The 71,280-nt window shown below is 45.7% G+C and overlaps 1 protein-coding gene across 1 annotated transcript; it reads left to right on the top strand.

The window, feature by feature from the left end:
• The first annotated feature begins 15,255 nt into the window (after nt 1-15,255).
• DUSP10 (dual specificity phosphatase 10) lies at nt 15,256-40,720 on the top strand. Its single transcript, XM_080616290.1, has 5 exons — nt 15,256-15,352; nt 16,702-17,541; nt 35,739-36,116; nt 39,221-39,556; nt 39,637-40,720. The coding sequence occupies exons 2-4, from the start codon at nt 16,746-16,748 to the stop codon at nt 39,484-39,486; spliced, it is 1,440 nt and encodes a 479-aa protein (XP_080472416.1). The 5' UTR covers nt 15,256-15,352; nt 16,702-16,745; the 3' UTR covers nt 39,487-39,556; nt 39,637-40,720.
• The last annotated feature ends 30,560 nt before the right edge of the window (nt 40,721-71,280 follow it).

Genomic DNA, 71,280 nt, shown 5'->3' on the forward strand with positions numbered 1-71,280 from the left:
TTTAGCTCCTGATGTCGGTGTAGAAAGGAGCAGTCTGAGACATTTGGCAGCGCTCACAGTCCCAAGAAATACCGTCCCTGGTCTCCCTGCTGTCGGAACGTGTGCAGCACTGCGTTACTTACTGATGGGTTATCATGCTCCTCTGACAGTCCATCAGCATAGAAGCGTATGAATCCTTTATTTTTTTCTGCCAACAAAGAGGTATCACCTTTGAAGGAAAACAGGACTAAACTGGCTGATTTGGGCAAGTAGGTCTGAGCTGAAGAGTTGAGAGACCTCTATCCTGCCTATGCACTTATAGTTACCCATAGCCCACGCTCAGATCCTTTCTCTAAGCAGCAGGCTGAAGGGGTGATGGAGCTGTGGTACTGCACCACCAAGAAGGTGTTTTACAGCAGAAGGAGTGTTCTTGAAATCTCTCAAGACCCAGGGGATACTGCAGTGTCCATAGGGCATCACCATATTTTATAGCATATTCACCCAACTGCTGTTAAACTGTGGCACTGTGAAGCCCTTAGGTACATGTTATACCCTCTATTGGTGGTGGCACTTCATCAAAACCTCTCTTCCACTGCCCCTCAAGGGTTAGGTATAGTCCTATATTATTTATCTATATCTATAGGTATATATCTATTATTATTATCTTTTATCTATAGTATTTTCTATATTATATGTAGAAAATCCTCTGTCTGGGAGCTGGCAGGATGTGAGCTGCATGTGGGTTGGAGGGGAGTGCTGAAAGTATTCACTTCTTATATGCTGCACCACTTTTCCAGTGAGGCGTCCCTGCCCATAGGTTGGAACTGGATGACCTTAAGGTCCCTTCCAACCCAAACCATTCTGTGATTCTGTTAAGTTACTACCTCACTGTCAGTTTTAATTTATAAATGGTTAAAGCACATGAATCACCTTTTGTTTCCCTTTTCCATAGCATGGTAGTGAATGTTTTTCCTTTCGTGTTTCCTGTGCTGCAAAGGTCTGACCATGAGTGATCGGCTCCAGTCAGTACCATCCTGAATGACTGCAAATTGTGCAACATTGTCCCTTGGTGGAGACGAGTGAGCTCATTTTGGGTTCAGAAAGTGACTCTTCTCGGAGGCATTTTTTGTCATTAGCACGAGAATAAAGTCACAGAGGAGCAGGAAGGATCCTGTAATGGGAAAGATCAAACCAGAAGATTAGGAAATGGCTCACTGAAACCCGCCTGAGATTATCACAGGCCTTTTCACTTGGCTAACAGGCACGTGAAGTTAGGTCACCAGATTTTTACAGTGCTTCGCAGTGTGGGAGCATCCCAGAGAAATCAGGAGGCACCGATGTGTGAAGAGTAATAACATTGTTTTACACTGGGCATCATTAACACGTGGAAGTTCCTTTCAGAGAGGTCAGGAGGCAAGCAGGACCAAGAGAGTGAATGAAACACTTAAAGGGCTAATGAGACTGCTGCTAACAACTCTGTTAGAAGGAATCACAAGCACTAATGAGTCGCCTTCAGGATCGGTTGCCAAGGCTCGGATAGCGTAGCTGTACCTTGGCTGTCCACTAAGGGGTTCATTCAACCTTCCGCTGAATCTGTTTGCTGTCAGAGGCTCAGTATCAGTATCAGAGGGTCACTGGGGTTGCCTGCAACACCAACTTGTTTGTATAGCGTGGAGGGGATCACCAAAATCAGTGTGTGTGTTGGTTGTTTACACGCATACACGCAGTATGTAAATTGAAACTATTTAAAATGCATCGTTGTTCAGACCTCACTGAGTTTTATGGCTGAGAAGTCTGAAGGCATGACATTGTCAAGGAGAAAAGTTGCGTTTATCACCTTTTTGCTTGCAGGCTTCATTTTATATACTGACCTCAGCAAATACAGCAAAGAAGACAGCAGTATCAAGGAAAAAACTGAAAACAAAGCCTCCCAGCTGCTTACCCATGCATGTTCCCAAATCCTGCGCTGAGCTAGGGTTGAATTTTGCAAGACCTTTTCTTTCTAATAGGCTGAACAAGCATTCAGGTTTAAACCACCTCATTTTCCCTTCCTGCTCTCTGCACTGTGTAAGATACACCAAAATTTGCAGTTGAAACTAAAATCTCTGACCTTTTCCTGATATCCGTGTTTCTTTGGAATACCTTAGTGGAATATGCATGTCCCAGTCCTCTGGGCTAGAGGTTCCTGCTGTTGCCCAGCGGGCCAGGCTGCAGGACGTCGATCCAGCCACGATGACAGCATGTTTGGAAGCTCCTATCACTCTCCTGAGCCCAAGCTGAAGTTTTGTTTACACTAAGTTTGCCAGAATAGCATTAGTCATGAATGAAATATCCATAAGATCACACAACGGCCTTCCTAAGCTTTTATTTAATCTATTTTTAAGGCATGTATAATTTTACACTACAATGCAGTCTTTCAAGAAATGCTGTGGATGACTTATATTTGTAGTGACAAATGGAACAGATGAAGAGACCTGTTGTTTATTGTCTGCCCAGTTTCATACATCCTTCGCCTGATGAAGCAATTCCTTATGTGTGTATTAAGTGCTAATTGTTTGTATTTGCTTTAGGGGGGACATTGCTCACTCCCCTGACATTTACAATTAGTGCTAGTTACAGACAGTGGAGTGAGACTTAGGTGGTATCTAAATCAAAAGCCTAAAGGGGTGCTGATTTTGTTAAAACTATAGGCGGGGACATCACTGTTTCCTTCACCAGGAGCAGAGTTCTCCCTATTACAGGCACCCTGTGCTACCTGACCCCCTCCTGGGAACTAAGGTGTGATTCAATAGGGCACCAGTGGACAGGACAAAAACCCAGGATGCTTGGGAGCTGCAGGACCCCTGTTCTCTTCTGGGCTTGACACCCTGATGACAGAGCAGCAGGAAGATGAGGGCAGAGGAGAAGCACTGCTCAGGCAGTGTCTGGGATTAGAAATGCGTTCCCTGGCAGGGAAAGCTTTGGTGATTCATTATCAGAGCCTCCATGGGGTTGAAACAATTTTGCTGCACATTTCTCAGTCCCTGTTCTGCTCGTCCTGCAGATAACTAGGCGACAGGCAAAGACGCTGGAGAAAAAATAATGTTAGAAGCGAGGTAGAGCATCACAGCAGCAGCTGGCAGAGCTGCTGAGATAAAGGCTTGTGACGATTCCCATTACCCTGTTGTTCGAGTGCTTACAGTTCACCCATTAAAATTAGTTTGGAGCTAAAAACTGACATTGAGTTGCTCGTCTCCAGCACTGGACGCACACAAGGTAAGGTTTTTAGAGTGTAAGTTCCCCGTTCTTGGCAAAATTTACAGTAAATAGATTTACCCCCATCTGTTAGCTCTGCACAGACTTACGCATGCAGCTTGCAGATAGCCAGCATAGAGCTACAAGGGAAATTATGCAGGTGTGGCCCCAGAGCTTGTTCTCTGCTCTCAGAATGGGCAGGCTGAGTGCATAACACATCCCAGAGCTTCTCCATGTGTGCCAGAGGGAGCAGCACACAAACACACTGGTGTGCTCAGCTGCGCCTAATGGGACACGCAGCCAGGCTGAGCTGTGACATTTGCTGGTCCCTGTTTGGCCTTGATGCCAAAAAGAATTTATTAAATTTTATTTTTTTACCATAAGTTTCAATCCTTTACATTTTTATTTTTAGAACCTGTTTAGTCAATGATCTGTGCCCTTAAAAGGGTAACAAAACTCCAGTTCCCCAGTTCTCATCCTTTTCTGCCCTCCAACAGCCCCTGGGCAGTGCCGCTACTGCAAATAGAGGCAGAATCATGATGTAAGGCCGCCCATGTGGGCAGAGAAGTACATCTTCAGTAATACATCAGGAAAAAGTCCCTTTGGAGTGCTTATTTCTGAAGAGGTCATTCTGCACTGTGGGAAGTAAAGAAATAGAGAAGATAAATCTTCCTGAACATGCGTTGTGCCTGTACAGACACGCAGGGATGTGGTAGCCACTGTTGTCGGTGCATATGTTTACTGCAATGCCTCTGGAAATACCTCTTGGAAGAGCTGTTCTTCCTTAGTGGATTTCTGTGGTGTTTCTGAAGCACCGTTTTTGCCTGATCACTGCTTATTGGGTAGATAGGCTGGGGCCAGGATGTGAAGGGGAACTGGGATATCTTACCCCAGGTGAAGGAATCCTCTCTTTGGGATGGGGAAGAACCAAAAGGGATCAGGGAGATGGTGAGAGAGTTTTCTGAAAGGGATTGTAACTGCCTCTTGCTGAACATGAATTCCACAATGGTGTAGGCTCAGCACACCCATATCTGTTGCCCCACCTGAAGACTGTGATCTATCTACTCCGGGCTGCGTGACCATGACTTATTTAACACTCACCAAGAAAGAATCTTACACTTCATTAAATCATCACTTTTTATTTTTACACTCCTTTGATTAACGTAATGAGTAATTACTCACTGTGTTGACTCTGCATCTCCTTGTAGATGCAGATAAGCAGTGGACAGGGGGTTGACTCAGAGCACGGGAGTGATCCGGGGGCAGTGTCTAATTTAGGCAGCAACAGTTGGGTGCCTCATCCGGGTGGTTTGGGTGCCTCAGCCACGCGGTATTGCTGCCTAGAAAGGAAGAGAACTAAAATCCTCAATGAAAGCCCCTTGGTAGGATTCAGAGCAGCCCCAGTGATACCTGGAGCGATGGTGTTTGCATCTGGCAGGGGGGGTGAAAAAAAGCTGTTACTTACTTTCTTGCTGGCCAGATGGGCTTAGTCATAGGTGAAAACTACTTTAATCAGACTAACAGTAAATGTACTTGCTCAGCCAGGAAAAACCCTTCTCCTCTTTGAGGAAATCTGCTTGACTTGTCTGATGCAGCACAAATGATGGGCATGGCTTAGAAATATTTGCACAGTGCTCTGTCATGGTGTACAGGTGAATGTTTTACTTGCCTTTGCTATCAAACCTTTCTCTTCTGCTAGGTTACAGCCACTTACACTGGCTTCCAGGGTGCTTCAAGGCTGAGTCACCACCTCGTAAATAACATACAAAGCCCTGCAAGTTTACTGTATCTTTATTATTAGATCTGTGTAATTAGTGGCCTTATTTTGGAGAAGAAGGAGGGGAAGCAGTGTTCTTTAAGCATGTTTATAAAAGCAAAACTCAGCGGGGCTTTAGGAAGAAGAGCAGAATATGGAAACACTGGTAAAAAACACCCAGGCATTGTTTATGCCGTCAGCCATTCCTAGTATGTTGCTGCTGATGCAGGATTCACAAAGAACTGAAATTCAAATGCCTTGGCACATTCCTACTGGTTTGATCTGGGGGATGAGAGACATCTGCCCTGGATTTTTTCTTCTAGGTCTGCTCTTCACCCTTTTATGTCCTAAACAGTCTGGTTTTAAGACACCTGGGATCTCTGTACCAGCAGTGACCCCCCTTAGGAAGGGGTCTTGTCTCTCAGATGGTTGCTCTGGAGCCCATAGAGCCAATTCTGAAGTATGGCACCATCTGACTGGCTTGCAGAGTGCTGGGTCCTATTTTCCTCACCTTATGCACTGGTCAGTGTGCTGCTAATGCTGTGAGGACATACAAGGTCCATTGCTATGAGCTCACTCTAAACTGTTCTTCAGTGGTGAGGAAAGAGGCCAGCCTAGGGGTTGGTGGGGTTGTTGCCGTGTGGGTGCTGTGGGCAATGCTGAATGTGAAGGACTGGCACTACCACTGCTTTCATCTGGAAGGACTCTTTCCAGCCAGAGCTCAAAGGATGACCATGTGTTACAGCAAAAGGCCACCATGGTGAAGTGATGGAGCAATATGGTTTTGTGTGCTAAAGATCCTTATAGTAGTGAGCCTGTCCCACACCTCTCTGAATACCACAAGTTCAGATGCTGCTTTGAGAATGCAGAGGGGGCTGTGATTAAAGCTTGCCCATCCAGTTCCTAATATCTGCATTTTGTTGCTGTGAAGAGGAACAAGGGCTGAGCTGATCAAAGCCACCAGCAGACACAAGTGAAGCTATGGTGATGCTCTTTGAGAGAATTCCTCAGCAGAGCCACATAACTGTGGCATGAATGTCTCACTGAGAGATGTTGTCCCAGTACATTGTGCCTGCTGCAGGGTGAAGTGCTTCTAGAATCTGGAGCCAGGGCCACTGCTTGCTGGAAGGGATTTGATAGCCATGTGGCTTCCTAGTGAGAATGGGATACGTATAAAGGCTCAAGGAGCTCATTAGAGGTGAAGAGAACTGCAGGAATTGGACTGAAATAAAAAAGAGACTGGTCAGCTGTTAGCTGAATGCCAGATTGCTTTCAGCAGGTAGCAGTGAGGAAAATGATTATTGGTCCAGCCAACAAATGAATCTCTCAAGGAGGTATGTAAGTAGATGGTAGGTGTGGTGATAATCCTCAGTGGGCTGAGGAAGCAAGCCCACAGTGTGCAATCTCCGCTGCTGACATCTCTTGTGTGAGTCCCTGCACTGTGGTTTCACAATCCATCTGTTGCAGGATCATCAGCATGGGAAAACTGAAGTTGTAAGTAATGCCTGGGACATTAATATTAACCCTAAACAAACGGGGTTTCATTTTTAGTGCCTTGCCATGTAAGAGAAGGGCACTGCTATTTCCTATTAGGAGCAGCCAGCTTAACCCCAGCATGGCTAATCTACCTCCTAAGCAAATATAAGCATTTTGCACAAGGTCTGTATTTATGGCCAAATACTGCTTGCTGTATTCTCACAAGTGGACACGAGAGAGTCAGCTTCCTCTTCTGTCTTGGTTACATCACATTGTTTTCTTTCTACCAAGAGTGGTGGAAGTCTCTTAGGAAGTCCCTCAATCCCATGAGCCAACTGAGCAGGATTTGCCTTAAAATCTTTATCAATTGCAAGCATCAATTACGCTGATTAGCTGATTATACTGTCTCACTGCTCTGTTACTGATTTGTGTGTTGAGTGTAGTCTGCCTGCTCAGAGTTTGGTCGCAAGCACAAACCACAGAGACAGGCTCACCCAGTAGGAGCCAAACTGATCTGTAGTTTTCTCCTACTGTCTTTAACCCTCAATGTCCTTCCTTCATCTCCCAGTGGTTTTTTCACCTCACAAGGGGGGACAACTGAACCCTGGTGAGAGAATGTGCTGTTGCCCTTGGTACAACAGCTTTTTAGAGGTTCAGCAAGGCCAATGCACGACACTGAAAAGCATTAGTGACCTCCCAGGAAAGAACTTGGCACCATCAACCTGTGAGCTGGTGTCCCACATCACCTCCCCTGCAGGGAGCAGCAGGGGTTTGGCCTCCTGCACCCACTATGGGAAGTCCCATCACCCACTGTGGTCAGCGGGATGAAATTAAGGGGGATCCCAGGCGTGTTGTGGGATCAAACCAGGGCTGTGAGAGCAGAAGGAAGCCAGGAGTGGTTTTCCAATGGGAGGGAGGCTCTGTAGAGCCAGGAGATGCTTTTATTAAACTGTCATCCCTTTCAAGGGGAAAAATCTCTGCAGTGAAAGCTGCATAAACCCGTGTGGGGCTCACTTTGGTATAATAGAGTGGCAAGGGGAGCACCCTCTGTAGTTAAACTGGTTTGTTTTATCAGCCTAAGGGAGATGGTGAGTGCAATTACTGCTCACTGCCCCAGGGAAGCAGAGGAGGGAGACAAGCTTGTCCTGTGACAAAGAGCACTTTGGGATGAAAGTTTGGAGACCATTAATATGAATACCACTTTCCCTGTTGCCTGGCTTTGGCTGCACAGGAGTGACTGACCATGGTGGGAAGCACAGGATGTGTGAAACAGCCAGAGGGTGCTGAGGAGCCTCTGCTGTACCTGGGTTGCCCTGTGCTGGTGATAAAACAAGCTGTGGCTTGTGCTGTGGTAGTCATAACTAGAACAAGGTCAACTGCCTATTTCAGTCAACGTGACAGAAATAGAGTTGATCTCAATAAGATCCCAGCTCTTTCTTCCCTCTAAGTTCCAGTTTCAGGATTTCTGTTACCAAGGTGAGGATGAGGCCATTTATCCCATGGAGGGCAAGTTGCTTGAAGCCCAGGCATGAAGACAAGAGTTGCTTGAAGATATACTTTGAGAAATGAGTCTCTAGCCCGTGGAGACAACCTATGTGGTTCATGAGTTATTCCCATCTAGTCATAGGTGTGGCTATGCAGAAGCAGCAAGGGTCATACCAGGGCCTGTTCTTCCCTTCTGTTGGTGGCCGCACCAAAGGAGGGAGGTGGCTGGGCTGAACCATCGAGTCTGGCTGAGCAACAGTTTCCAGGTTCATGAGTCTGCACATCCTCTGAACTGCAAAAACTGTGGCCTTGTGCAGAGCCTCCCTGCCTGCTGCCAAGGAATATTGATGCTCTTTTTGTTGGAGGCAAGATGCTGACAGCTCCATCGAATACAGACGGAAATAGGGTGGAGTGGAAGCTGGCAGTGAATACTAATCTAAATGAGCAGCAACCTCCAATACAAAGCCTCTGCTGTAAATGGATTAGTTAGGATGTTCTCTTAGGACAAACATTTGGAGTGGTTTTATGATCATTTAATTAGTTTCCTCCGAAACACTTATGAGTGCCAAAGCGCAGCGCTGCTGACTGATGTGCTTTACCTGCATGTGTGTGTCCTCCAGCCCCTGGGCTGGAAGGAGAGATGGGACCCCAGGTTAAACTGACAAGTGTGCCATGTTGTTCATGCCCCTGAGAAAGGCTGGTGCAGGCTCAGGTGGTGTTTGAGCAAAGGAATGAAGCTGATGGTTTCCCTGGGCTGGTGAAGCTCTTCTGCTCACTGCTGCCCCTCTGCTCTTTTGGCACAAGTGCAAAGGCAAGAACTGACCTGGTGTGAGGATAGGAAGAGGAAGAAGGATTCATACCTCTTCTACTGGTTCTTGTCTTGGTGAGATGAGCTCCCCATGTCTGGCACACAGCTGGAGGTGACTCAGGCACAAAATGATGGGTTGAAAAGTTGCTTGCAAACCTGGACTGCTAGTGCTGGTTATTTAGGCTGTGATTTGACCCCAGTAATCAGGTACTCATGGCAGTGAGTGGGGCTGGTAAGAGCTCAGCTCTCCTGTAGAAGTGTATCTGCTGGTTAGCAGGGCTTCATTGGGCTGTGTAGCATTCAGAGCCCTGACCTACAGAGCCTGACTGGTGGTTGCAGCTGAGCAGGACCAAAACTGAGGTCTGGGTGGAAGGTCTAATGTGAAAGCTTGCTGTGGAAGACAAGAGCCTTCTCATGTAAGACAGGAGCTGCACTTCATGAAGAGGGGCCTTACAGGGACCTGCTGAAGCAGCTACAGTGACAGTTTAAACAAGCATCTCTGAAGATCTGTTCTGGTATGCTCCCAAGTGTGTATAAGCCGTAAAGGTCATATTCCTGTCCTGCTTCCCCTTTGTTCTTGGGTGTGGAGGCAGAAATAAGCAAGACAGTATTCTCACCCCTGTGGGAGAGAGGAGCCGCACTGGCCCATGGAAGATGGACGGAGAGCACGCAAAAGGCAAGAGCTGTCATTTCTGGCAGGCCCACAGCTGTCTTCCCTGGCACAGGAGGCTTTGCAGGGCTCAGGTTTGCCCAGAAGCCCACCTACAGCACCTCTCACCAGAGGCCTGGAAGGACCACCAGAAGCCTCCTGTCCCACAATCTGAGCTGCAGCATGCCCTCACCTACCCTGTGCATGTCCATCTGCAGTTCCCAGCCTGCCAGGACAGGACAATCAGATATTCGCCCCTGGGAAGGAGACCTTGTACCAGTGTGCTCTCAATGTGTCGATAGGGCAGTTTGGGTGCAATGAGAGCAGTGTTTGGCCCAGCTGGCTGTCAACAGCACTACTGCTTTCTCAGCTCACAGTTATTGTCAGGGCAGCAATTATTCATGTGCTTATTTTCCAATAGAGCTGATGTGAGTAATTCACCTTCCCTGATCAATTTGTGAAGCCAGGAGGGACTAGGCTTTATGACCCCAAACTGCTGAACAGAGCTGTAGGAGTGACTCCAGCTGGACTTCTCGCTCTGCTCCCCATCACTGGTGTCTTCCCCTTTGACTCTCCTAAGGAGAGACAGGGTGAGGGATCTCACCAGTCTCTAAGAAAAGGAAGTTAGACCATGTCTGGCCTGAACACAGTTTATGAATAAAGACCTTCAGTAAGGAGGTTCTTTTTTCTTTTCACTCTCTCTTACTCCCCCCCCGGCCCTCATGTCCCCTCCTGTGTGACACATGTGTGCTGCTTGACCCTTCTTTTTAACATAGAATCATAGAATGGTTTGGGTTGGAAAGGACCTTAAGATCATCCAGTTCCAACCCCCTGCCATGAGCAGGGATACCTCACACTAGACCATGTTGCCCAAGGCCGTGCCCAACCTGGCCTTGAACACTGCCAGGGATGGGGCAGCCACAGATACTCTGGGCAACCTGTGCCAGCGCCTCAGCACCCTCACAGTAAAGAACTTCTTCCTTATATCTAACCTCAGCTTCCCCTGTGTAAGTTTAAATCCATCACCCCTTGTCCTATCACTACATACTCCTGGTGTTGCTGTGTGCTGGTGGTATGGGAGCTCCAGGAGCACACCTGAGGACTTCTTGTTAGTGGAGTCTGTTCTGCTCCCTATGGTGCATGAACCCTAAAGAGTTTGGTAACTGTGCTCACCCAACAGGGAAATCATAAGGATGAAAGGACTGTAAAACAAACGGTCTATGTGTGTTCCTGGCCAGGCTGCAGCCAAGGATGGCTTGAAGCTTAAATACAAATGAGCAAGTTGGACCCAGGCAGGTTTGAAAAGCTAGCCAACTTTACAGAAGCAACCTCTTATTTAACCATTCCCTTGTTGCTTTCAAGGTGGCATATACTGCCAGGTAAGTGGAAGTATGTTTGTTTTGGAGCCCTGGGTAAATGTCATGTAGAGGAATTAAAATGTCAATCTGTAGCTGCATTTGTTTAATGGAATTGTATAAACAAGGCTGTGAGCACAGATCATCTTCTCACTTGAGCACCACGTCCTGAAGGTGTTGAACCACTTCCCATTCCTCCCAGCACGCAGCCATCCCCACGCTGTGCTAGCACAAGGGGCACAGAGATGCTCGCAGGGCATTCCCCTGGGTTATCTTGGAGTTACAGTGCCATAGCTGTTGCATTTTAATTTCTCACCTTTTATTTTATAGCAGCTTCTCTGTAGGCACTAAGCCATAAAAAGCAAGCAGGAGTGCAGGGATGCATCTTTATATTTACTACGGCATCTCATTTTCCATATTAACTCATTTTGTGCACAGTTTTAAACCCACCCCCTTCCTTAGAAGATGAACAGTTTGTCTAAAAGGGGCTATGTTTCCTCTTGTACTAGAGGATCAGTTAAGAGGAAAGTTTGTGTTTTGCAGAGGAAGGCATAATGCCCTGCATTAAAAGCTACCGAGAATCAACGAGTGCTAAAACAAAACAATGGGCAAGCTTAAGTAGTTAACAGATAGTTCATTGTGGCCCCAGGGTGATCTGCTTTTAGTCAGTGCGTGTGATACCTGCTGAAGTGCAAGATCCTGGTTTGCAATTTAAGTACCGTGCTGGTTAGCACCTTTGCTTTCCCTAGGTTTCCCAGTTTTCTGTTCCATGGTATAAGCTGTTGTGTAGCTTTGGGCAAGTCGTTCAGCCTCTTGCTTCCCATTTCTGCTGGTAAAAACGGGAACTTTCTTTGCTCTCTTTAAATCCCACTCTCAGGAGGGGCAGGCGACTGTCTTTTATTGTTGTTCCACAGGCTGTTGTGCTCAACACCTACCTTTGGTTGTTACTCTGCTCCTAAAATTGAAGTAATACTACTAATGATAAGGTGGTGCTGACAGCAGGGGTGCCTAGTCCAGAGCACACAACGGTCATGGTGGAGTGATCTCATACATGGGGTCAAATCCTTTCTCCACACATCACTTTGGAGGAGATTTCAATGTTCAGGACAGTAGATTTCCCTCTGTTCAGACACAGGGCGGGTGCTGTACATGGCTGTGTTGGTGAAGGTAATTATATATATATATATATATATCTTTTTGTCATCCTAAACAAGAGAAAAGGTCCCTGATTGTAGAGCAGAAGATAAGAATGGTTGACGTGAAATACATGTTTCAGTAACAAGGGACTCTTTGGTTTGAGAGCACTTAAAGGATGTCTGTGTTACTGGCGAGAATGTTGATGGCTTCTTTTCCACATCTGTTAAATATTCAGCACATGTTTTCAGCAATCTTTACCCTTTCTGCGAGGCTGAACGGGTTTGATTGGATTTCATGCAATTACTATACTGTGAGGATTCGCTTCAATTCGGAGATGATTTCTCTTTGTCTGCTTGTGGTTTTCTGCAAATAACTGAGCAAGTGCACCCTGATGGCAAAAGCATTTGAGGAAAATGGACGTAAAAATCCACTGGGAAATGGGAATTTAACTGAGATCTGTCAGCTTTCATAGTAAGAATTCCTGTATGCTTTTCAGAAAACAGAAGGGGATAGATAAGTCGTGTCTCTTATGGGTGTTAAATCACAGAAAGCAGAAGCATTTAGAAAACTGTTCACTGAATATGCTAAGGGAAAAAAAGTAATCACAGTGAGTTGTGGGTTTTGAGAGCAGGAAAAAGGCCAATCTTATGTCATAGGCTAATAAAATGTATTAAGGATGAAGTCAGTGAAAGTTCTGTAGGAAATCCTCAGAAACTGGGGATGAATAGCATCTTGTCAACATTCTTAGAAAAATAGAAAGTTAAGTCAAATATGAGACAAAAATTACATTTGGCCTCCCTTTGTATTGCAAGAAAACTTGGCAAAGGCCGAATATCCTTCAGAAGGGAGCGCTGCTTGCCTTGAGTAAGCTCTGCACGGCTGTTCTGCGAGGTGAGCCCCTCCATAAACAAGTCACAAACCAGTTCCTCAGCACACTGTTAGTACTGAGAAATCTGGTCAGAAAGCAGAATATGGCTAAGTCAATGATTCCAAGTGTTTTCTAGCACATGTTTGCTTTAGGACACATCTAGCTCTGGGAGGACGCCCAAACACAGAAACATCTTTTCCAGCTCCCCTGATTGGGAGGACCATTTCAGGTGGTGAATTGAACACAAGCCCATGGGGAGCTCCTTCCCCAAGCCCGAGCATGGCTTGAAAGGGCTGTTTTGAGAGAAGCATGAGCTAACCCTTCTCTCTGCAGTGAGCCCAGTGCCAACCTCAGCAATCCATGGACAAAGAGGAATAGAGAGCATGGAAATGTGGCGTCTCATGTTGGCACCTCTAGGGAAATGAACCATGTTTGTGGGGAGAGTCCGACACCAGTGCATTTCTCCATCAGTCTGTTTGCTGTCTCCCTGTTATGTAGCAATTGCACGCTGGCATGAGAAGCCTAATTTGATTTACATTCTATAAGCTTTCAAAAGGCAGTATCTCCAGACTGCGGTCTTTACTGGTGTGAAGATGAAACCACTCCATGACTGATTTGCTCCAAGTCTTTGCCTTCATGTTTGCTCTCAGTGGGAGCAGGAGGTGAAGCTGTTGCATATGAGAGCCTTCCCCTGGCTCCCCTTTCCTCTCCAGCATGCAGGAGAACTGGTGCCCTATTGGGGCATTGCAGCACTGGAAGCCAAAAGCCTCAGTTTGTGCTGGGTGAGCCACTGTCCTGCAAGGAGCATTTAGTTTGAGGGATGGCTGTGAGAAAGACCCAACTTGCCGTTTAATAACATGCTTGTTAGAACTGTTCATCAAAAAATCAAATATTCAGTGCTTCTGAAAACTTGCTATCTGTTTTCATGGGATCTTTTCACTTGGAGTTGCTGAATGCTGATATTACTGCATTCTACACTTTTTTCGTTAAGAGTCCCCATCGGTTTGGTAGACACAGCTTGAAAATCCCACTTGAAAGATGAATTCTCCAGGTATGCCCCAGAACCGAAATGTCTGGAAGCTGATTTAGACTCTGTTATCGTCCTGCCAACATCTTATCTGCTTTTGCTTCACTGTTCCTCTTTTAGCTCAAAGGGTTTGCATTCGCTGTTGTAGGTGAAACTCTCTGGCATTCCCTCCATCAGGCAGGACATGGTGGGACACATCATTCTGGCAATGCCACTTGCCTGTCTCTGACTTGGTGAATTGATATGTGATGGATTGATATATGATGAGATGTGGTAGTTGAACCAGGAAGTGCTCAAATAGATTGCACAATGGAGAAGGAAGAGGTGCAGAAATCTTGTGCTGCTGCTGCCAGGTACCCTCCTAGTGTTTGCTGAGGTAATCCATATGGCTGGAAAATCAATTTTCACCTTTTGCCTTGTAGAGTACCCGTAGCAAAGGTGAGACCTCATTATTATTTCACCCAGGTCAAGGTCTGAGAGAAAAGGATGAAAGGGATTTATACTTGTCCTCGTAACAGGTCCCTAAAATCTTGTCCGCAGGTCTGTGTTGCTTCCCTTTTTACACTGGGAGAGTCCAGTCTAATCTGCTCATGATCTTTGCTGGACAAAGATAGACTGGCATCATGGATTTGATCTGAATTTGTGTAACACGAAGCAACTGCATCCATCTATACGATGGAGAAGTAGGACAGGTGGAGACCTACAGACCTGGCCAGCCCCGAGTTGCATGTAAGGGGCATCTGCTGCCCTTCCCATGACTTAGAGCTGCTGTGCAGAGAGGTTAATTGTTCTTTACTTAAAATAACGTTGTGCAGGCTTATTTGTGGAAGTTGTTTTCTATTGTGTCTGTGTAAGCTTATTTTTGCTAGAGGATGGCTCAGAAAAGCCTCTGAACAGCAACCTTCTTGATGTGACACCACTTGTACGGCACCAAAGTGCTTATTGTGGGGTTGGGGGGGACAGTCCTCTGTCCTGCAGTGCCCAGCACTCCGGGGCAAGGGCTTTGCTCTCCCTGCCCTGCTTCGAAGGCGGTCGGTGGAAAACGCTTTGCCTGTGGTAAACGCTACCCCTGGGCTCTGCGCGCCTGCAGTGGTTCTATCAGTGCTCTGAGAGGCTCTCGGGGGTGGCTCGGCTCGGTGACCGGGGTGCTGGCGGCTTTCGCCGCCGAAGGGGGTGCTTTGTGCCGCTCCGCGGTGCGGAGCCGGGTGAGGGGTCCCTCCGTTCCGTCGCCTCCGTCAGCGCTTGAACCGCCCCCGACCTGCGGGGGGCGCTGCCGCGGCCTGTCAACGAGGGAACCAGCCGCCGCCGCTCCTCATTGGCTGCCGATGACATCACCGGGGGGCACAGCCACGCCTATAGCCCCGCCCCCCCGCCCTCCCGCCGTGCTGCCATTGGCCGGCGGCGCCGCCCGTCACCGGCAGGCACCGCCCCTCCCGCGGGCCGTACATTTACGCGGTAGCAAAAGAGAAAGTAAGGAGGATGGTGCGGGCGGTGCGGGGCGGCGGGCGGGAGGCGCAGCACCGGCGGCAGCCACCACAGCCACAGCCGCGACGGACCGGGCCCCAGCGCGCCCCGCCGGTGAGTGCGGCAGAGGACGAGCGGAGCGGCGGGGACCAGCGGCCCCGGCGTGAAACTTGGGTTTCAGCGTGGGCTGCTCGTCGGGTCTCTCCGCCCGGTAACGGAGCCGGGATGTGTCCCTCGCTTGTTCAGTTGTGTTAGTTGCAGAGGCGCTCCTGGTGTGTGTTCATCTGTTTTCTAAGCAGCGGCAAGAGCGAAGGGAAAACGGGATGGGAAACCTCCCCGCTCGGCCTCTCGAAGCTCCGCAACCCGCCGGTCGCGGCGTTTCTTGTTGCCCCTTGAGCGGAGGTTGCTTCGGAGCCGCCCCGCTACGGGGTGTTGCTGGGAGGGATGGGGTATCTCCGTGCCCCGTATCAGCGGGGCTGGATGGGGAGCAGGCCAGTGTCCGCCCGCTCTTCGGGGTTTGGCGGAGTTCGGGAAGTTGGTGCTGGGATGTGTTTTCCAGCGGGAGCCGCCGCTGCTCCGAAAGTTGCCGGGGAAGGGGAGACAGTGCTTGGGCTTTCTTGGGTTGTGTGGCTCTTGTCGTCCTGCTTCCTGCCCGAGTGGAAAAGGGGCTTTTAATCCCGTGTGCTGTCTCTTACTAAAGGTTGGGCAGGCTGCGACCTTGCTGGAGCGCAGGGGACCCAGCTTTCTAGAAGCTGTGAGATGTGCTGGGGAGGAGGGAATGAGTTTCTTTGGGACTGATGGAGAACAGCCTTGCTGGAGCTGGGGGCTTAACTGGGGCTGGATTAACCTCTAACAGGAGGATGGAAGCTTTACTTTCTGTAAAGAGCTCCAGAACCTAAATTTCCCGTTTTCTCTTGGGTGTATTTTTGTTTAGCTCTATGTTTGCAAGTTTGTAACCGACTCAGACAACTTATTCACCAGCTAATTTTATTCCAGCTCGGGGGAAAAGTTCCATATCGCCACTGACACATTCAGCTCCTCAGCGTTTCTCCCAGTTGTAGAGTCAGCCCTGTGGTTGCTTCTCTTGCAGCAAGCAGGGGAACAAGAGAACGTGCCTCTCTGTCATTATCAGTTGCATGCCCCGCTTGCAGCCCGGGGTTTTAGAATAGCTCAGCACCATCTGCATGTAGACAAATGCCTCCTCCTGGGTGTAGCTGCACAGCCCAGGCTTAGGAGTGTGTATTCTGCATGCCATGTGCACACATGCAGATAGCTCAAGTATTTGCTGTAGGTTTTAGCAACTGCAGTGAGCTGGTAACTGTTAGAGGGGTTGGTCTATTGTTACCTGTGGATGAGGGGTGTTGGTAAAGTAAGTTGCTGTATCTGAGGGCTTATGTGATTTCATGATCTGTTTTCATCACCTTTTTCTTCTTCCTGTTCCCTGTCCCTTTTCTCTTTTGCAGGGTGATCTTGAGTTCTTCTTAACTTGCTAGTGCTCAGCCTCCTCATGCCTCCATCTCCTTTAGACGACAGGGTAGTAGTGGCACTTTCGAGGCCAGTGAGACCTCAGGATCTCAACCTTTGTTTAGACTCTAGCTATCTTGAATCTGCCTCTTCTGCCAGTGAGAGCCACTCCAGTCTGCTTGGCACAGCTGTCGTGTCCCTAAAGACTGCTAATCTCACGTATATGCCCTCATCCAACGGCTCTGCACGCTCCCTGAGTTGTGGATGCAGCAGTGCCAGCTGCTGCACTGTGGCAACGTACGACAAGGACACTCAGGCCCAAACTCAAGCGAGCACCAGCAGCACCGGAGCCTCCACTGCCTGCCCTGCCAACCAAATGGTCAACAGCAATGAGAACGCCGGCAGCTTGAGCCCGCTGGGCAGCGTGGGGAGCCCGGTCTCGGGCTCCACCAAGCAACTCGCTAGCATCAAAATCATTTACCCCAACGACCTGGCGAAGAAGATGACCAAATGCAGCAAGAGCCACCAGCAGAGCCAAGGGCCTGTCATCATTGACTGCAGGCCGTTCATGGAGTATAATAAGAGCCACATTCAAGGGGCTGTCCATATTAACTGTTCTGACAAGATCAGCCGGAGAAGGCTTCAGCAGGGCAAGATCACTGTCTTGGACTTGATCTCCTGCCGGGAAGGCAAGGACTCCTTCAAGAGGATCTTTTCCAAAGAAATCATAGTCTATGATGAGAATACCAATGAGCCAAGCAGAGTAATGCCTTCCCAGCCACTCCACATAGTGCTGGAGTCACTCAAGCGAGAAGGCAAGGAACCCCTAGTCCTAAAAGGTAATCTTCCTCCTTGCCCACTTGTAGTGGTTCCCTTTGCAGTGCGTGTCCTCTGGTGTCAGCCTTGCTGATGGTTGAGCTTTGAAAGCTTGTGTTTACCTCTAGAAAGGCCTGCATGCCTCGAGCCACCAGTGGCAAAGCAAATGCTTTCCATGGATAAATCATGGAGCCAGTAGCAGGGAGATGCTTGATTTTCTCTGTTGTCCTTGAGTAGCAGAGGGGGTGGGAACTGGAAGGAGGAGGAAACGTGCTTCCTGGTGTCTGTCTGTGCAGACAAAGAATTTCCCCCCCGTGTTTGCTCCGAGTATTTATAACCCAAGGGGCAGAGGTCCAGGAGGGTATATTTCTCTTTTAGCTTGTCAGACTGACCTTTACTTAGCAGTCTTATTTTAGTCCATATAAAAGTGGACTCATAGGTGCTGGAGATGGACAGTGGGAGAGTAGAAGGGAGGAGGAAGGAGTCAGGAGGCCACTTGGTCTGAGGCATTGCATCATGGACCAGTCAGCAAAACTTGGGGAATACTCAAGCCTTGTTTTGGTGGTATGGGGTCAGAAAAATGGACAGAGGGAGATAATTCATCTGAAAAGTGATCTGAAAGTGTTGTGTTTACATGTATATGTATGTATATGGTTTTCCTGTAAAGGCTCCTGTTTTAATGTGGTGTTTGGTCTATCCCTTAATGCTTTGGGGGAAACAAGCCCATTAAGGCAGCATCCACAGACACTTTCCTTTCTTCACGTTATTCTGTTGCTCCTATTTATAACAATGCTGCCCTCTAGATTGAATCTCCTTTCCCCTGGCTATTTATGCCGTTCAGAGGCATGCATGGTTGGCAGAGGCTGGCTGTGGCACTGGGGACCTATGGCAGGTTAAGGTCCCTTCCCACCCAAACCAATCTGTGATTCTGTGATTTGTTGATTAGCTCTTACTGTATTTAATTCACTCAGTTTTTCTGTTCCAGCCCGCACAAGGTGGTAGGAGAATGGATGAGGCTGATAGTTTATCCCCTTTCCTCATAGCTTTATAGGCGTGAAGGGTCCTGTGAGATGATACTCTGTGTATGTATCTTGTGGAAGCTTAAAATTACACTGAGCTTTGTCTTTGCTCCCAGTAAGTATATTTTCATTCTGGGCTTGCTTTGATACTTGTTACAGGTTCCCAGTATGCTCTTATTGAGTCTTTCAGGTCATGATGGTGCCCTTCATCCATAAAAGAGGGAGAGGAGGTGCTTTGCAGAGTGAGGTGACCGCTGAAGTCCTGCATTTCTGGTGATTATCATAACAGCCTTTGCCACCAGGTGTATGGTTGTAGTCTGTGAACCTTCCTGTCCTTAGACAAGTGAGTTTCTGAAGGTGTTTTGCCTCTGTGTTTCTCTGAAAACACTGGAACTTGTGTAGACCTCAAACTCAGTTATTTCCTAAAGTAAGATCCTGGCTGAGATAGAGCTATAGTTGGGCACCACCAAGCTGTTGGGCCTGTAGGTAGGCTGTGGGCAGATCCTTCTCCCACCACCCAGCATTGGGTTTAACTGAGTCCTTGCGGGATTGCTTGAGCCATTTTTGGTTTTCAACCCTGAGAAATGTTAGGATCTGCCTCAAAGACCTGCTTAGCAGGAATCCCTTCCCCAAACCATTCTGCTGACAGATACAGATGAGAATACAACCAAATCCTTTGCTTTTTGGATGTAGTTCTTGGCTGGGCCAGAGCAGGCTTCACCTCTGGAAGCATGGAGTGAATAGCATCCTCATCACCTTAACCCTCCTCCCCTCTTTTGGAGCGGGGCTCACTCTGAGGTTGGATGGAAGTGAGCGCAGTACAGAGCAGCACTTAGGAAGGCTGTGGTGAAGTTTCCAAGCAGAGGAGCAGTGCTGGAAGTGCTCATTTTTTGGTTTCACTTGTCAGATAGGGTTTTTTTCCATCATGTTTCAGCACACGCCTCAGTTCAGGCTCCGAAATGAAGCGGGGGATAGCTGGGGAGCCCTCTTTGCCTCTGTCTGTTATTTCCAGTGCTTTCTCTCACTCGCTGCAATCTGGTCCTAATTTATTGCCAGCCCATCTGATCCCCCCCGTGTTGTGTTTGCAAACACTGGTTGCTAGCCTGCCTGTCCAAGTTTATGTCCCCCTGATCTGGTGCCACCTTCTCCATGTTTGGTGCTGCCTGTCAGCCCCGTTGCCGTTTGGGGTGAATCTGATCAACAAAGCCAAGGGTTGAGTTACAGCATGCGGAGGGGAGCGATGTGGCCCCATGTGCATTTTGGGTTTGGGTGCCTGAGTCTTTTTAAGCAGCAGAGAAACCCTGTGCTGCTTCCAAAGGCCAGGCTGTGATCTATAGATAAATGTATGTATGGGGCACCTTATTAGGCTCAAGTTAAAAGGAGGTGGCCTGATTTATTTTTAATGTAGTAGACCAGCATATAAACTAGCACTGTGAAAAGAGAGCGTTGGGGTTTTATGTATGCTGTGGTATGGGGGTATTTTAAGGCCTGTGTTCCTCCCTTCCTATTCTGTGTGTGTCTCTGCTATTTCCTTTATCATGGAGTGCTTTTTTTGTCATAAATAAAACATTTCCATAATTCTGATTTAAGCTCCTTAGAAGCAAAGATTTGCTCATTTCTTTGTTCACAGCCAATAGCACTTGAGGCAAGCATAAACCCCCTATTTAAATACACAAAGAAACAAACAACTATTTCACAGTGCTGCTAAATGGGCTGCAGCAGGCTAAGCTGTCAAGGCTGAAGCTTCTGCTCCTCAGTCTGTTTGTATACAAAACAAGAAGTCAAGTCTTCCCCCATACCCACACACCTTCATACAAGGCCATGGTATTGCATGAAACTTAAAAGGCCTCCCTTTTGTGGGTGCTTTTTCTTTTTTAGGGAAGGAGAGGAGAAAAAAACCAGTGATGTGAGCCCAGCATCCCTTCTGCCAGAGGCTAATAGCAAAGCTGTTGCTGAATTTCGGGAGGCAGAGCATGGCGATGCAGCCCCGGCTCTCCTCGGTGGGGTTGTGTCCGTTTACTTCCTGCAAACCCAATAGTGAGGAGTCTCTGCCTTCCCTGAGCACCCTAGCTCATAGCAGAAGTGAGCTGGAGCTTTGGGGGTTTGTGTACTGAAGTTTGCCATTGGATTTAAAAGTAGGAAGTGAGAAATTCATTTGCATTCAGATGAAAAGTAGTATTTTTCCTAGAATGAAATGCGTAGGTTTGGAGTTGAGCATCTCTGTTTTCCAAGTTAAATAGAATCTGCAAATGAAACAAAAATGAAAAACTGAAGCATCTGTGCCCATGCATTTCAACAGCTTTTAACACGAGAGGATTTGCCTTTGTCTCCCTGGCTGGTGTCTAGTGGTATTGTCTTCATCCTGCCCTTCCTCCTCTGCCTCCGAGCCCCATCAGCAGGAGCCTTATGAACCTGCTGAATTCTTGTGGTTAGTTTTTAAAGGCTTCTGTGTTTGACTGCAGGGAAACAGCAAATTCAAAAGCAGAGGTGCAAATTGCAATTAGGCAAATAATCCATTTCCCCCCTGCCATGTGTTTTAAACCAATGGCTAGACTGCTGCAGGGGGGTAGGGAGCAGCCAGCTGATGGTGATAACAACTGGTTGCTTCTCTGGTCTTGTTCCTGGTCTCAGGAGCTTATTTATGCTCTGGCTTTCAGTCTTCTCATAGCTCATCTAACAGGGAAATAAATGAAGTGACTTGCTCTCATTACAGCAGGGAGTGTAAGACCTGCCAGCAAACCACTTCATGCTTTCTGCCACAGTCTAAGAATAGCTTCAGATCTCTTACCACACCAAAGTCGCATATCACAAGTTGGAACAACTATAAAGAGATTGAGACAGCTGTAAAAGGAATAAGTACCTGGCTTATGTTGTCCCATGTTCATGCAAAATACTGCCTTCTGGAGTACCTGACCTGGTTATAATCTGTTGCAAAGACAGTCATTAATTATGATTGTAATTATGTAACTTAGCAGTGTTGGTGTTACTTTAAGCCCTAACTGGATGACAGTGCACAAGTGTATTGGAGACTAGAACTTGACGCAATGGTCAACAAATCCAGCTGACCAACGAAACACGTGCCTGGTGCCTATTTCCACCAGAGATCTCCACTGAATAATTATTAGGTCATGGTTCTAATAGGGAAGTGTGTATTTTTAAGTGTTAAGTAATGTGTGCGAAGCGTCCAGTGTGCTTCAAACTGAAGTGTGTTCCCCCTGCGCTGCAGAGGAAATCTGGCCCCATCAGTCACTGGGGGAAAAAATGCTTTTGCTGGCTTTATTAAGGCTGAGATTTCACCTTCACTTTCAGGCTCTAGTTGCTAGAGCTTAGAAAAGTATCTTTCTCCATTGGAATAAACAGTTGCATTGGTTGTAACACTTGAAAATCAGTTGTGTATGTCTGCACCTTTTGCATATAGATACACTGAAGCAATACTGGGATTGTAGACCACAGGCTTTTCTGTATTTTGAAGGGATGCTTCTGTACAGGAGTGTACCTCTAAACTCTGCCTATTCAACAGTAATAGAATGGCAAATGTAGCATTGCCTCCCAGATGATGGCATCTGGGAGTTGGGAGTGCTGGCTTGCAGAGTGCCTGTCACATTTTAACTGTCCTTGGGGGGAAGAGAGCAATGACACTGCCTTGGAAAAAAAAGGAACAGGAAGGAGATTTGTTTTGGTGTTTGGTTGTTGGTTTTTTTTAAGCTCTTCAGCTTCTCATACCCTTGGAAATCACACAGAAGAGTCAAGAAGCAAACTGTTACATTAAGCAAATCTCTCTGAGGCTTGTAAAGAAAAATCTGGCTCCAGTTCTGTTTAAATTGGAGGGACATTCCCTGCAATTTTCCTGGTAGGTAGATGTTGGGATTTTAATTAGCTGGATGCCTCACGTCCATGCCTGCTGGAGGTGAGACACTCTTTGCTAGTAAGATCTTTATGGAGTTGCTTGCTGGTGTGTCTTCTGGCTTTTTATTCTTAAGGTGAGCACAGCCTTTTTGGGAGGCTCAGGGTGGTAGAGAAAGCTGTATTTGAGGTTTGAGTGGAAGCTGGGTGTTAGCTAATACAGATGGACCTTTTTGTCTAGACATACATGTGGGTTGTTTGCCTTCCAAAGCAGCAGCCGATGTTCTTACTTTGCTTAGGAGCACAAAAGTTTGTAGTGAGATTACTTTGGCTTTACGATGCATTTGAAGTGGGGATCAGCCACTTGTCTCTGGCTATGACAGTTTACTGTGTGAAAAGCCACATTATAATTAGGGTTTTATTTATTCAAGCAACTCTGAAGTGAAGAAATGCCATAAATAAGGGCAGCATGTACACAGTTTTAGCATCAGTCTGTTTTGCATGTTTAGCAGCTAACCAGGAGGGAAATATGTCTCAGATATTCAGTATAGGCTTGCGGGTGATGGAAGTCACACTGTTTAAAGAAATAGACTATGGGAATCCATGAAGATGAGCTAATGCATCACCCCTTTGCATATGAGATAAGATTATGTGGGGTCCTTAGCCTTGCTGGGAAGTCTGGTGGGCCTGGGAGAGCACTGGTTACAGCAATCACAAGGCTGAACTGTCATGAGCAGTTGTTGGGCTGGAGTTTTGTTTCTAGGTGCTCACCTGGATCTGTCTTCAGCACTTTTTAAACACCTCTGTACTGTAAAACTTAAACTCTTGTTGATGTTCTTGTTATCACCAAGGTGTTTGTTAAGCTGGGGCTTTGTAGTTGCTTTTTCCCCTACTGCCTTGCGACTTTTTGCTAGAGGAAGCTCTTTGCTTCAGTTACTGTCTGTGATTAAGGCATCCTCCTGTCCTGAAGCATCTCTGCCCACTGGAAGTTGGTTTTGATGTGTCCTCCCCTGCTCTGAGAGTTGTTGGTTCCCCAGGAGCATGTGTCCCTCCAGAAGGTGGTTCTGGAACTGTACAGCAGCATTTTAGGTCTTGAAGGAGAAGAGGGGGAGATGGGAGAAGTAAGCATGTCTCCCGTGTGGTGGAGAAAGGGGGTAATCCGGCTAGAGTGATAACTGTGCCTAGATAGCAGGACAGTCTTGGGGCCAGGGGAGCTCCTTCCAAGGCTATGTAGTGGTTATTCTCCTGCTCTGTGACAGCATGCACAGCAGACTTGCTGTGAGGCCATGGGTAAGTTATTTTAATCTGTCTGGGTTTTCTTTTTCTGTCCTTTGCACTGTTTGTTACACTGAGCTTATCTCTCTTGTTGCCATGAGTGTGAAGTGTGGTTGACCCAGGTTCATCCACCATCACAGTGTTCCCTGGGAACAACACAACTGCCTGTTGCAGAAAGTGGAAGAAAGACTTAGGAGGGCTCCTTTCTCTTCCCTTTTTGTTACAGTGATAAACTGCAGGCTCTGATTTTTGCCTCTAGGTGGTTTTTGTTCTTTCAAGGTTTATTTTCATATCTTTCTCTTCTTGGGTGAGCAGGTTATCTCTGTTCTGAAGGAAAGCTCTACTGCCAGTGAAGAGACCAAGGTCTAGAAGGGGCACATGTTTAAGATCTCCTGGCAGTTGTTTTTAGAGGTGCCCCATAGAGCATGTCCCAAAGGGTAAGTGTGTGCAGAGAGACCTGAGCCAGCAAGTCTGGGGAGAGCAACTGGGACCTTGTAGGTTTTGGTACCACTTAGTCCCTGTTGTCATGAAGGTCCCTTCTAACCCATACTATGATTCTGTGCTACTTCGTACATGTGCATCACTGTGCTTCCAAGATGATGGATTTGAAGAAGGAAATTGGGAAACATAAATTCAGAGAATAATAATAAAGTGATGTGAACATGTTGGCTGCAACTCTTACTATGATCTAGCTTTAAAAAGTGTACAGCATGCCTGGGTTAATTCCCACTTGACTCACTGCAACAGAGAACTGCTTCTAGCTAAAGGTAATAGAAAGAACAAATGTTACTCCTTGTACACACATAAATTATCATACATATATATTTTTTGACAATGGCTTAAAGAGATTTGGGAACTAGAAGATAACTTGCAAGCTTCTGTCATAGCAGTTGAATTGGTTTTCTTCAGTTTCTTATGCCAAAGTGTGATATTAAGCCTTATGTAAGCAGTTGACCAATAATGTTTTAAAGGAAAAGCTGTTGTTAGAGCAGTTAACATATACTGTGTTGGTGATGGGCTCTAATTCTGCTTGGTCTTTGCTAAAATAATGGGGGTGGTAACTAAAACCAAACCTTTTGCTGCCACTTAGAATTTGCTGGCATATTTTAAGTACAAAACCATTTAATGTGATCGTTTAACATGAGGTTAATCTTAGGTGCATAAGTGTGTGTGTTAGTCCTGCAAGGCAGCATGGCATTGCTGTTGAAGGATAACACGGTGTTTATGCTTACTGGGAAATGTTGGTGTTAACTCGCCTGTGGAGGCAAGGAGACCTGGACTGCTTTTAGTCTGGCTGAACAGATTACTTGTTTGATTGTTATTTAGCTCTGGATTCTGTAAATGTGGCTCTTTCTTCTTCACTTGACTCTGGAGTATGTGGGTGCAAACTGGGTCAACTTTCTCTTGCCCTGTGGGATTTTTAGGGTCTCACCTCCCTGACCATTAGGTTTGGGATTTAAGTTCTGCCATGGTTGGCCCTAAAGTCTGTCAGAGTGGGGATTGGCTGGCACCATGGTAGTTCCAGTAATTTGCTGCTATGGCAAGACAGCGCCCTTTATTTTCTCTGGGTTTTCTTCATGTACTCTGAAATACCTTGCTGGAAAGGGTCAAATCAGAGCCAGATACTATTATTATTTCTAGGCAAAAAGATAGGAACTTTTCATTTTAAAAAGCTTAGATCCCTCAGGAATGGATGGCACTCCCAAACGCTGGTGTGGTATATCAGCACCCTGTTTTCCTTTCATATTAATGCAAATGTTGCTGATGTTTCTCATGTGGAGGGGCAGCAGTTTAGACAAGGAAAGAGCCTGTGTTCATCCTCAGGAGAAGCAAAGCAGCCTGCTCTTTGTTGTCAGAAACAATGGTAATGTGTCCTGAAGAGGTTGCCCTTAAAAGGGTAAAGTGAATAAATGGATGGCTGAGCCATGAAAATGTCAGTGTTCTCTGAAACACGTGAATTAAACAGAAACGTCCACTCCTACACATCCAGGATTACACATGTCTGACACGCTACTGGGACCATCCTCCCTCCTTGGATGTGCTGAGCCAAAGCCCTTTGCACCGCATTGGTTGCTTGAGGGATGCACATGGTGATGGGCAGGGAGAGAACTGGGAATAGATTTAAAAACAAAACAAAACTGGTGTCTTGGGCAGATCTGGTCTGCTCTGCCCCTGTCTGAAAGCAGACCTGTAGCTCTCTGTCAATGTACGACCATCTGTGGGATCTTTATATCATTAAAATAGTTCTGTCCCCTCCCCCCTCGCTTCCCCTGCTGCTTTGTACGTAGCTGTAGCATTTCTTGATGACCTTTTTGTTAATATGATTTCCAGTGGGAGCGTTTCACAGTAGAAGTATGTATTCCTTCAGGGTTTATGCTGACATTTCCAGTGATTATTTAATTGGACTTCATGTTAGCCTACATCCCCATGGGAATGCATACTTTTGCTATGAGAAGTTGTAACGTGTCTAATTTTGAGTTTCTGCTATAAACGCTTGCCCTCCAGGGAAGGCAAGTCCAGTCGTCGTCTGTGGCTGCAGAATTGTCACCATAGTGTGTTTGGGATGTGGGGTTTGTTGTCGTGTTCCTAATTACATTCTTGTATAGCTTAATCCTTGTACCAAAATTGAGAGTGGGCCTTCTCCTTTGACCTTCCTGACTTGCTCCCCAGTGATAACGCAGCACTCTGAAGGAGGCTAACATGTGCTTTATTTTCCTGTGAATATATTTTTGGTGTTATTTTTCCTTTCCTTTCAAATGGGCAGACTCAGCATAGGGGAATTTCCAGTTACAGGATAGAACCACTGTCTTGAACTCACAGATGTGGTCCAGAAGTATTCACAGCAGCTTCTGGACAGGCTGGTGAGTAGTCCAGAAGGTGGTGGCATCTCTTGGGAAAACTGGTGAGCAAACTAGGGAAGGGATGTATGTGATTCGTATGGGTCCAAAACTTAGGATCTGAGGAAAAACTTAAGTTTAAGGCAAGCGTGACCAGCAGGTCGAAGGAGGTGATGCTGCCCCTCTACTCTGCTCTCGTGAGACCTCACTTGGAGCATTGTGTGCAGTTCTGGTGTCCTCAACATAAAAAGGACATGGAGCTGTTGGAGCAAGTCCAGAGGAAGGCCACGAGGATGATCAGGGGACTGGAGCACCTCCGGTATGGAGACAGGCTGAGAAAGTTGGGGCTGTTCAGCCTGGAGAAGAGAAGGCTGCGTGGAGACCTCATAGCAGCCTTCCAGTATCTGAAGGGGGCCTACAAGGATGCTGGGGATGGACTCTTCATCAGGGACTGTAGTGACAGGACAAAGGGTAACGGGTTCAAACTTAAACAGGGGAAGTTTAGATTGGATATAAGGAAGAAATCCTTTACTGAGAGGGTGGTGAGGCACTGGAATGGGTTGCCCAGGGAGGTTGTGAATGCTTCATCCTTGGTGGTGTTCAAGGCCAGGTTGGATGAGGCCTTGGGTGATATGGTTTAGTGTGGGGTGTCCCTGCCCATGGCAGGGGGGTTGGAACTAGATGATTTTAAGGTCCTTTCCAACCCTAACTATTCTATGATTCCATAAATACATCTCAGGAAGTGTTCCTTAGTGGGAGATTTGGAAAAAAGTAATTATTGTTTGTTTCTAATTGGAACTAACTTGGATGATGTAGTGGTCCTCTGAGGAAGAAGAGCGAAGGGTTGAGAGCTGGTGTAGAGCCAGCATCTGTGGCAGAGCCTGGCAGGGGAAGGGGCTGTAAAGGACAATGGGAGAGGATGTTCTGTGACAAGGGGTGTGAGCACTAGTGAGATGGCATTAGAAACAGCATGCAAATGCATGGACACATGCCTCAGTGCTGAGGGGAAACGTTGCCTCTTTATCCAGCCTCACACTCTTGACTTCTGCAGGGACCTCAAAGCAGCTGTGTCAAGGATGTGCTTGTAACTCCTCTAGGCCAGAATCTGTGTACAAACCAAGCTCTCGGGATAGTTCCCACATGGAAAAAAACCTGACCTTGCACGTTCTGTAGAATGCAGGGTTTTGCCTGGTTTTGAAGTGCCGTTGGCAGCTTGATTAGGGGGAGAGCCTAGATTAGATTGAGCGTGTCGAGGTAGAAGCTGTTCTTTGTGAGCTATGTTTACTTTTACTTCTTTATGTTTGTTTAAAGCTTAATCTTTTGTGGCAAGGCTGATGCTGAATGCTGCGTGGGCAACAGGGAAGGAAACCCTGTGCAGGGTCTTTTAAACCTCCGGCAGACAGGTGAAGAATACGCTCATAGAACCAGGAAGTCAGATCTGTTTTACTTGCTAGCAGCAATAGAAGTAGAAAAACTTCCAGTTATGCCTTTGATTGTGGGAAATGGGGGTAATGTGGGTTGTTGGAGAAAATGTGGAGGCTTATGTTGTAGAAGGATGGACTTTTTTTGTTCCTTCCTCCTTCTGCCCCCTTTCTTTAGCAGCGGGAATGGTAATGTGTAAAACAGTCCTGGTGTCACTGTGGTCTCCTTGTACTGCAGAGGATGGGCTTCCTTCTGCTATGGGCTTAACCTCTCAAAAATCTCCTTCCAGTGTTCTAAAAATCCCAAGCAAACAGAACCCACCAAACCACGATTTCCTTGAAATCAAAGGAGCAACTCCTGATGTCACCTGGGTGAGTGTTGCTCGGTAGGTCCCCACCTCTATTGACAGAAGGAAGTTGCCCTTCTCTGCTCAGCTTCCTGTTGTATGGGCCAAATACAATATTTTCAACCATGCAGGGCTTCCTACGGCAGTGTGGGCAAGCCCTGAGCGCTGCTCAGCAGCAGCTGTGGTGAGGAGGACATCTGCCTTGGAGAACAGGAGCACTCCTACAGCGAGCTGGTTGGATTAGCCCCATTGCTTTAGAAGAGGTGTGGGAAGCAAAGCCCTGCTTGAACAAGGAAAGAAGCTGTCTTGGGTTGTTCAGGGAATTTGAGAATCTCTTCTTTCGGTACCTCAGGATGAACAGAGGATGATCCTCAGTGTGTGCTGTGAACCGTCCTAAGATGGTGCCAGCAACAGCAGTGGGAAGGTGCTTCACTGAAAGGTGGTCTTGTCTCTTGTGCTCTGTGGGTACAGCCCCACTGCCTCCATGCCCTCCCTGCCTAGTACCCAGTAGTCCTACCCCTGCTCAAGAGGGAGTATTAGGTGCTTTTCTCCTGCTTTTACTCTTTCCAAGTTATCTGGTGTTGGAGATAAGGTAGTGAGTCTTTGATTTGGTTTTGGCTGACATACAAGGTTTGTTGTGCAGAGCCATAAACTTCTGCAGACATGGCTGTGTTGGTCAGTGGTATGAAGAGGTAGTCTGGGTGGATGCCGCATATTCTGGGAGTTGATTTGGTGTATATTGGGTGGATTCTGCTTCAGCCTGTACCGCTTCTTTTCCCTTGGTGGAAGGAAGCAAGTGGTGGTGCTTCAAGCCTGCCCATATTGGAGGGGAGCAGTGTCCCTTAGGGCATCTCTGTGCTGGAGCTCACTGCTTCACCTTCCATGGGAAAGGCTCCTACCGCAGATGTGTGACCCCCTTAGGGCATCTCTGTGCTGGAGCTCACTACTTCACCTTCCATGGGAGAGCACTCCTACCGCAGATGTGTGACCTGGGGACAAGTCATTGCCTCCAAATAAGCTCAGCCAGCCTCACCCTCCATAAACCTGCTGCCTGAAGGTCAGCACAAGGAAAGCAATGCTGCCTACCTGCTGAAGCCGGTGGAGACTGTAGCCCGAGCCAAAGGGGAGGAATACGTGACAGTAAGGAAAAAAGATAAGCAAACACGGTGTGGTGCTCAGAGGTAAGTGCGTCTCACTTGGCTCTACTTTCCCTCACCCATAGTACAGGAGCAGCCCAAATGCTGGCATTAAAGCAGTGGTGGCTCAGCACCAGTGTGCCAGCCTGCAGCAGGACCTCTGGGCACTGATAATGGCACAGCAGGAGGGTGCCTACAGGGACTGGACTGTCCTGCCAGGCTAAGGGAAGGCATAGCACCTTGGTGAGCAAAGCATGTGGGCAGTACGTAGCCTCTATTTTTACATGCTGCAGTCACGTTTGCTTAATCTCGAGGCATCCTGCACTTTGAATCAACTTGACACAAAGTCATCTGTTCATTAATAACACAGGAGCAGTTTAATTGTTGTCTTAGTGGAAAAATACATGAGACTGTCATCAGCTGTTGCTTCTGGCAGTGCTTTTCTGCAGTAGTGTAAATAAATGAGGTCACAGGTTTAAGGAACAGGCTGTACTTGCACAAATTCAAAGCGTCATCTTAAACAGATATGCACCAATTGTCTGATAACTCCGTCCTGCGCCCCAAATGCTCACTGTAACGTGTCGACCTTAAACCCTCAAACACAGCCTTAGGGGCTCAGTTTGCTGTTGGTACTGACAGGGTTCATGCTGAATGGGTCTTTTAACCCTTGGCTTTTCCTGAGTGAAGCTTTTGGTGGCCAGAACCCCAGTATCCTGAATTCTCTGCTGCTCCCCCTGTGAGAGCCCAGCAGTGCAAGAGAAGGGGAAGTTACAGACCAAACATCTCTTCTGCTGATGCTTCACAGCATCCTGCAATTTCTGCTCTTGCTGCGCATGTGCATATGTGTGTGTTGGTTTTATTTTTTTCCAGCTGGCTTTGTGGTATTGTAATCGAGGATGAGTGGATCCAGAAATCCGCCTGGACAGCTTTGAAAGTGGTATAAAAGGTCTATTTGTCTCCCGGGACCACGTGTTCTGTCTAAATGTGGATCCCACATCTGCAGCCTGTCATGTATTAAAAGTATGTTCCTGTTTGCAATTGTAGTGGGAACACCCAGTACCTGCCATGCTCAGAACAAAGCGTGGCCATGCCGATGAGGTAATGCAAAGGTGTTGCTTTATGGTGAGGGTATTGCATGGTAACTGCCTCTCTAGAGCACTCTCACAGAGGGGAACAAGGTCACTTATTCCCTTTATTGTGGGGTTAGAGCCTGTTTCCAGGTAGGAAACATATTGCAGATCTACCAAAACATACTGTAAACTCACATCCTATTTGCTTGTAGTCGCACCGCCACAGAGCAGCAGTGATGGTTGAAAGAGGTACCAAAGAAGATACAGAGGAGAGGCAGGTGGTACTGTACTCCTTGTACTGCAATTCTCAATATTCTATTAAAAACAAGGGAAAAAATCACAACAAAAAAACCCAACCAACAAAAAAGCCCCACTTGTATAATACCTGTGTAGGTAAGCTTTGTTCTTCTTGCTTTCTTCAAAGATGACTGTTTCTATTGCAAGGTCATGGTCCCTTGTAAAAGCTGGTTGCCTAGTTCCTGCCATACTTTTTGTGTCAGTTCTGCATCCTGTTTGCCCTTTTTCTGATGGCAGATGACAGACACCATGTTTGGCATGGTTTTTGTGCAAGCACCATGCTGCTTGTCTTGTTCTATTTGTTCAGAGCTGCTTTGGCTCCTGTTCATCTGCTCACCTGGCCTTGTAGCGCTGATGTGAGCCCTGGGTTCCTGAGTGGCTTTGGAGCTGGGAGATCTGTGCCCAGCTGCTGCCCGGGTGCTGTTCAGCAGGGGATTTTGAGCAGCATTAAGAGAGATATTTATGGGCAGATGGCTGCAAAGAGCTTGAACAAACAAGTGTGAATAGCTGGAGCATGTGCATTGCTGACTTGAAACTTCCTACAAGTTTTGAGGTCTTGGACAACCTAAAGTCTGCTGTCACTTGCTGTTTTGGCAGGGCAGGATGCTAGAAGATGTCATGCAGTGATAACTGCAAAAATATCTGTTTCACATCAGTGGCAAGCAAGAGCTCTCGGTCTTCTGTTGTGTTTTGCTACATAGGCAAAGCCATCTGCCACATGAAGTGTCCTGCTTCATTGAGTCATTTCCTTATGGAGCAAATACCTTGAGTTCCCCAGAGTGCTGGGCATCCTTGCATGTCCGTCTTCGTTAGGATTTCAGTAGGTTCAGCCTCCACTTGAGAGCCTGCCCAGCAGCTGTTTTGCAGCAGTGTGCGCACAAAAGCACTTGATGTTAACCTGCATCCATGTGTGGGCTGTGTCAAACTGGCTTGGCCATCAGCCTTTTTGCTGTTTTTTGATTATTAAAGCTGTGTGGTATGTTTAAAGTGTGACATTCTGTAGAAGTGGACATTGGCAGCTTATCTAGTTGTTGTTTTGTCACTGAAGGTGGCTACAGAGCTGAATCTAGGCTTCATGGCTGTTGCTCAAAATGTACTGCTATGTATGCTAATGGTCTTTCCTGGTGGATATATTATATTGCCTCTCTGCTTGCATCCTGCCCTGCCAAAACATCAAGCAACAGCAGATTTTGGATTGTCCAAGACCTCAAAACTTGTAGATGCAAATAGCAGATGAAAAGCTGCTTTTAAAGCGTAGCTTACTTCTGTGTAAGTTGGAGGCTTTTGCCAGGTTGTGCTTCTCCACACTGCCTGTTACAGCCTCCTGTAATGCTTCTTGAAGGCTTGAGCAACTTCAACCACAAAACAGGTTCTGTTACAACAGACTGGAGTCTCTGCATCATAAAATCAGCTGGGTTGGAAAAGACCTTTAAGATCATTAAGCCCAACCTCTACCCCAGCACTGCCAGGTCCGCAACTAAACGGTGTCACTAAGGGTCCCCACCTGGTCCTTCAGCTGTTCCTCATCACACTTGTGCTCCATGCCCTTCACCAGCTTTGTTACCCTTCTCTGGACCCACTCCAGCAACTCAATGTCTGTCTTGAGCTTCCTTGTGATCTGGGGTTGCTGTCAATAGCAGTGATGTTTCGGTCCTTGTTGAGTTCAATGAATTGCCTCTTAGACCAGGCTTGCAGTAGCTACATGTTGGCCTCCTCTCCAAGTACAGCCTCTTCCCTCCCACCTCCTCTCATCCACTGCATGAAGACTTTTAAATGCCGAAATAGGAGGTGCTTGACAAGGGAATACAGATGCACTTGAATACCCTGGACATTGTATTTACAGCTAGGAGCAAAGATCGTGTGTGGTGAGCATGGCGAGAGTGGATTAGGGGAATGGCACTCGCGAGATGTCTGGATCCTGGTTTGGGATCTGCATGACTCCTATGGCAGTTCAGGTCCAAGCTAAGATCCTGCTGTTGGCTTTAGAGTTCAGCTTCCTGTGACTGTATTGCTGCATCCTCTCACTGGGTACCAGTATTCTTGTCCAGTCCTCCATTTCTTATGTGTCTGAGCTGGCTCAGGTTAGCAATCATCTCCCCAGTAATGTGTTGTTCCCAGGACATGCTGAGAGTTGCTTGGGTATGGTACTTTAAATACTGCTTGAACTGACTCTGCACGATGTAATGGTCTTTAGTCCTCTCCTCCCTATTCTCATATACTGGACCAAAGCTCACACTGAGGAAATGTTGGTAACAGGAGTAATGGTGTCTTCTGGCCAACAGGGCAGGCAGAGGCCCTGAAGGGAGGACATAGGTGGTGAGGAAAGAGCTTGATCTGGACTCCCAAGCTCTGTTGTGTCTTACAAGGCAGCTGGTGAAGCAGGATGGTGTCTGCTACACCACTAGTGTGCCCACCTCTGAGTGATGAACCAGTGGGATCCTACCTCTGCCCCTGTGGTCACTTACTCCTAGAAGCCTGCTGAAGTGGTGGAAAGTGAGTATTGTCTCTGGTTTCACTAAAGCAACTTCTTTTTCAGAGGTTTTCTTGGGAATCCTCTCATGCTCTGATTGTTGTTTAAAGCACAGTATTTAAGCTGAATGGATTGCTTGCACATGCAGAAGGATGGGAATGTGGGTTAGGTTTAGTCTGTAGCTCAGGCTCTAGGCTGGGGCTGTTGGTTTGGATGAGACTTCCAGACATCTTCAGCTTGGGGACCATAGGCTTGTTTGTTTTCTTGAGTGGACTAAGAAGACTTTTCAGACCCCATCAAAGATGGTTGGTGCAGTTGGCAGTGGAGCTCAGTTTCTCATCCTTGCTCTTCTCTCTGTCCTGCTCCGCTGTTGTAACAACTACTTTGTGATTAGAGATCTCTAAAGCAGATCTGTTTGCTCTGTGTCTTGTAAACAGCAGGAACAGCTGAAGACAAGCATGCTTTTGAGGCGGGGGAAGTACTCTGCATTTTGTGGGCAATTCAAGGATTTGTGGGAAAGCGAGTTACAAAGAGCATGTGAAGAACAGGAGTGTTATAGGGGCTGTTTTGTTACTTAGCCTGGGTGCCTGGTGCCCATTGAGTACTGCACAGAGCACCGAGACGCTCACCTTATGGGCAGGTGTGTGGACACAGTGAGATGCAGCACTAAAACATAGACATCAAAGCCCTTGGCTGTGTCTGAGTCAGAGTCCTTGAGACAGCAAGCCTTGCTCTGTTTTAAAATACTTCTTTGCTAAATCACTGTGAAAGAGCCTGGAAAAGACAAATAGCCCTTTATTTATTTACTTTAAAATAACATTGGGATGGTGACATTCACATTTATTTTGGCTAGCGTAGCTCTTTCGAGTAACTTCAGCATAGCTCTCCCCCTTCCTGAGTTGTGTTTTTTTGGCTTAACAAAGTGCACTTAACAAAGTGCAATTCAGTCTGAACACTTGGCCCATCCTGATGCAGTGCAGGACTCCAAGTATCCTGGTACAGCAGAAACGTGCACTTTTGTGGGCGGGGGGGGGTTGGATATATCACTGCATTCCTCCTCTTTCCGCCTTTTTCTGCTGGAGGAGCCACCTGTTAGCATTACATCAGCGGCTCCCAGGAACTCTCCTCCTACCAAAAAGGCCTTACACAGAGTAGTTCTTCTTGTATTGTTTGTGCTCAAAGAGCTGATGTCATGCCAGCTGATGTCATTGTGTGCTCTGTGCGATCGCTATGGGAACCGGGCAGGTGGGGAGCCTGATGTAATCACAGAATGAGGTGTAGAAAGAAGGTCTGGTCCTGGTGTTCCAGCTTTGCCGAGCTGGCAAAAGGAAGGCGGGTGAAATACTGCTTAAAAAAAGACAGCAAGATGTGCAATAGAGCCAGGGAAGCACGAGCCAAAAGAGTAAAGCGACTTCTCCCTTCCCGCTCAGATCCATTTCCCAATCCATATTAATGTCCTAAAAATAACTCTTGCTAGATATTTTCAGGCAACCAGAGCAGAAAAAGGAGAGCTGTTTGCCACATGTGAAGTGAGCAACTCAGGTGCTGTTGGGTTAGGAAAAGAGGTTTTCTTTTGTTCTCCTGCACAAATACTTATCTGCTGTTCCCTGGAGCGATGCTGGTGTGAGCTGTGCCCAGCTATCATAGAATCATAGAATGGTTTTGGGTTGTAAAGGACCTTAAGATCATCTAGTTCCAACCCCCTTTGGGAATGCCCTGCAGGGCTGCTCCTGGCAGGCAGGTCTGCTATGGACAGGGAAAGCTAAAAGCCTGTCCCAGCTGGCTCATTGTGCTGCTTTGGTGTGATGCTAGCCTGTTTGCTTGTGGTTTTGATTATTTCCTTCTTAGAAAAATGCCTTTTGTCCTGTCCCCTTGCCTCTCCCACAGGCTCATAGGTGGGGCAGCCTCAGCACACTGATCGTAGAGTCATAGAATGGTTTGGGTTGGAAAGGACCTTAAGATCATCAAGTTTCAACCCCCTGCCATAGGCAGGGACACCTCACCCTAGACCATGTCACCCAACGTTCTGTCCAACCTGGCCTTGAGCACTGCCAGGGATGGAGCATTCACCACTTCTTTGGGCAACCAGTGCCAGTGCCTCACCACCCTCACAGTAAAGAACTTCTTCCTTAGATCCAACCTGAACTTCCCCTGTTTCAGTTTAAACCCATCACCCCTTGTCCTGTCACTACAGTCCCTGATGAAGAGTCCTTAACCTAAATCTCCCCTCTGTCAATTTAAACCATTCCGCAGGTCTTGTGTGATGTTGCACAAAGGTGTGTTTGCCTCTTCCTTGGCATCATCAGCCTCATAGCGGGGAGAACAATGTGTGCCATTGATTCATGGCACCCTTATTGCTGGCAGCCATGCTCTGAGCAGTGACCATGACAGTGGTGGTAGGGACAATAGTGCCAGCTCCAGTCCTTTGCTCTGAAGAAAGGTGTCTCCAAAGTGCCGCTGACCTCGGGTGTGTAACCAACATATGTGCTTGGTCTCTCTCCCCAGGAGGACTCAGCAGTTTCAGGCAGAACCACGAAAACCTCTGCGACAACTCCCTCCAGCTCCAAGAGTGCCCGGAGGGAGGAGGCGGGATCGGTGCATCTGCCGTGCCCCCCACGCTACCTCAGTCCATCCCCACCACGCCAGACATCGAGAATGCTGAGCTCACCCCCATCCTGCCCTTCCTCTTCCTCGGAAACGAGCACGATGCTCAGGACTTGGAGAAGATGCAGAGGATGAACATCGGCTACGTAATCAATGTGACCACCCACCTGCCCCTGTACCACTACGAGAAAGGCATGTTCAACTACAAGCGGCTCCCGGCCACTGACAGCAACAAGCAGAATCTCAGGCAGTATTTTGAAGAGGCTTTCGAGTTCATTGGTAATTACCCTTCACTGGAAATACTCTTGGTGGTTTCTTTTTTTACCTGTTGTAAGGATCTAGAGTGAATTTCGTGCTTTGCTGACTACCCTGAAGGCTCTGTGAGGCCAGATTTGCTTTTGTTTAGGTTGTCAGAAATGCCGAGCAGCTCCTTGTGTTTCTCCTTCTTCTCATCTCTGGCATATCCAGTTAAGTAGTCTGGGGGTACATCATCAATAGTGATGCCTGCCTCCAGGCTGCCAAATTCAGGAAACACCAGAAAACTGACACATTTGTCATCTCCTTTTCTTGGTTCCTTTGCATTCCTAGTTTCAACAGTGGCTTCCAGCCAATTTTTCATAGTAACTCTTCCTAATGGTGGCTGAGTCTTTCCTAACTTAATCACATGAAAAAACTGACAAACTTTCACACTTCACTTGTTCTACCATTATAACTTCAGAGGGTGTGTGTGTGAGTGGATTGTGATGAAAACTTGTATTAATAAACCCCTAAACCCTTTAGGCTGTGTAAGAGAGTTCACCACAGAACTCATGAGTCCACAGCAAAGTGGGGAAGCTGCTGAAGAAATGACCCAGCAGCGTTACCCGTGTTGCTCTGAACCTCACTGTGATCCACACAGCACACCCCTCCCCAACTTTAGGAGTTTGTTCATCTCTAGTTGGTCATGTAGGCTAAAGCCAGGTGGCCTCCTTAAGCAAGGCTGGTCAGCGAGGACATCAGCTCGTGATACTGAAAGCTTCTGGGGACCTTCCCTTGCCCCTCTATATGTCTTTGTGGGCACAGCTTTTGCAGTATAATCAATGTCCACTTGTGCTTCCCCAGCACAAGTATGTGTCCTGAGAGGTTTTCTGAAATATATGAGCTGGGGAGATATATATGCACTGGTACGTAATTTTCTTTGCTTGTGCTGAGGCTTCGCTAATCTCTTTACCAATGCTTCAGGCTTGATGGTGGAGGACTAAACTAAGGAAGTGTGTTTCTGTGCTGTATCACAGCTTAGGTCCTTAGCTGACCCCATGCTGAAGTGGGTGCAGAGCTGTCTTCCTCCTTGCCCTGTGTTTATAGCACTTGGGTCAGCATGTGGGTACAGTGCTCCTGAAACTCAAACCTGTTTGTGCTGTTGGGCTCAGCAAGGATTGTGCCCCAGCTGTGGGACTAGGTCCCAGGGCAGGATGTCCAAGCTCAGCATATTCTTCTGAGCCCATCTGCCCCTGCCATATGCCTTGGCATGGGCTCTCTGGTCTCAAGCAGACAGCTTGCCACATTTCTGTCTGTGTTTGGGTTGGCAGGGGCTCATTGTGCGCCGGTGCACACAGCCTGTAGCCTTGCTACTTCAGTGAAGGTGACAAGGCAAATCACTGCTAACACTGCAGCTCAGATGGGAGTACAGCACTAAAGCTTGGGTCTTACCACTGAGAGCTTCTACCAGGAGCCCTTGTGCTTGTCCTCTACAGTGTAGAGGACCAAAGGATCTCTACATGAAACCAAATCTTCCTAGTGTTCCTAACACAACCCTGGCTCTACCAGCAGTGCCATCAGCTCCCCAAACTGCTGATTGCTATGTGCATGGGAAGGTGAACACCCCTTTTTGGATGAAGAGGCGCCCTCTCTGAGGGCAAGGGAGAGGGAACCTCACTTTGATCCTTTGGGAAGAAAAGCTGGGTAAAGAAATCCAGTAAAACCTTAAACTTTGAATTCAAGAAGATGGGGAGATGCAATTGGCTAAGCTTACATAAAGAAACTCTAAAGCTCTGTTGAGGTCCTTTCAGGGTCCTATGAACTGCAGGATTAGAGCTCTTGAAACCACTAGAAGATAGTGTTTGGCTTATGACCTTACCAAGGGCAGAGAAAGCAGCTTTGCTCTGTAAAGGTTTGGAAAGCATTTCAAAACTCATTTTACTTTCCATTTTAATAATTACAGCTTGAGGGTCTGTCTGTGTTTTTAATAAACAAATATTTCTCCATTGAGAGTTTTCTTCCATAGCAGATCGAGCCAGCTGGGGAAGTAACTAGTCAAAGCTTTCCCTTCCTCAGGGTAAGCTTTAAATTGCATTTGAGAAGATTTGGAAATGTTTAAACAGCACATCCTTGGCCTATGTTTCTTTAAATATGTCTTGAAACAGCCACAACCAAACCCAGGTTTAACTCAAACTAAAGCCATAGGAAGTGAAATCATCCAAAACTCTTTGTGAAAGTGTGTCAAAATGCGTTAGAGAGTTTCAGCTTTCTGAAATAGTAACTGGCAAAACTCTCTAGAGGGAAGTTGGCTTCATTTATGCTTTCCCAATACAGGTTGAACATGTGGGGTTTGGGATGAACCATACTCTTGGTGGGGCTGGGTTCATGCCAGAACTTGCAAACTAAATTCATGCTTCTCCTGCAGATTAAAACAAAGTAAATAGATTGAAGTGTCACATCCTGAAAGTTTTCTCTCCTGTGGGAGATACCAAAAGCAAGCTGTGGAAGATGAGGATGGTGTGGTAGTAACTCTCCTCCTTCTTGTGTCCTCTTAGCACATGGTTCCAGGGGCTCTGTCCTCCCTTATCCTGCCCAGGCTGCATCCCTCTAAGTGATGTATCATGGTGAATAGCATGATTGTGTTTAGCCAGCTCCTGCTTTTGCAGAGACACCACAGTAGAGTGGCCCACTGAGGCTGCTTCAAGAGCAGCTTTGCAAAAGGCTCAAAGAACAATAGGGCTTTGAAACAAGTATGGTTAGGAACTGAATCTGAAAATAGCTGGTTTTTGAAAAGGTAGTGCCAAGTAACGCAGTGGCATTGTGACAGAGGTGGAGATTGAGCCTGAGCTGACGCATCGTAGGCTTTGACCTATGTCGAGCTGCTCATGCTCCCTGTCAGCTCAGCAGTGTCTCTCAATGTGCAGTTTGACTAATAAAGAGATAAAAGGGAACGTGAGGACTTCCAGCGTTTCATGTGCAATAACTCTGAAGGCTCAAAGGAAGATGGGCTGGAGGGGAAGGGGACAGTGCTGTAATCAAATAAATACAGGGACTTTTCACATTAAGTTACACTTAATTGCACTGAGCTTTTTCCTCACTTAGAAGCTGGCAGAAATCTTACTTTCTCCTGTCTTTCTCATTTCCAGAGGAAGCTCATCAGTGTGGAAAAGGTCTCCTCATCCACTGCCAGGCCGGTGTCTCCCGCTCTGCCACCATTGTTATCGCGTACTTAATGAAGCACACGCGCATGACCATGACAGATGCCTATAAATTTGTGAAAGGCAAACGACCAATCATTTCCCCAAACCTTAACTTTATGGGGCAGTTACTGGAGTTTGAAGAAGACCTAAACAACGGTGTCACACCGCGCATCCTCACACCAAAGCTGATCGGCGTAGAGACCGTGGTGTGACGACGAGGATGCGGTCAAGGAAGGGGCTTAACCTATTCTTCACCTGATTTGGGGCAGTGATGGGTGGGAGGTGGGTTTTTCTTTTTAGCTTTCAAAGGGGGGTTTTGTGGCAAACTTTTTGTGAATAAAAACCTTTTTTTTTTTTTTAAGGAAAGGTTTTTAAAAGATCCAAGAACTTTGCCGTGTTTGGGATGCTGTTGTGATTTCCTTCCCAGATGCTGCCAGAGCAGGGAGGTTTTGGAGCAAAAAGGAGTACTTTTTAAAATCAAAACAAGATGAAGAAGAAATACTGGGATTTCCCTCTCCCCTTTTTATTTTTCCCTCCTCTCCAGCTACTTGTAGAGTTTATGGCTAAGTAGTCTGTGCAGGTTCATAGACTGAAGAAACCTAAGTTGAAGACGAAACACAAACAGCCAAAACAAAGCAGAAATAAAACCCCTCGCTGAAACAGAAGGGCCTTCGTTCTACAAAGGCTTTGCTAAAGATAACCTAGCAAAATGCTCACTGATGCAAAGGAAATTGGAGCAGCTTCAAAAGTCTGCAAGGCACTTTTCACACTCCTGACTCATCCTAAAGACAAAACAAAGAGAAGTTTATTTGGCGTGTTTCATGTTCCAGTTCTATTTTTCTATTTTGGGGTGTAAGGTTTTAACAGTAAGGGGACTTTGATCATTCTATGCCATATGCCTTCACTGGCTTCTTGTGCAATAATAATTTGGGGTTTGTTTTGAGTGTTCAAACCAGATACTGTTGGCTGCCTACTAATAATTTTTGGAGTCTACTAGTGCAATGGCAGCGGCTTGGTTCGGAAAGGATAAATGAGAGCAATTACTTCGTTCCTTTATATGATTTTGATCCTGGTTACAGTGCCATAAACCTTGTTACATATGTATATCAGAATGTACAAAGAACGAGCAAAGTCTATTTAAAACTATTTTTCGCACAAAATATTGGTGTGTTTCAGTTGTCTATGTAAAAAAACCCAAAAATTTGATTATAAAACAAAACATCTTTTGGAAAATGTGTGTCTTTTTATTTCTTTAGCGGTTTTCCATTTTCTTTCCGTGGGATGGACTTTTGTTCTGTTGTATTTTTTGTTGCAGTGTACATCTCCCTTTGACAGAACTGGCATCTCTTGTTTGGCATCTCCTCTTCCCTGTTTTGTTCCTGTCCTCTGCTGATGGAATGTATTCTGTTTATTTTCTCCTGTACTCCTGCATCCTTAATTTTCTGTAACCGGATTTTTCTGTCCTGGAAGTGCATCAGTTTTGGAGCTGTTCAGCTGAATTAGCACTATTGGTGAGGGACTTTGGGACAGATGTGTTATTTCTACAGCTCAGTAGCCATTTGGAAAAATAAGAAATAAACTTTCTCCACCGATTCCTGTTCATATTCCTGCAATTAGCTTATCTTCTGTTACAGCATCATCTGGTTTCTAGAAATCCGTTGGTCTCGTGTGTGCTTTTCCCTGGCCTCTCTATAGCCCCCTCCTCTACCAGTTCCGTGATTCCTTCTCCTGGGATTTTCCCCTTTCTCTTGCCCATCTTTCCTTCATCATCCTCCTTTTCCAGCTGTGTCAGTGTTGTGTGGTGCATACTGTAGGGCTGATGTTTCTGCCTGACGGTGTCCCTGAGGCACCTGACTTTTGCCTTCCTTGTATTTACTTTATTTTCATGGTACGGTATAACCTGATCTCTTCTGGACTGTTACCAACTCTAAAGGTTATTTGTGTGAGCCTAAAGTCACTTAGAAAACATTTCTCGTATCACTCTGTTTGTGCAAACTGATATATCCCAGGAAATCTGGTGGCAGTGAAGGTTTTTCCTAGATGGAAACTTAGATGGACGAACCAAGTTTAAAACAGGACTTGTCGGAAAACTTATGTATGCTCACACTAGACATGTATATTTTTGTGGACATTTTGCTTAAAATGTTGTTACTATACAGATATTTTCTTGAAATTTATCCCTTGATTAAATTATTTTTCTACTGGAATTGATTTTTTAATTGCTTTTTAATACAATCAGTGTTGGTCCTTTTGTTGAGATGCACCTGGCAGCATGGTGCCCGGTGGCAAAACCTCTTGGGCTGTGACCGCTCCTGGGGCTGAGTGCCTGGACAGGGAATTTGCTGTCTGGGAGCCTTGGTGCTTCAGGAGGAAGGATTATGTCCCTTGGCAAAGATGGTCTGCTTATCTTTCTCCCTTTACTTTCATTAGGACCCAACCTCTTTCAGCTGCTCCCCATGAGCTGCAGGTGCAGGTTATTTGAGGAGGTTAGAAAACCTCTTTGTTTCTCGCCAGAGAAGTAAAAGTAGCTGCAGCAGGGCTGAGGGATAGATGAAAAGTTGGTCCTTGTAGCCTGTGTTCATGGCCATAAGCTCTACCAGGGAAATAGGTTATTCCTTGAGCACAAAGGAGGACTTGATTCAAAATCGGTTTTCCCTGTTATTACTGTTTTCTTGTTCCTGTGCTAAATGGCCTGATGTGAACACCTCCAGCAGGAGTAAGGAACTGCTACACCAATGTGACTCAGAGCGTCCTCTGGTTTAGCCTCAGCCATCACACACTGCCTTGGATCAGGATCAGGTTCACAGCCATGTAAGTTCTTGCGTTTGGTTCTCATTTAAGCCGAAGTAAAACCCTTGCAGCCTTGAGTAAGTTACCAGTAGGGGAGGATCTGATGCATTTGCCTTGGTAGGGCTGAGCAGCGCTGGTGCTGCATGCATAGATAGGGAGTTTGGAAGCCTTGCTCGCTGCTGCAGAAACCCTGTCAGCTTTTGTGCTTGTCATGGTGAGCAGTAGTGCCTGGTTTTGTTCTCCAGTGTGATGAACTTGGAGATGATGGAGCAGGGCAATGTGAGGGGGTGAGTGAGTGGAGTTTGCTGTGGGTCTGTCAGTAACAGAGGTGGGCTGGATGAAACCCTCCTTTGTGCAGACCTGTTCCCTTGGAGGGACTGGAGATGGGCTGGAGGAGAGGAGCTCAGGAGGGTTATGTCCCACTGAAGTCAATGCTTTTATTGAGGCAGAATTTACTGAAGTTAGTGATTGATCACTTCACATCTTTATGCCTGAGGGTAGGAGAAATTCAGTTGGGGTTTGTATGAGACCTGGGAGCCCTGTTTGTGTGCACGGGTGTTGGGGATGCCTCCTTGTTGGGTACCTGATAACAATGCGCTGCAAGTATGTGGCTGTGTATCAGTAGAAAGCCCCTGTCTGAGCATCATGCTCCTAGTCAGGGAGAAAGAAAAATAGATTTGCCCTCATTTCTAGGAGGAAGCAAGGCTGAAAGGGTGGGGGCCACAGTTGTGAAGGGGTTTAAGCAGGCATCAGTGTTGCTTTGCCTCAGAAACCTCCAGAAAGGTTATTTCTGACTTCAAGGTCAGAATTGAGGCTTGATCACTGATCCCTTGCACTTACTGCTGGCTGCAGAGCATTCCCAGCCTCTCCAAGATGAGGCACTGTTAAATCAAAGCCCAGACTAGGAAGATCATTCCATAGCCCTTGATGTGCACACACGTGTGTCAGCACTGACAGGACCTGCTTTTCTCCGCTCAGTGTCAGCATTGTGTGAGAGGTGTGCTGCAATAGGTACAGTCCTGGAGAATGGATTATCTCATAACTTGTTTTTCACTTGTCCTCTGTGGGAGCTTAGGGCAGACCCTGAGTGCTTGTTTCTGACAGCATTTCCATCACGACCTGGGTCTTGTGAGCTGGTTCCCCAGATGCAGCTTGCAAAGTGCGTCAGGGTGTTTGGAGCAAGTATTGCTTCTGGCTGGGAATTTCCTTCTCTTTACAAATTGGGTCTTCAACCTAATGGTGAACTATCAGTGTGTGAGAGTGTTAATGCTTGCTGTAAATCTCTGTTAAAGCTAAAACTTGTTCAATTCACTGATCTTGCAGGCTAGCTCAGTTTTAAGGTTGGGCTTTCAGATCAAGAAATTGTTTAACTTTCCGTGCTCAGTATCACATAATGCTTTATTCTTCTGGGTCACACCAGGGACCGAACCAAATCCCTGTTTTTGTCAAATCAGTTGATTTTCTAAGGTTTCCTATGATTTTGCCTTTCACAAATGTGCTAACATCCTTCAGGGAAGCATGAATCAAAGGTCCCTTCTCTACCCGCTTGACAGATACAGGCCAGGAGTGTTTCAAGATGAAGCAATCGTGTAGGAAGTGTGTTGTTACCTTATGGTCACAGGATCCGCCACCGACTTCTTGTAGGGAGATGCGTTCAAAAGCACACACAGGAACCAGTGAGACTGAGATAGGAGCCACAGGGGGTGTGGGAAAGTGCTGAGCACACTTGTGGGAGCGTTTTGGCCTCAGGTCCCCCTCAGCCCATGGTGGAGCTGGCTCCTGGCAGCAGGGAAGCCTCTGGGAACTGGAGATGCTGATTCAGGAGAGAGGACAAAAATAAAGCATGCTGTCTCTCGGCTGAATTAAGGAGGTAATCAAAGATAACAAGTGGCTGATGGCTGTCTCATTAGCAGGTATCTGCTTTCCTGTGGCATGTTTGCCTGCTGCTCCTGTAGGTAGCACAGGGGAGGTTGGTGGTGCACAGGTTTTGAGCAGTTCGAGCACAGCCTGACATCAGTACCTGATAATGAGAGCCATTGGTTTTCCCCCTGAGCGTGCAGCAGAGGGAAGTGCTCCCAGGAGTGGTCCTGGGTACTGCCAGCCTCCGGCATCCTGCCACTGCTGGGTGCAGTGTTAAAGTGTTAATCTCTGCTCAGTCAGGTGCTGCTTTTGTTGAGGTGTTTCTTCTGCTATCTCCAGTCTACTAGACTCTTGTCCCAGTGGAGCAGCAGATGGAGGGGCAGGCTCCTTTCTTGTCTTGCTTTAGCTGTCTTCTGCATCTTTCCCAACTCTGCACTTCCTTAGACTAGAGAAAAGCAATTTAAATCCAGTAATTTTCAAGCTGTACTCCAGCAGGATGAATGTTTTCAGTGACTCTGATGGGCTCCTGGTTTGATTCAGGTATTATCCAGGCAGCATCTCTCCTAGGTAGGCCAGACCCCAAGACCTTCTCCTGCAGCAGTTCCTGCTTGAAAGGTTGCAACCACCTTGTTCTAGAAACAAGGGATGCTGCTCTGGGATGGCAAATTGGGTATTGCATTCACCTGTGGTGCACTTGGGTGTGTGGTTGGTGCTGCCCAGGGTGGGAGGCTGGTGCACCAGGACTTGCCCAGTGTTCAGCCAGAAATGCTGCTGCTGATTCAGAAACTGATCTGCTCTTAGTGTCTTTATGGAGCCAGTATCCTGGAGTATGCAGAGATGTGGTCTCCTGCCTCAGCAGCTATCTGAGCTCATGTTGAGTTTGGCTGGGTCCAGTCTGGCTTAAATCTTCCACCATGAGATGCCTGTTTGTTGAGCCCTGGTGTGAGTTTGTCAGTAGTGAGCCTGTGAGCTCCTGCCTCAGGTCTGGGTTCATCTAAGTGACAAGGGAAAATAACCTGAAATCTTATTCCAGGGGATAAGGACTGCTGTATCTGGGTTCAGCACAGTGCAGAAACAATTAAAACCCCCTAATATGAATCAAGGAGTAAAGTTAAAACATGTAACAAACTAGTTCTGATAGATAAAAGCACTAAACCAGAGGTGAAGTGTAATCTGACTCGTATGCCTTGTCTTCACACTTCTGTACCTTAGCTCCTTTGATTGTCTATATATAAGAGGTGACACTGGAGAGCCTGGATTTATCGTGAAGATTTATTTGTCATGGAGAGATGAAGGAGCTGTCTGGCACTTGGGCTTTTCATATCAAGTTGCACTTCTGGCAGACGCCAGAGGAGCATTTAAAGAAGATCACATTGTAGAGCGGAGTAGTAAATTGCTATAAGGATGGCCAGAACTTTATGGGCTCTGAATAGAGAGACACTGGATTTATGTTTCTGGTCCTGGTCATGTAAGATACAAAACATGTAGCCAGAGGCATAAGCAGCAGCTTCTGTGAGAGCATGTTTGTCATTTGTTAAATCCATTGGGGTGATGGAAAAGGATGCTGGTGCGAAAAACATGAGACATTGGCAGCTGGGTGAGGAGCTTCCCTGCAGCTGTTTGGGTTTTCAGAGGTCTGAACAAGGTCTGACAAAGCTTTGCCCTGCTAGTATCCATCTGAAAGCTCTTCTCAAGGCATCCATGTCCAATGCAGTGCTGTGCATCTGCCTCACATTGCTTTGCTCTGTCTTGTAATACTTCAACTCCTGAGACCAAACTCTCACAGCTACCAATAGCAGTTTTTAGGGATTTGTTTCCAGGGGGATGCAAACAGCTGCTGAGGAGCATATGGACAGTTTGTGCTCTTTCTCCAAACCCTCCTTGGTTATCAGCTGTGATCCTGGAGTGGTGAGGGCTGCAGTGACCAGCAGGTCATGGTGTGGAGACCAGATGTTCCAGCTGTTTTATTGCATATTGAGGATTTGGTACACTATCACAAATACAGAACCTATGTCAGGGAATCTAGGCAGATAGAATGTTTACAGCTCTATAGAATCTGTATGAAACATAGTATGTTGGCTATAAGACAGGATTGGGCTTCTTTGGGAGTTCTCTCTGCCCCTATGTATCACCCACACTTGTAAATGACACCATGGAAACAGGAGGCAAGACCTCATCCTTTACATGGATGTTGTCCATCCGATTTTGTAGCTGGGGTGGATGAGAGGGATGTCCGTGGTTGCGCACTGGAGTGAGGAACAGAGCCCAGGAGCTGGAACTTCTCTTGCTTTACCAGTATCACAAAGCCATTTCTTAAAGCTTCAGCTAGTTGCTGATAAATGTGATGATTTGCTTCAGGTGCTGAGGCTCTTCTTGTAACTGGAGCAAATCAGATCCTTATTGTGTCCAGGTGTCCTATATATACTGAAAACACTGAAGTCTTATTAAGTGCCGTTCTCTAAACCCCATTCTACTGCTGTATGAGCATTAGCAAATGGTCCTCTGTACTGTGGTTCTAAATGAAGAGCAGTGCATACACATGGCAGTTTACTGTCCTATCTTTAACAAAGCCATGATTACATGGAGATACAGAAGGGGCTGGTAAGCTGTTTGAGTTCTCTGCAGAGAAATGGCACCAAAATAGTCGTAGTGTTGTTTCTAATTGCAACGGATGAGCAGCCTGGCTCATTAATCCTCCCTATCAGCAGCACATAGCCTGTCTGCACCAGAATAGCCCTGATCTCAGCAAACCTGCATCCAGCCCTGGCCTTCTGTTTTCGACGTATTTGGAAAAGACAGGCTTCCAGCACAGCCCAGAAGGGACTTCCACTTGGCTGGGCTGCCTTTCGGTGGCAGAGATGACCCAGGGCACGAGGGGCTTTGCATGGACAAGAAAGCCAAAGCTGGGGAGATACTCCTGCTTGGGCCAGCGGCTGCACGTGGGATGCAAAGTGCTGCCTGCCTGGTGTTAGGGGATGGAGGAAAATTGTGCAAAGACAGGGATTGTAGAGATAGGGCAAGTGCAGATGTGTTGGTACTACTGTTTTGGCTGCTAAAAAGGGATTTAGTCTTCTGCACCCATATGGTATGCAGATCACCAAGTATTGTGCAGGCAGGAGATTTGGTTTTGGGACGCTTTGAAAGCCAGGAATGTTTTTTCCATCTCTGTTCTTTAAACTTTAACTCTGTGTATCCTATTGGCTTTGAAGGCTGAATGGCCAGACAGCAGCATCTTGCAGCACACCCTGATGTGGACCTGGTGGGAATGTCGCAGCCTGGTTCAAAGCAGGCTTCTGCAAAGCCTTTTTCCATTCACCACCTTACGAAGAGCTGCTTCTTGCAAGCCATCCAATTCAGGGTACACCAGACCTCGTGTCTCTCCCAGCTGAATTCCTGAGATGTAGCTAGATAAACCACTGGGGAATAAGGAAATAAACTCCTGCTACCTTTGCCTTGCTTTCGCTAGGATGACCGCACATGGTACATGAGGAAGCAGAGGAGCTGTGACTTAGTGCCATTTGTCAGAGTATAAGGGTCATGTATGGAGAAACTAGGCAAAAGGATTTCTGCATCATCTGAAGATCCCAAGGAAATATACTATGGTATGTTTGCTTCCTTAACCTCTCCTGTTCCATGTTTCTGTTTGCCAGATGCCTTCAGTAGCACTCCCAGCACATGAGTTACACCCACAGAATGATGATGCCTTGCCTTTCTGTTTCAGCTGGAGATGGTATTTCACTTTGCTTCCTTTTTCACCTCTAAGGTAAAATAAATCAGGCTTTTAATGATTGTAGGGTGGAAAAGGCATAACCATGTTGGTGAAAAGGACCACTTGTGGCAGATGCTCAGAAGCAGAGGATGGCACACACAGGGAAAACTGAGTGCAAGAGTGCATCCCTACTTGGCTCGGTTTGAGTGGTGATGATGGGTCTCTGCTGAGTGGTGAGGAATCAGGAACACCACCTCTGGCAGTGGGTAGCTGGACCTCTTGAGGTGAGCTGCTGACTAGGGAAAGAGATGGGTCCTGGGAACTGGGCTGGAGCAAAACAACAATTTTCCTTCAGGCATTATTGGCCTGGCTCAGAGAGCTGCAAACAATGACACAGGGGGTTTCTACATGTCCAAAATCCACTTTAGTCCTCACTCTGGGTGGCAGGAAGGGCTGGGTTGATGTAGGATACCTGCAGAAGACAACAGAGGCATTGTGTGCTCCTCCAGGGGTTTGAGATCCTTCGGGAGTCCTCAGCTCCCCAGGGATGCTAGCTGCATCCTGGTGCTGGTTGGGTCCAATGGCATCCTAATGCTGGGAGATGAGGCTGGACATCCAGCCCATTGGCAGCTCTACCTTTAAACCCCCTTGGCTTCCCTGCAGCACTTTCACCATGAAGGTTGAATTCTGTTGCCTTGTGGAGGGGACCTGGGCACTGTCATTGCCCTGCTGGCTCTGTTAGTCTCACTGTGGTTTCCTTGCACTGACTGTGAGAAGGCTCAGGTTTCAGTTCCTTATAACTTGGCTGAACTTGAGCTATTTGGGGCTAAAATTTTCCATGCTGGGTGGGTGTCAGGCACCCTTTTGTGCTCATCTGAAGCTGATTTACTCTGTGTCTGTTGCATTCTTAGGTAATTCTCTTTTAACTTGAAAGTACTTGAGAATTTAAGAATGAGATGTTTTGATTTTATGTATTGGGAAAATGAAAATAATTTAGTTTTCATTAGGAAAATGATTAATTTCATTAACATCAAGGCATTGCAGGGAAGGCATAATTCTAATGAGGTTTTTGTTTAGAAAACAACTGGAAAGAAACCCTTTTGATAAGGTCAGAGTGTGTCACTGTGAGCATTTTAGCCATGAAATCGTTCGAATGCTTACCCCAAACAAGGACTTCATCTTCTGAATGCGTATCTGAAGTGAAATCAAATTGTTGTTGGAAAGAAATGCTTTGACTTTGATTACAACTTTTTGGTCATCTGTAAGTGGACTGTTTTTATAAATGGCTCAGTTCAGGCAGGTTTTGAAATGATGGCATTTCTTCCAATAAGGAATGTCAATATTTCCTGGTGGATAATAGTCCCAAGTAGTAAATGTGAGCAGAGAGAGGAGCTTTGCTTTGTTCGGTTTACAGACTTTGAAGCACCCTCAGGCTGTGGAGGTGCCTCTCCTTGGTCGGTGTGGGTCACTGGTGAGACCACTGGTGCACAGCACCTCCACTACCTGCATCATGAGTGTGACACAGACCTGTTAATGATATCAGTCATTGTGCTGACATCCTTTAATGTGTCTCCTGCTCTTCCAGATGAGTCCAAGAGTTCACTCATGGTTGGAGCCAGGTAGGAGAAGAGTCCGGCCTGGCCTTGGTGGGAGAGAAACCACAGAAAGATGCTCCTGTACCCTGTTTGTATTGTCTTTAGGCTGTTTGTTCAGCAGCGTGGACTCCTGGTCATCCTACTGCTAATCCAGGCTTTATGGGGGTTATGGTTGACAAAGGAAGGTCTGTATCAGTGGCTGATAAAACTTGCAAGACTTCTGTGTCTTACCTGGAGGGTTGACAATGTATTGACTATGTGGCTGCAAAGGGGGGTCCAAATAGACACATATCCCTGAGCTGGGTCTTACCGTGAAGGTGAAATTCTCTATAAAGAGAATAATGATGTATTCTTACACTCAGGAGAGATCTTAAAAAATATTGACTTATAGAGGACCCCCAAAGTTTAAAGCTTTCCCAAACTACTACTTCAGTCTTTTCAGCCTGCTGGACTTAGCGGGAAGTGGAGCTTTCCTTCTACATGGCAGTTTCCAACAGCATACTCTATGCCAGTGTTTCTCTTCTTTCTTTTCTTCCTTCCTAATGTTTGTTTGCCTGATACCCTTTGGAACACTCGGACTAGAAGCACTCAGCTACTTTTACTGGGAAAAGCCTTCACTTAATGTGCTGAAAGAAGCAGGAGAAGGCCTTATTAGGGTTTTAATCTGTAGCCTTGGGAAGTGCAACTCCTCCTTTGCTATGCACTCTGGGCATGTGTTTGGGCTGGCCATTCAGTGTTGGGTCTCCACATTGAGGGTCCAGCCCAGATGGGACCCCTGGAAACTGCTGAATCTAAGCGAACATCAAGAACATCAGCATATTGCTGAGGGTGGTGCTGTGGCTGAAGCAATGGTGTGACAACTATGTCGGGGATGGTTTCCTGGTTTCTGGTCCTCTTTCTGGCCAGGCAGACGTTTATGTGCTCATCCTCAGCATTTTTGCCTGTAAAATGATGGACGGAATGGTTTACATCTCTGGGCTCCTCACAGGAAGCTTGGATGGAAGTAGTAAGGTTGGAGGCTGTCAAATTGGAGCTGTGGCCTAAGGAGTAAATGCTGGTGCACTTCTCTGGATTCACCCCAAGAGCACTTGATGCTACATGTGGTCAGGGGATAGGAATGCTTATTAATGAGAGCAGGAACATTGATATGTTTGTGAAAGACTATTATGCAACTGAAGTGAATGTAGTGCTTTGATTTGCCAAAGAGCAATTCAAGATGTAGGGAGTATCAAAGTTCGTGTGCTTGAAAGCCAATTGATTGCTCATGGTTACTTGTTCAGCTCTTTCCTAGTGCTTGGCCGTGCCAACAGCCTTGTGCCTCAAGTGTTGTGCTTGTTCTGAGCCTGGGTGAAAGCATATTCCTCATATCGCAAGATGCTAGTACGAAATCAAGGTACTCCTGAATACCAGGCTAAAGGCAACACGTGGCTTCGTAATTCAGAGCATTTAATCAACTTGGGGGAAAATTGTTCCTGTCATCTTTCCAGCTGTATGACCCCCTATGCTTTTGTGCACAACTATCCCATGCGGCAAAAGGGTTTAGGTATTCATTAGGGATGATTAATGCTACATTAAAGGAGGCTTGTTTAACATAGTCAAGAAAATTGTGAAAGCAAGCAAGCAACACGTTGAAGTTTGTTTCTCTGTGATAGAAGAGAACAAGCAGTAAAAGCTGGTACAAAGACTTGCAATACAATATAAAAAAATCAACTAAGAATGTTCTGAAAAGAGGAAAATGGTTCATAATTACGATGAAAACAGTCCTGTGGAGAAGCTGCTATCTAAGGTCGAGTTAGAAGCAAGCAAAGTATGCCCAAAAGGGATTTTAATATCTTGATAACTGAGATATATATTCTTTAGTTGGTAATTTACCTCTTATTCCTTTAGAAAGCATCTGTGTGTTGTTTGCAGGATAGCTGCCAGGGACATTTGTTTCATTTCATACAGATCATTTCACTGATGAGGTAAAAGGTATCATTTAAAATAATTTTCCAGCAGCATTTCCCTATTAAGATGTAAATTTCAGAATTTTGCGTCTTGTTTGTACAGTTTCAGTTTCACGTGGATGAAACTTGGATCTCCTTTATAGCAGTTTATAGCATTTTTTCAAAAGCCATTACCAAAATGTTTACAGACCTGTGAACACAGCATTAGCGATCTGATTTCCTCTAAAGCATCCTTGCAATTAGCAGTTTGAGTAAATTAAGATGCAGCCAAAGTTTGTGCCATGGCATTTTCTGCACGTGAACATTGAGCAGCAGCCTCAGGAAGGACGTGTGAGGTTTGTTGAAGACCCCAGTTAGCGCTTGTCCAATATTCAGCATGGCATAGCTGAGCAAACATGATTTCGGGAACAAGGAAGATGGAGGATGTGGGACACCTCTTGTGCTGGTGACCCGGTGAAGGGATCATGGGCATCCTCAGCTCCCCAAGAGAATCACAGAATGGTTTGGGTTGGAAAGGACCTCGAGATCATCCAGTGCAACCCCCTGCTATGGGCAGGGATGCCTCACACTAAATCATGTCACCCAAGACTCTGTCCAAGAGGGATGGTTTCTAACGTCACTGAAACTTGGTGGTGGGAAGTGATGTAGCTAGAAAGACATTTCGGTGCTTCCACATCCTATATCAAAGTCCAGGTGACTGATGAGTTTGTAAACCTGTGTCCTATTTTACTTTTTACTGCCTGAGGGCTGAAGTCCCCAGAGCTTCCAAAGTGAAGCAAAGTGGAACCCTCTCAAGCTGCTGATCTCGAAAGTGAACTCTGCCTGTTCCTCTGCTAAAGGAAGCTTTAATGCTCCTTCTGCACAACTCCTGTTGCTCTTCTGCTCAGGTTCTGGCTGTGTTCTGTAAATGGAAACTTAGAGATAAAATTTTGAAGAAAAATATAATCTTTCTTTTTTTTTTTCCCTGTAGATTCCCCTCCTTATGATGTTTTGACCTCTCAGTTGCCCTGTTCCAGACAGAATGCAGTATTTCTCAGAAAAGGTGGTCATTCTTCTTCCTTAGCAGCCCCACTCTAACCCAGAAAAAACCCGTTGAAAGTTCAAATTCCAGTCTGGTTATCAAACCCGCAATGTTGGAGTGATTACAAAACAAGTCTGCCTCTCTGTACCCATGCTTGTAAAATTACTCACTGATTTTGTGAGTTCAAGCCAAAATCTGTGTACCTATTTGAAGGTGGCTACTTATAAACCCAGATTTCTAAGCCTTGTCATGTTTAGCACCAGCTTTTTGTCCCTTCGTTACTTAGTCCCTGATTTCATGGATGATGGTGAGCACAGTCCAATTCGACCCACCTCAATCCGCCGACAGCATGTTTTTCCCTCTACTGGTAGTTCATGCTGTTCATTTTGCTCTTGCTCAGCTTTGCTCCTTCATCATCTTCTCCTTAACTGACCCTGAGGTTGAATAACCCTCCACAAACAATTAGCTAGTCTGCTTTCTGTCATCCTAACCACATACGAGCTGGCTGATTGACCATTTTTATTTCAAGTTTGTTCAGTAATCCTTTAAAGCATTTCTTTTTGAATGCCAATAAAGGGATAATTATTTAATGTAGCTATTTTATTAATGTACTTTACAACATTTTTTACCTTAATTGTGTTGAGGTTTTTATATCCTTACTGCATTGCAATCCTGATAGCAACACCGGGATTTGAAATCCCAGTGAATAACTTGACTTCTAAGTTGGAAAGAAATAAACCTTGTTCCTTGCTTCTAAGCTACTCTGATCTGACAAACTCAATTTCTGAAGCACCATGTTCCTGTTATCTCCCCCCTTCTTAATGCACATCATGGTCTTGAAGTTTATACTTGAGAAACTAATTTGGCTTTGAGTTTGACTGTTAACTCTGTAGCTTCGGGTGGCTCAACAGAAGGATGATAAGTCCATCTATATTAGGTCACTTATCATATCTAGTCCAGACAGGTAGTTTCCAAAAGCTGAGATATCTGTGGCATATATGAAATGAGTCAGTTCATAGAATCATAGAATGGTTTGGGTTGGAAAGGACCTTAAGATCATCCAGTTCCAACCCCCTGCCATGGGCAGGGATGCTTCAAACTGGACCATGTCACCCAAGGCTCTGTCCAACCTGGCCTTGAACACTGCCAGGGATGGAGCATTCACCACTTCTTTGGGCAACCCATTCCAGTGCCTCACCACCCTCACAGTTAATTATGAATGGATTTCAACATCAGTAAAACCCAACTGTAAGTTGGAGCCTACAGTCCTCCGTTAAAATATGCTGCTTTTTATATGTGTATATATATATAACTGCAAGCAGTTTAATGAGTGTTGGATCAGCCCGCAGAGTTTTGATTTAAAGGTGGTGGTGTTCTTGGTCTGTGTGCATGGATGGGGAAACTGAGCTACCTTTCCTTTTATTTATTGTAAAGTAATATTGTGCTACTGCCAACCTGGAGGAAGTTCTTCAGCAGTACCACTCTTGCACTCTCACCCTCAGTCATCATTTGCAGTCTATAAATGTTCAATAAAAATAACAAACAAATCTGCTGCCAGAATCTATAGTTTCATAAATCCTGAAGCAAACTTGGGCCATAGTAATTGCTGGCAGCCAGGGCTGAATCATGTTTCTGGGTGGCATAACATTAGGGGTGAGAAAGAGTTGGATTGAATAACTTGAACTAAGCACGTTTAAGACATTGAAATAAAGAAGTAGCTTTTTGGATAATAAGCTTACCATGGTCCTCTGTCCTCATCTGTTCCTGGTTGATCATGAAGGGGGGGCTTGGTTAAGAGGACATAGGTTAGGACAGGGATTGCACAAGAAGTAGCATTTTCTAACTGATGGGAAAGGGTAGAAATAGACAGTTGGAAATGAGAATTTCCGTCAGACGAAATAATGGGTTGGTGCAGTTCTTACGCAGCACTTAGAAAGTGATTTGGAAACAGTCTGGAGTCTGGGACATACTCACCTTGCCTGAAAATGTCTGCATCAGATACTGGGATAACTGTTCTGGTTCATTCTAACATATGTTTTCCCAAGAGATCCTGACATTCCTGATGCTTTGCCTTGGACAGGGAGGTGCTCAGGGAAGTGAGATACTGTTTCATGCACATATGAAGCGCCAATGCTGAGTTGCTGAAGTCTGTGTTGCTACGTGCTCATGTCCCTGTGGCAAGCTTGCAGACACTCCTGACTTGAACCTCAGTGCCACAAGGATGGTGAGATGTGCCTCTGTTCTCGGGCAGCTGCATTCCCCAAGCCTACAGGCTGGGAGTGCCAAGGGCATATGGGAATCCAGCCTTTCATTATAAATGTGGCATGAACCTGGAGTAAAGCAGATATTAAATGGGAATTAAAATTCATTAAATACTGGATGTCACATAAAACTAAGCAGCCAGTGACTAGTGCGAAGTACAGACTCATCATAAAATCGTATTTGATTAGATGTAACAGGATCAAAACATCGCAATTAAGTCATAAAATGGCGGTAATTGCAGGAGAGTGTGACTTGTAGAATGGCTGAAACTCATGGAACTTGGTGACAGTTTCCATAAGTGCTTTGATAGAGGTGGCTAAAGCAGCAGCTGTGATGAAACAGCTGTCTTAGAGCTACCTGGCAGAAAGCTATGGGCTATTCACAAGCATTTGGGCTTTGAGTAGACACCAGTGGCCTATTTACAGAAAACAATGAGCTGTTTTCCCAGGAGGGTCTCCAAAATGACTCTTGGAGACATTCAAGGCCAGGCTGGATGTGGTTCTGGGCAACCTGATCTAGTTGAAGATGCCCCTGCTCATTGCAGGCAGGTTGGACTGGATGAGCTGTGAAGGTCCCTTCTAACCCAAACCATTCTATGATTCTCTTCCAGAAGATGAGGTGATGGCTGTGGCTAGGCAGAGCTGTGAGCACTGGTCATGTTCCTGCAAGTTTTCATCCCAAATCCACATTTTCCCCAGCTTCGCAGAGACTTAACAGGTAAACATGCAGGCTGAAGCTCCCCTGAGCTTATACTGTGTTTTCCTGAAGGGCTACAACAAAGCATGACCACAGAGTGAGGAATCCTCGTGTTCCTCTTCCCCTTTCCTTGCAGGAAGGAGATGTTTCTGTTCTTGGCAGCAGAGCAGTGTGGTTACTAACTGAAATGCTGTGGTTGCCTCCTGCTCCTTGGCATGAGTATGGTGATGTCCACATTGTGTGGAAGTGCTGCTGTGAACAGGACCTATCAGGACTGATGGTATGGGACATTTCCCACTGCTGGGTAGGGTGAGATCGCTGCTGGTTGAGGGAGATCACTAGAGCAAAATTTGGGTGGTTGGATGATCCTTGCTGAAGGAGCAGGGAGACTGTCCTACCAAACACAACTTGCTGGGGCAGTAAGGTCAGGACATCATCTTTTTCTTTCCACAAGGTACTTGCTACCAAAATTTCCAGAGGCAAGAACATGTAGAAACATTTTGGTAAATGATTCTGGTGTGGCTTGTTCAGTGGATGTATTTGTTCAGTTCTTTCTTGCTGTCTGTAGTCATAAAGTCTTGTAGAGCCCAATTAAGGAGGAACGAGCCAGATTTGCAGGTACTGGGACTCTTCATCACTTGATGGTCTAGTTGTGGAGAAATAACTTTGAGCAGAGTGGATGTTACCATTTGGCCTTAACAATTATGTGCCTGTGTATGACAAAAGGCAGTGTTCCCAGGGAGAGAGGACCGGGAGAATCGAAGGTTGTTAAGAACCCCAAAGCCAGCAACCAGCAGATGAGATCATTAAGTCTGAGGGTAATGTGGTTCCTGGGAAAGGTTTAGTAACTAATTAATTCTCTTTTTCTGCTTATGCGGATGCTCTTTTGGGTACTGCCAATGGGTGATTAAAGCACATCCATTGCTTCATGAACTGGAAGTTTACCAAGTCCCTGAGTCTGACTCAGTCGATCTGATGTGTGTTGGGACATGCGGGGCTCGGTGTGTGTATATTCCTACTGGTCAAGGGACACTATGCTCTGTGCATTCAGGCTCCTTCACCTCCTCAAAGATGCTCTTTCATTATTTGCTCTTATTTAAAGGTGCAGTCTCGCAGGGGGTAAGGAGGCAGCTGTGAGGAAGCAGTGACAGAATTACTCAATGCCGCTGAAGTGCTTGTTGGTAGAGGGAAGGATGGAAAAGCAGAGGAAGGAGATAATGACTGTGCTGTCTTTCCAAGAGCGGAAAAGGCACAAGGATGCAGAGAAAGACTGACTTGCCCTGAAAATGCATTAAGAGATTACATGCTGATCTGGAAAATGTTTGAGCTTCAACCATACAGGAATTAGAGGGATGGTGCCCCCAAATAACAGCCACTGGCATACTTTCATTTCACTCCTGCCATTACAATGTAGCATGCCAAAAAATGCTGTGCTTCTGCCTAGACGTCTAGTTATATATAGTAGGTATAGAAGAGCAAAGGCAATAAATACCTGCAGGGGTCTGTGTGTGTCTTTGTGTGTATTAGTAAATACTCTGCTGTTGTCTTGTAGAAAGTTAATGAAATCTGAGCAGTGAGGAATCAGTGTTATGTTTCAGCTGGCAAGCAGCAGTGTGCTGATTTTCCTCTCCTCCCCCACCCTGTGCAAATTATGAGGTATGTGGATTAGTGACATAAGAATGAGTAAGGGTTTTCTGTGTTTACATACCTAGGATCTAGTCCAAGTACATTTGCTGAAGGGATGCAGTTTTTCCTAGCTTTAAATCACCGCACATTATGGCAGCGATTCTTGAGCCTTTCGAGTAGGAAAAAGCTCCTTTTCCCACCTAGCCCTGGAGAAGTGGGGTCTCAGCCCTGTCTGTCCCCAGCCCCGTTAATGAGTTCCAAGAGAAGAATGTTGTGTATGGTTAGTAAATTCTGTGGAGACACAGTCCTACTATTGCTTCAGGCAGCTCTTATGAAAGCGCCGCTGCAAATAAATACAGATGCCTTTTATATTTAATGGAAAAACTGTCCATCTGTGAGGTGTGAACAGGCCCTGTCACCACCACCCAGAGAGAAGGGGACACAGCCCTGCTCCCCAGACTTCGTTAGTTCACCAGCTGCATCTCAACAGCCTCTACAGTAGTTTAAGACGGTAACCTGCTTAGGAAAGACCTAGTCAACCATGCTGTGCTATCTTAAATTCCATCTGCATAAAGGATCCTCATGCATTTCAGCCAGGTCTCCAAGCCACCTGAGACTTCCTCTGGGGCAAGGCGCATCTCAAATACCTAAAGGAAGGTTTTTCCTCTGACACAAAGGAAAGCTATTGCTTGTGGCCCTTTGGATGCATGAGAAATATGTAAGATGAGGGACCAGATTTTAAGATTAAACATAACAGCAGAGGGGTCTGGAACAGTAGCTTGCTTCTGTGTTATATGTCCTTTGACAGAGAAAAATGCACTACTGTTTCTGGATGTATGTGTGAAATATTACAAGGCGATGTGATGTGCACTGCTGTTCTCCTGGGGTGGGAAAGGGGGGAAGGACGCAAGTTTTGGCACTACATGGGGGAAGCATAGGTAAGAAGGAGTGCTTGAGACTAACTGAACCTGCCACAAGATGTCACATTGATGTGCACAGGTGCATTCAAGGGAACATTCATCTGGCAGCTTTGGATCTGACTTGTCGAGGCACCTCTGAATGCATGGTTCAGGTAGCAGAGCACATGGTGTTTCCCACCCCTCTTGGAGAGGGGATGAAGTGTGTGTGTTTGTGTCGCCAGCTCTCCGGTATTGTCTGCCTCTTTACAGGCTGTGCGCTGTGATTCTGTATGTATTAACACTGTGATTCTGTATGTATTAACACTTGGCTCCTTACAGAAATAGGCTTTCTGCTGATGCACAGAGAGCAGCGGGCTCCTAATTGTGACTGCTCTGCTAACAGGAATAGAAGACAGTTTTTAAGCCTTTCTGACTTTGAACACTGTGCTGTGAGCCAATCTTTTATATCCAGAATAGCATCTCCTCACAGAGTCTCCTTTGGAGTGGCTCTGTACTTCTGCTTGCCTTTCCTCCTCTGTGCTTAAATAAAGACTGATTAATTAATCAGGCTTTTCCTTGCATGAATGATGAGGGTTTCTGGCAAGCAATCTGATGTTGCTGTCTTCATGCTGTCCATTGAAACTTAGGGAAAACAAACTACTTGGAAATCACTTGTCAGTGGTGCAAGACAGGTTTTGAGCAGGGGAAATTGTGCAAGATATTAGGTGCTTTGTCTGAATGAATCTGATTTATTTTTGATTGAAGACTGAATAATTCTGTGATTGCTTTGACCCAACAGGAGTTGATCAGACTTTCCTCCTTTTACACCTGTACACTGGAAGGTCAGCAGACGGCGTTATACCTGACCGCAGCAATGTGAAAAATTTCCACTGTGAAACTGAATTTTCACGTTTCTTTTTTGTTTCTTTTCCCCCTTCCATCTTTGAGGGCATGCAGGGCCCTGGGGTGCTGCACAGTGCCATCACTGACTAGCTCAATGGCAGGTTTTAGGTGCCCAAAAGGTAGAAGCATCATGAAGGCAAGCCCATAGAGGAGCAACTGTGGGAGGGGGAGACCCCGCAGCTGGGCAGGGCTCTAATATGCACATAGCTGTTGCCCTCTCTGACTTCTGGTTAACCTCTGCATGGGAGTTGGAGCTGCAGCTACCCTACAGTGCTAGATGACTGGAAGGGGGTGCCCACTTCCTCTTGGGAGAACCGATGATGAGGCATGGAGATAACCCATTCAGCAAGAGGGGACACAGTGCTATGTCCTGGAAGAAGTCGTCTTATCAGGAGGAGAAAGGAACCAGGAGATACACAAATAATAGTTCCCATGAACCTTCGCCGAGTTAAATGCAAGCATCATATATGAAATTTCACTGTGGACCTGAGCCTGATTTTGAATCATGCAGAGGTCACATGAGGTTTTTATAGGGACTTTGAACCATTTCATTATTGTTTATGACTTTTGGGGGTGTCTTTTTTCACTTGGTTGGCTGAGGTTTTTTTTAACCTCCAGATCGACTAGAATTTGTGCCTGAAGCTTTTTGAGCTCACGCTTTCTGAAAGCTCTGCCTAGGAAGATAAAGAGGAAGGATTGTTTTGATATCTTGGTAGCAAACTAGGTCCTCTCTTCAGTTTGTCTTATTAGATAAGAGCCCGGTTTGGTGTTGGGAAGCATGTGCTATAATCTCACCTCTGTACTGATGTATTAGGCAGCCTTTGCTAATCATTTTGTCTCCTCCTGCCTCTTCTTTGTCGCTTGTAAATTGAGGCTGATGATGCTCGCCTCCCTTTGTAACACACTTTAAAACCCGCAGAAGATGATTGCTGTGGATGATCAAAGGGAAGTCTGATTGCGCTGTTCAATACATCAAAAATGTGTTTTATTACACGAGTTCTACTACTGGAAAGCTTGAATTTGCGTTTACAGTGGTATGAGTCTGACTGAAAGCTCACTGACGTCAATGCAAGGGTTTACGTTGATTTCAAAGGATGTTAAATGAAGCTTTATACAAAGATGCATGCTTCATTTTTTTTTCCTTTCTGCTGACTGCTGTATTTGCCATTTGCCCAAAATGGCACTTAATTCATTTGAACTATCAGAGGAGATATAATGGATATCAAATATGGCAATGGCTGTTCTGGTTCTGCAGCAGCAGGAACAGGGAAAGGGTCTCCACAAACACTTGGAGAAAAGTTCTGCTCATGGTCATTTTTTGTTATATTGGACTTCAAAGTCTATTAGAAAATAATAGAGCTCTTCCTCGTTTCCAAAATCACAGCAGAAGCATCAATGTAAGATGAGAACTGGAATCCCAAGCTTCAGATAACAGTCTTTCTCTTCAGGCTACAGAACTGTCTGCCTGGTGTCATGGTAAATCACTCCCAGTGATTGAATGGCGGTCGTTCAACAGGCTAAGAAGAAACAGCATACTTGGGCACATAAAATATGTAGGTATATGTATTTATCAAGAAAAAAACCCACCATGATATAAGGTCTTGAATTGATAGGGCAAGAAGAGATCAGCAGTCACTTGTACACAGTCCCTTCCCATTTGTTTACACTGTTCAAGGAGCTTTTTATGAAGTAGGTTAGGTGTACACATTAAACCTTTACCCTTGACGTTCAGATTGTCCATTTATGACCTACAGTAGCAGTGAGTCATACACGTATCAGTGAACACTTCTTAGACTGCCTCCAAAGACACTGCTCTCCTTTTGACACATAGAAATAAAACAATTAGAGTCTTGCTCACTCGATTATTTTTCTTGCCAGCCAAGCCTTGATGTTTAAGATCTCCATTTATCCCTTTAGAGGCAAGTAATAATCCTGACAATTTTATTTATTATTTAACTGATTACAGTTATACAGGAGCTTTATTGTCCTATTTTTTGCAGCAACTCAAAGACAAATGCTGAGGCCAGCAGAGAATCAGACCCAGAGGTGCAAACTATGGCTGGGATATGAGGCTGCCATGGACAAAGAGCTATGGACAAATTTGCCATGGACAAATTTGCCATGGACAAATCCTTAGCAGTGGAATGACAGCTGGAGCATTGTCTTGGCAATTCCCTTGTGGAACTTTTGAAGGAGAGATGCTCACTTACTCATTTTCTTTTCATGTGTATTCTGGTTCTTGACTCTAACCTGAATCCAGGCGTTGCCTGGATGGAATTGCTGAATTATCCTCATTTCAAAGTACCTTTCTCAGGGTCAGCCCATCTGAAATGTGCTCTTTTCTTACTGCAAGGTAGCTTATTCACCATTCATTAGAATAACCACAGTTACAGACAGTAGCAATTATGGATAAGGTTTGATGAGTATCTACACTATTTTCTCAAGCTTCAAAATCAAGCTGTTCTTTTCATCATTGCACTGAGGAATATGATAGATTGGGAACATTAATAAAGACATTTGCCAGCCTCAGTCCCTTCAGAAGTCAGGCTGTAGTCTTATGGGCAGTCCCAGAGCTTTTTAATGTATCTCATTCTTATCTTTCAGAAAATGGCATGATCTTCCCTCCCAGCTTTCTGGCAGGCCACTTATCTCTGATTTTTTGCTATAGAACAACTCTTTTAATGAAGATTTGTCTTCCTGTGGTCTTTATCATGACCTGCTTTGTTATTGATGTTTTAAAGAGGCTGTTGTCTCCAAGATACTTGCTTGAATATTTCATGCTAAACTTTGACTTACTGGCACTGCAGTCACGGAGGCAGTCAGTGGTAAAAGAGTTCTGCGGTAACTTCTCTCTGAGAGTCCTTGAATTGGGCATAGCATTGTGTAGACAGTTAGGGGCAAACAGAGGGTGTATTGTGCTCAGTTAACTTGTACATCAGAGAACCTTAGGCATTTTGATGTATGCTTTTCATTTTGCCTTACAGTACCTTCTACTTGTATTTCAGAGATGACTAAAGCGAGACACAAAGTGTTAATGGCTTATTTGGGGAAATGCTGTGAGTGAGTGATCCAGCTGGCAGGAGGCTCCTGGAGTTTTCCCTCGGCTCCTTTATCCCAGCTTGAGTTTAGGGAGCCCCAATTCCTACCAGCAGGCAGCAGTTCTCTGCTGTTCAGCCTGGGGAAAGATGTGAGCATTGTACAACAGGATGAGTTCAGCTGGCTGAAGGAGAACCACGCGTTTGGCTCATCAGAGCTGAGGAGGAGGCAGAGCATCAATCCCAGCAACCCTGGGCTTGCCTTTAACTCTCAGAAATGCCCTGAGTGTGTTTTATGTCTCAGGTGAGCTTTAGGGCTCTCTTTCAGGTACCAAAGAAAAGAAGATATCCTATCTTAGAGATTTGTTGAGGGAGCAGGACCTGAGTTTGATAGACTGGCACAATAAAGCCAGTTTGGGCTTTGGCATGCTAGATTCCCTCTGGAGGAAACGAGATGTCCCAGCACAAACCACAGCCTACCTCAGGAACAGAAAGAAGGAAGTTTTATTGCCTTAATTTCCCTGATGTTACCATTTCTGCTGGATTAAACAGATTAAGTGTGGCCAGGCTGCAACAAACAGGTTAATATAGAGCCTGGCTTTCAGGTGCACAGCTTGCTGTTCCTGTGATCCCTAGTCCTTAAAGATTGTACTTAAAAATCATTTTCCTGAGAAAATCCACAATCAAAGTGGAATGTCTCTTCCTTTATGCTTTGTCTGTCAGCACCAGAGCAAAATGGGGAGGGGTTTAGGGCTCAAAATGTGTCTATTATCTTAGATGCTCTATTATACCCCTATGGGGAGCAATGGGGATGTGGGCAGTGGCTGTTTTGGCAGTTAAAACCTGTAACAGCAGAGGAAATTGTTAGAAAAGCTTCCACAAGTGCTCAGCATTAGGGCATGGAGGTGTGGGAAAGCAGGACAGGACTGCTCAGAGGGTGCTGGGACCAACTCTACTGGTCATGGCACAGTACAACTGCTGGCCACAGGCTAAAGTCTCACGAGGACCTCACAGCTGCCCCTTGTCTTCAGAGGGAGCAGCCCATCATGCTTTCAGAAACCTGCCCCACTTGATCTCAAAACATACTGGAGACTGGGAGAAAGAGCATTTTATGATATGTGTCAGTTCACCTTTTCCTTTTTGCCCTGGCCTTTTCAGACATTGTTGCTGAGGAGGAGTTGAGCCAAGTATTGAATTCTAATGTTGATGTCTGCTGCTTCCAAGAAACTACTCTTTCAGCAATTAGCATAGCAGATGTGCAAAGATATATCCATATGGAGCTACTGTGAGGCCATGGGGTAGCACAGTAGCCTCAGAAATGGATTAAAAGGATATGTTTTGAGGCATTATATTGATTTCAGTTTGTAACTTTTGGGTTACAACCAGAATTGCTTGGAGAATATATAGGGATGTAAGTGATTAGCTCTTGTCTTGCAAAGGTCAGGACAATTCCCCAGAGGTAACTATAACCCAAAGTCCACTGTAGAGCTGATCTGGAGCATAGCTTTCAGATGACCTCTTTTTGGTTTTTTTTCTTCTTAATTTAAGATTTTTGATGAGGGAATATCAATCACAAACTCTGGGGTGCATAATCCAAATGATCAGTTATTCCACTTCTGCTTTGTGTTCTATTTCTAGGATGAATTTGCCTAGCTGCATCTTCTGTCACTTGATTCCGGCTATATTTTTGGTTGCTGGATGTAAGAGCCGTTAGTTATGGCAGTTGTGCAAGTTGTTGATTAAACTGTGATGAAAACATTTGTAATGTTCTCTTCCCTAAATTAAATAGGCTGAACTGTGCACACCCCTCGTCCGTTAACTGTTTTCATTATTCACTGATCCCTTTACAGTTTTTCAGCTGCTTTCTAAGCATGTGGATACCATAATGGAGCACAGCAGTAGTTGCAACAGAGCCAAATGAGAGGTTTGGCTTCTTGATATTCCCCTAGTTGCATGCTTTCAATATACTGATCACAGTAGGTCACAGTGGATTGACAATTGCCATAAACATAAGCCTTTTTTAACAGCTGTTGGTTCCTCGGTGAGTGGCCTTGGTTCCTTCCTTTGGTGTTCTGGAGTGGGAGCTGTTTTCTTGTACTTGGCTCACCAGCAATTCAGGTCAGCAAGCACCATTGCCTGTCCTCCTTACTATTCCTTAGACCTTTCTGTCATTTGTAACCCTGGATCAAGAGTGATTTTGCTTGTGCTGCATAGTCACTGACAGAAGATAGTAAATGATACTGGGTGAGGGCTGCTTCCTACAGAAACCCACAAACCCCCACCTATGTTTGGAAATGATCTCTTAGTTACTACTGCAGCTGAAGATCTGAGTGCTGTCTAGATTAAAAGCTGCTTGACATGTGCCATATGGATATGTGGTGGTGTTATCTGAGCCAGAAGCAAGCTATTGCAAAAGGTTAAAAACTATATTACCTCTGTTATGAAGTCTTACACCAGTTATCCTCTTGTCTTGGCCGAAATTGGACTGCTCTGGTACCACATATGTATTTTTGTACTCTCCTGGAGCTTCCCTAACACTTAAAGGTTTGAAAGTTCAGCTTCAGTGATCTAAACAACCCCTGGGACAGCTCTCTTTAAAACCTGAATCCATGTAAGCTTTCGTTAAACCTTTTCCTGTTATTTTATAGCCCAGGTTATCTCATCACCAAATGAAACAAGCCAATGTTTTTCTGTAGCAGAGAAATATCTATCGACTACTGCTGTATTTTCTTTGGTACTGCTGTTAACTCTGCTGTTTTTCTATCGTTTGCTTTTCTCAGCATCCTCGGAAAATCCTAATCCTCCTTATTTAGTGTTAAATTCAGTTTCATTTTTCAATTGTCTATAATCTATTTAAATCTGTATTACCAGTTAATAACTTCCTCACTTGGCTATGTGTTACAGCTTGGAGATTTTACACTGTTTCAAGTGTACAGTTGCTCACTTCTCTTTAAGCCAAAGGCTTTTAAAACTATTGAATGCTTTTTGGGAAAATGTGGAATCTTCATTTCTAGGTTATTTAGTAAAATGCTCTTAACTAATGATAATCATGTTTTTATGTGTCGGATTTTTTTCCATCTCACTGTCAAATATTTTCAGCTGTGTGAAATGGCAGGAAGTGGAGTGTATCAGTGGTTTGGGCTGTACTGTTGTGATGTTCAAAATGAATACCCCAAGCACTTGCATGTACCAAAACGTAACCACTTGGTTTCTGTTTTGGTCTTGTGTTTCCTTGTTATCTGCCAGATCAAGTCAAGATACAGCCTTTTTGAGTCAGGAAATGGTTTAAATTGTTGTTGATAACTTCAGAAATATGGGTGTGTGTTTGTTCTGACAGTTTGACACCCCCAAAATAAGATCCTCGTGCTGAAATCCTGGTTGTAATGCTACAGCTTTCTCATGTATTAGAGACGGATTCTTCAGGAGCTCGTTGCCTTTGTTCACTCACATGAAGTGGAGGTCTGTAGGAGATAATGACTCATTAATCTGTCCCGTATTATTTCAGAGCATTGCCTCATATTTGTATTTGTTGCTGTGATATCAATGACAACATAGCACCGTGTTTGACAGAAAAAGCTACTTCTTCCAATTAAAACCTCTGTCTATACACAGTTGTAGCTAAGAACAGATTTTACTGTTTTCCCCAGGCTGTCACAGATCTTTTTTTCTATCTTCTTTATTCCTTCCTTTCTCTCTAATAACCTGTTTCTGTCTTGTGATATTTACATGCTGCTCCCAATAACATTTATAATGTATAAGCCTCACTTCCAGTGCACTGAAATATCAAAATAATGTGCAAAGAGCATGACGCAGTCATTGCAGCTTTGATATTGCTTTATTTTTAGTTGTCCTCCCTACACAGAGCAGCACGACATCTTCTGTCAGCTCTTGCTACCAGATTTCTTAGCCAGCACTGCCTGAGGCCAGAATGATTACAGATTTGTACTTTTGAGGTATACTATTCACTGGGGCCTATCTGCTTAAGACTGCAATGAGATGTTAGCAGCAATGACTCCCAAAAGAGCTGGGTTTTTCCCACTAAATATATTAGCTGCAGATTAAACAACAATTTCACTTCAGCCTTTTTGCATCTTAATCAAGATGTGTGAGATGACATCGAATTAAAAGCAACAGGGCAAATAGTAATGAAAGAAATATTTACTTCTTTCTCCCTTTCTGGCATTAGTTCCAGTTAGCAGCTCTCATTGCCTACTTTTTTCAGCAATTCAGGGCTTTTAAAAGAGAAATGTCACTAGCATGGAAGCCAAATCACCAACTTCAAACAGCAGATGATTGGCAGAACGGGAAATAGGGTCACGTTTTCTAATCCCAGTGTCTAAAATGTTGCTTTATGCCTTATGTTGAGCAGGCTAAAAGGTATTTTGCCAATCTAATGTATATCCAACAGTTGCATACCCGGAGCTGCTCTCCAGTGGGCTATGGGAAGTGAAAAGACCAGCCACTGCAGGATGTGGTTGGTTGCCACGAGGCAATGCTGTGGGGAAAGTTGGGATGCAAAACTCTATCTGCCCCATCCTAACCTTCCCAATAATTGCTCTGTGTGAAGTTTTCCCAATTTCCACTCCCAGACCACCAGCAGTTTGGTTGTATATTGCAGAAATTGAATGAGCTGAGGCTACTGAGGGATGGTATGTATCACGGGACGCTGCGGGTGCTATTTCTGTGGAAAGGCTTGAGGCTTGTGTGTGTATTTCTGTTCTTACATTCTGTATGAAACCTAATCTAAACCTAATCTAAATCACTTCAGTAACAGTTTGGAACTGCCAGAAGACTTCTTCAAAAACTTTCATGAGATCAGGTGGTTTTTATAAATAAAACACCTTCTGATTTTATTAGAAATCAGAAGTCCTAAGTTTTTCCATGCTTTCTGAATTCCTGGGTGGAGGGGGCTGTATTTTTAGTCTAGCTATTAACACTTCAAGCTCTAGCTTGTTGGCTCTCCAGTGAGCATTTAAGCTTTTCCGAAAACCTGTAGCGTGTTGGCTTGATGTACTTGACTTGGGATGCCCAGCTCCTGGGCTGCTTTGGTCAAGCACACCCACAGCGTGGCTCTTCCCTGCACTCTCACTAAGTGCAGTGCCAAGTTCTGCACTGTCTCCTCTAACACAGCCTGCTGGACACGGCCAAAATTGGTAGGCTATTCAAAATACTCAATAATAATGTCCTGGCCGTTTCCAGTGCCCATATCTATGGCGTATGGGAAATCTTTACCATTCAGCCATTTATAGTCCTATGTAACATGTGAAAAATTAAATACCTAAGAAAGACTTTCTTAGAAACCAGAATATATTTGGCACGCTATTTTGACAATCGGTGTTTCAGGGTAAGAATATAAAGATACGGACCACAGCCAGAAAGATAAATGTGTATAGACACAGCATAATGTGACTGAAACCTATCCAAGACTTCCCAGTATTATGACAGAATAAATGTCTATTTCCCTCAGTGAGAGAACTGGCTTCGAGGGATGTGTCCCATGGAGAGAAGATGCTCTTACAAATTCTTGGAGTTAAGGAGGTGTTAAAACCTCAGCCAAAATATGAAGCTGTATTACATTAGCTTTGGAGAAGTGCAGATTGCCTCTCCTCAGCTAATCTGTCATAGCCATCTGCTGGCTTGCTGTTGTCTCGCAGCAAACACAAGCTGGTTTAAGTTAGTTCAGTGGGGTTTTTTAGTTGTGTTTTGGGTTTTGTTTGTTTTCAGTGGAGGGTTAATCTGGTTTAGTCACTGTGTGCTGTTGGAGGAGAGAGTGCTCTCAAGGAAAGTTCAGTTCGCATACCATACTGTGCTGCGTTGGAGCCTGCAGGCTACTGGGAGCAGTTCATAAGATAATCCCTATTTTAGTGGATTGTAAACTCTGAAATGTGACAATACTGGTACTTAAAACAATGTTCTGGCTTTGTTATTCTGGCAAAAGAGAGAAAAAACCCAGGCTGGACAGAGCCTTGGATGACATGGTCTAGTGTGAAGTGTCCTTGCCCACGGCAGGGGTTGGAACTGGATGATCTTAAGGCCCTTTCCAACCCAAACCATTCTGTGAATCTATGCTATTGTTGCCCAGTCTATACCAAATCTTCATGTGAAAACAGACCAATGGGTTAGAGTAGGTGGCTTCCTGGCCAATATGCCCCATCAAACACAGGATGGGTTTGTTCTCCCAGCCCAGCCGTCACGCAGGGGGTGACAAAAGTACGTGAGAGTTTGAAGGGGGGCACCAAGCTGAGGCTCAAGCAGTGATTTAGGGAATGCATGCCCTGAACATGGGTTGTGGGCACTTCTGGTGTAAACATGGTTAAGAAGCCATGGAGAAATCACTTTTTTTAATGAAATCAGTTATGAGGAGGAGTCAGAACCATTTGAGCAGGCAGATGAGATGAGAATTGGAGAGAGTAAATAGATCAAACTCCTTCTCTGTTCCTATTGTTCTTGGGACTATCTCATTTGCATGGCTTTATGTGGATAAATAATACAAGCTCTGGCATTGCATACAGGCTGTGTGTGAATGTAACACCCCGTGGAAGTGGAGAGTTTTGCATAAAATCATTTCCCCCACCTGTATGCCTTCAACTCTCTTTGCACATGTTCCACTAAGTTGCCTTGACTGGATGTGCCTGTTACCAGCTCACTTTCTCTGCTGGAGAGAAGCAGAACCAGTTATTCAGCAGCCAGCAAGCCAGCTGTAACAAGAAACTTCATAAATGTCATTAATTTGGAGGCCTGCTCTGCAGCTACGAGTCACTTCAGTTATGTAGGTCCTGCACCTATTTATAACTAAGCAATCTGTCGCTGGGGGCTTTGTGCAATTCTTTGCTACATGCCGCATGGGTTGTAATGTAATAGCTGGGTATATTATAAGATTTCCTCTCCCACTTTTGAGAAGCAGCAGGTGCAGTGTCAGCACACAGCTCTGATAACAAAGCTCAGGTAAGGTGGGAGCTGCTTCACATCATGCTCCCTCCTGGGAGCCAGCCAGCTCCACTGCATTATTAGAGATTAAGAAGGTAGCGGTTTGTTACCTGCTCCTCTGTGTCGGCGAGCTCTTAGATGGAATTGAATATAAAATATGATATATATTGATGGAGAAGTGTCACTTTGCAGTACAAACAGTTGCAATGTTCCCTTATAGTGTTTTCCGTGCAAAACCTGGGGAGATCTAACGTCAGTGCCTGCTTCCTTCTGATACCGTAGCAGTGCTGGGTGCTGTGCAAATGAAATCCCTTCCCACCCCAGCAAGAAACCCCACAATCTGAGAAGAAATAGTCCAAGACATGCAGTAGATGACAAGGGAATAACAAAATGATGCTAGTCAGCACCATGAACAGAGGATCTAGGGCAGCTGGCAACCTACGAGCTGTCAGGTTCCCTGTGGGTAACTTGGCAAGAGAGCACTGCAACAGAGATGCTTTGTAGATGCTTATATGAGTTTCTCAAAAAGAAAATAGTATATTTTTCCCAAGACAATCTAGACTACAGGGAGGACACATGGGGCTTTGGAAGTCAAACTGCCAAATAAAATCAGTCTTGGAGGGGCAGGGGGGAAAGCGTGGACTGTTTGCTTATGGAGTTACATGTTCTGCCAAATCCAGAAGCAAATGAGACTGCTGCTTGGAGAAATGAGGGGTTTATTTTGCTCTGTCTGCATGAGGAAACTGAGTGGAAGGAGAAAGAAAAGGATGTGATCTGGTCACTTAAACGAAATTCTGTTTTCTGCAGTGATATGCTCCTTTTAATCTTCCACTGCTCCTTTTATGTTGTGTCTGTAAATTCAAAGCTGATGAGGGGGCTTGCATAGTCGAGCCAGATGCCTTCACATCTGCTTCACAGCAACAGAGGTGGTTAAAAGTGATTAGTCAGAAAGCCAATATTTCATAGGTTTCTGGGATGAAATATACCATATAATCAGATTAGAAAATGCTCAGGTTTTGTGTGGGGATAGATTCCTCAAATGTTAAGCTTTCACCTGTCATGGACCTTGCATTGGTTGGGATATGCAGTGCAGAGCACCGTGCTCCAAGGGATGCTGATTACGCCTGTCAGAGCTCTGTGCAGCTCCTGTGGGCTCATTCTGCAGCTCTTGCAGTCAGTGGCAGTGTTGGCTGGTGATGGTAAAACAAGAACCCTTCTGGTCTGGGAAAGGCTGGAATTGGATCAACCTCCTGTGTTGAAGGTAGACCCATCACGCCTGGCCATGTGCAGCACCACGGGAAGGGGAATGCATTGCACCTATTATTGGTAGTGACTTGAAGAGATGCCAGCTTACAGGATATCCCCCATGTGAACCTTTGAGGATAAAGGGAAGGCTGTTTTGAGCTGTGCCTGCCATATTACCCAAGAAAAGGTTCTCAAACCCACCCCAAAATAATGCTTTTTTATTTCTCTTTTTATAAGCCAAAGCTACAGGCTAAGTGGGGCAGGCAAAGAATTTCTCTGGGAAGGCTGGTGGAGGTAGTGTGGGACAAGTACCTGGCAGGGAAGGCATTGAGACTGGTATGCAGTGGGGGAAGGACAGTGGCACAGGAATGGTGAGCTTGGAGGAAATGGAGGGAGCCAGGCATGTTGGGGCAAAACTGAGACTGGAAAAGGAGCCAAGATAAGCAAGGAGTCAGCAAGTGAGAGGCTGAGGATAAATAAACCTGCTCTAGAAAGAGGCTGGGAAAGAGCAGGGAGGAAGGAGGGACTTGAGCACTGGAGCGTGGATCTGAAATGGAGCTAAGCCTTTGCTCTGCACTGCCAGAAAGCATCTGCAGAGCCTGCTGTGAAGACCTTGCTAGCTGAATGTCATGGGGTGACCCTCTGTAACTGAAGGGCAGAGATCTCCTTGGGTATCTGCATCCTCCTGAATCTCAGTGGAGAGACCTGGTGCAGGGAAACTGTCACAGCATGTGGTAGCTGAGATATAGGACACAGCATGGGGAGAAGAGGAAGATTTGCCTCAATAGCTCCTTACTGAACGCAACAGAGGCTAGGAAGAAATAGCATAACATCATATAATTAAAGACTCTGCTATAGTAGACAAGATTAATCTCTCCCTCCAAAGAACTTTCTGAGTTTTTGACTTTTTAGCCTCAGTGCCTTTTGGTAGATATTTGGGGATGCAATAAAGCTGTGAGATGCCGTACAGCAGGAGAGGACAATAACTTTTGCCCACTTTGATGTTTATGGGATTCACAAAAAGACCTCCATTTGACAATCCTTTGTCTTGGCTTTTGAATCCCCTGGTGTTTGTTTTCGAGCATGATGCAATTCCACTTCAAAAAGAGTTTCCAGCTCCAGAGAAACCCAGGCTTTAAACCAGGCAGGCAGATTTTGCCCCTCTCTCCCATGATGTCTCTTCCAAGTGAGTATTTTTATGGTTTGGCCTTTCAAAACAGACAAAGGAATCTGTGAAAATGCAATGATGTCATTTGCATTGTGTCATAAAATGTCATAAAAGGGCAACAATTCACAGGAACCTGCCTGATGCTACAATAACATGAATTTCTCCTGCCTGCAAAACACTTTGAGGGATGATGTACCCGTTGCAGTGCTGGATGCTATGGAAAGGGCAGGGGCAACAGTTTTGGTGATATTTAACACAGATTTTATGCATTCCTTTATTTTTGCCTGGTCTACTGGCACCTGAACATTTTGTCCTTTAGAAAAT

The sequence above is a fragment of the Psittacula echo genome, assembly GCF_963264785.1.
Source record: "Psittacula echo genome assembly, chromosome: 4".
Lineage (NCBI taxonomy): Eukaryota > Metazoa > Chordata > Aves > Psittaciformes > Psittacidae > Psittacula > Psittacula echo.

Bases quoted from the DNA above. Each gene is read 5' to 3' on its own strand.
- DUSP10 (XM_080616290.1), top strand. From the start codon at position 16,746: ATGCCTCCATCTCCTTTAGACGACAGGGTAGTAGTGGCACTTTCGAGG. The intron at 17,542-35,738 runs GTAATCTTCCTC...CTCTCTCCCCAG, and splicing joins GGAACCCCTAGTCCTAAAAG to GAGGACTCAGCAGTTTCAGG. The intron at 36,117-39,220 runs GTAATTACCCTT...TCTCATTTCCAG, and splicing joins AGAGGCTTTCGAGTTCATTG to AGGAAGCTCATCAGTGTGGA.